Raw genomic sequence first — 55,999 nt, 5'->3', positions numbered from 1 at the left:
CAAAGAACCTATAACGCCATCATGTGTTCCATGAACTCAATGGCCACAACACTCATCACACATGGAGTACGAATACGAATCGAAGATAGATGACTCAAAATGAACAATTTGGTCTCCCAATGAAGATGTGGTCCTTACGAAGTCATGTGCTACTATCAACACTGATGCAGTCATTGGTAATGACTAGAAGGATCAAGCATTTTGAAATGTATCGCTGATTACTACAACAAACATTTGGATGTTAGAATTGTACCAAAAATTTGGAAGCGACTAAAATCACATTACTATAAGTCTACATTGATGGTGAATGAATTTTCTACAAATTATAATAACTTTTATACTCATCATCAAAGCGATTGGAGTGACAAGAATGTGTTAGACAATACACTGAATATATGGAAAATTAATAACAATAATAAGGACTTCAGATATATGCATGCATGGAAGGTTCTCATAGAATATGAAAAATATGCTCTACAATCAGTTAGTCATTATTGGTGCAAGAAATATCATACTATCGAACATAAGTTTTGATATTGATAAAAGGTTAAAAGTTAAGTTTGTTTGAGGTTTGATGTGTTTATCAAATTTGCAAGAAAGTTCTAGTTGAGACTAGGTAGGGAAGTCCTGATCGGAGAGATTGGACAGGAAGCCTTAGTAGATCGAGGACATCGCACAGGAAGCCCTGGGGTCGAGGACACTAGGTAGGAAGCCCTGAGGTCGAGGACACTAGATAAGAAGTCTAGATGGGTCGAGGATCGGAGGTCTAGCCGAAAGTCCTAAGGGTTAAGATCATGTTGACAAAAAGTCCAAACAGGTCGAGTGGACCAAGGTTTGGTACCATATAAATGTTGATGCAGTTTGTAGTAACGATCTAACTCAGGTTTTGATGAATGATAAGTAAGTTAAGTTAGGTATTGTTGTTATCTAACCATCTTACCAAGTGTGTAGGAAATTAATCAAATAGGTCAACGGATTGACCGGATATCTGGTACAAAGTCCAGATAGGTCAACGAGCCGACCGGATATCTGGCAGGAAGTTTAGTTGGATCAACAGGCGGACCGAATAGCTGGTGCGAAGTTCAACTAGGTCGACGGGTCAACCGGATAGATGATGCGAAGTTCAGCTAGGTCGACGGGCCGACCAGATAGCTGGTGCGAAATATAGATAGGTCGATGGGCTGACTGAATATCTGGCAAGGAAGTTTAGTTGGGTCTGCGGATCGGACAACTGGAAAGTCGGTAAATTAAGGTAAGTCACTGGAGGAGAGTGACCTTGTGAGGGTGCGCCCCGATTGAGGGACAGTAGACGTCGATCTAGGTTAGGTCCATTTCAAATTCCTAATCTAAGACCTTGACTAGTTTCTGATCCTGGGAGGACAGGAACTAATTCATACTGCTTATTATTATTGTGCTAAAATTTGTCTTGCAAGTTATTATTTTGTTTATTGGACTAATGTGGTTTTGTAGGACAAAGGAGCAAAATTACCTTCAGATGAACAGTATCCGAAGGCGCCTTCAAGCTTGATGGAAGGCGCTTTCGTACTGTTCATAGAAGGCGTCTTCCATGGCTATAGAAGGCGCCTTCCATGGCTATGGAAGGCGTCTTCCGAAGGATGAAATTTGGACTTTGTCGTTGATAAGTGTCGAACTGTTCGGGATCGAGTTTTTCAGGTTAGAGGCACCTTCAATGACTATGGAAGACGCCTTCTATGCTCTTTATAAGACTGCTCACTCAAAGCTTCAACACAGAACACACATACGAGATACTACACATTCGATTGAGCATCCGACTGCTTCTGCTTCCTGCCGTTACTCTAGAAAGTCTGTCTGCCTTCGAGCTATGCTTCTAGGACGTCCGAATCATTTTCGGCAGACCGACAACAACACTCCGAGCTCTCCATTTTGCTGATAACCTTTTTATTAGTGTTGCATTCTTAATTCCACTGCTTTAAAAGGGAAGTGTAGGTTGTTACACTGTCCCTATTATTGTACTCGATTCCCTTTTCTGGAGGTACCGAAAGCGACTTTTAGTGGATTATCCATCGATAGGTCCGCGGGACCTGAGTCTTGGAGTAGGAGTCGTCGAAGGCTCCGAACCAAGTAAACCTCTTATGTTCTCTCTATTTCATTTTTGTTCGTCCATTTTCTTTTCCCGCTACGTGTACTCATGATTTTAAAACCAAGAAAATAAGTTTTTTTTTAAAAAAACACGTGATTCACCCCCTCTCAAGTGCGTATCGATCCAATAATAAACTCTCCTGAGTGGAATGGTAAGGATGAGCTCTCGGAAGAAGAGCAGTAGGCGTTGGTATAAACTAAGATTTCACTAGAAACCTAAAGTTGGGACCGGATAGCTAGAAAGCTATTAATCATACTTTTATTATGTCTGTGCTAACACTACGGAAAATAGCAAACTCTGGGCTCCCAAAATAGGACCAAACACTCTGATTGCTCAAAATCTAGCTTGCGTTCAGATGAGGTGGCACGCTGTGATTGGGCGGTGCAAGTCAGCTTCCAGACACTTGGAAGGGATACAATCATCCAAGAAGGGATAAATTCGATGTCGATAGAGTTTTGTTCAAATGCAGCTACGTCAACAGTCTTGGTGCCCGGAAGGGATCTAGGCTCCCGGAGTTAGGTAACTCACCAAAGGAGGTGGATCAGATAAGCCATGCTGGGGCACTCAGAGGTGCAGACACTCGGAGTCCTCTATAAAAGAAGTTTCGACCAACAAATTGAAGGCAACTTTGGCATCATTCCCAAAAGTTATTTTACACCTCTCTAACTTCGAAACGCTACAACACTCAAGCTCCAACGACATAACAACATCGCGCTGCCACTACGAACCTAGCATTTAGTAACATATAGTTAGTTATTTCTTTTTATACTATCATTTCTTTTGTACTATTTTATTTCAAGGGTCGGTAAGATTGTTACCAAAACCTATCATTGTAAAAAAAATGAACCTTCTTCTCTTTTGAGAAGAAAGAGAAGAAGGTTGATAGAAGCAATCAAAATGACAGTGGATATTGGAGTAGTAGCCACGAGAGTATAAACTAAGTAAAGTCCTCTTTGTCGTATGGCAGTGGAATCCGGATATCCCATCCGAGCGGTCCTTCGGACTCCATCTTCTTCTTCCTCTAGTTTCTTGCTCTTTTGGCAGTTAGTCCGTAGAAGAGCGACCTCGATCTGATACCAATTGTTGGGACCTTTATGACCGCTTGCGTCGTTTGCTTCGTCTTGATGGTTTGCAGCGGAATACAACTCGAAGACAAACTATACAATGCTAACAAGTAGATTTACTTGGTATCCATCTCAAGAAGAGATGACTAATCCAAGGATCCACACACGACATGCTATCTCCACTATAAAACACTCCTTCTTGGTCGCAGCCAGAGGCGGAGAAGTCTCGTACAAACTCACACACAACACAAACACAAATACAAGAAGAAACTCAAAGAATACAAGTGAATACACCTTTCTTCTTGCTACTTGTTGTTGCCTCTTGAACCATGGAGATGCTCCCTAAGTGCCTTCAAGAACTAGCATGAGTGCTGGAGAAATCGCTGTGAAGATCGCACAAAGCTCGCAGAAAATAGATCGCAAAAATCTGCGGAGAAAATGCTCCGCCAAGGCTTTAAACAGTGCTCCCAATCGATCCAATTCAACCTCAATCGAATGTCACGTCAGCACCGCTCTATCCCAGCCGTCCATCGCTCATTTCCTACGCAACAGTCACTTCCCAATCGAGTGACTGATCGATTGGGACTGCCTGAATCGATCGACCGATAGATTCAGAGCCTTTCTGTGCTCTCGCGTCCGCACGAGAGCTTCTACTGCCTAATCGACCGACCGATCGATTGGCAGCTCCCAATCGATCGCCCGATCGATTGGGAAAGCCTCTGTGCGACCTTTTAGGTCGGTTGTCCCAGACTCTCGCCTTAATGCGAGTTATAAGTGAGCTCTGCTCTCACGCCCAACAACCTTTCAGGTCGGCTCCCATGCGAGAATCAAAAGTGAGCCCTGTGCTCACGCCCAATGACCCTTCAAGTCGGTTGTCCCAGACTCTCGCCTCAGTGAGTTCTGCTCTCACGCCCAACGACCTTTCAGGTCGGCTCCCATGCGAGAATCAAAAGTGAGCCCTGTGCTCACGCCCAACGACCCTTCAGGTCGGTTGTCCCAGACTCTCGCCTCATTGCGAGTTATAAGTGAGCTCTGCTCTCACGCCCAACGACCTTTCAGGTCGGCTCCCATGCGAGAATCAAAAGTGATCCCTGTGCACACGCCCAACAACCTTTCAGGTCGGTTGTCCCAGACGCTCGCCTCAGTACGAGTTATAAGTGAGCTCTGCTCTCACGCCCAACGACCTTTCAGGTTGGCTCCCATGCGAGAATCAAAAGTGAGCCCTGTGCTCACGCTCAACGACTTTTCAGGTCGGTCGTCTCAGACTCCGGCCTTGGGACTACTCCTATGCAAGAATCGAAAGAGAACTCTGCTCTTACGCCCCTTTTTGCCCCCCCCCCTAGTCAGGCTGGCATGTCTCATGCTGATCAAAGCATCTTCGAGTGATCAGGTCAGCTTCATATAATCCTATTTTAGCTCCTTTATGCAAATATGCGATGGATGAGTTTTTACCGAATATGGGAGGTTATCTGCAACAGAGCATCAATATTAACTAGAAAATCAGGTTAGCCCGTTCATTACAGTATTAATTTTCAAGTATTATCCTGGTCTGACTATCTAATTTCGTAAAGATAATTCATGGTAAAATTCTTATTTCATACGCATAGGCCGGTTAATAAGAATGTTTGCTAGGTGCGAAAATAGTAGTAATATCAAATTTATAGGTCAAGCAGCAAATTGACTCTCACAACATACCAAATGGGTAAATGGAATTGGGCGGGATGGACTGCCCAGGAGGATGAGCCTCTCCAACTAATAAATCTCCGGGTCACAGGCAAGTATAGCAGCATAGTTCAGTGAGCGTACCAAACATTCATTACAAAGCCAACACCCACTATACGAGCTCAATAGCTGTATTACTGTTCATGAATTACATAAGACAAGTAAGGGATACAGGCGCTGCCACAGGAAGGAACGTCCTACAGGTCAGGAGCCACTGAGACAACTAGAGCCCGGACAGGAGCCACTAAGACAACTAAACCCCAGACAGGAGCTACAGGAGTTAGTTAAGGGATGTAGGCACTGCCACTGGAAGGAACATCCTGAGGGTCAAAAGCCACTGGGATGTTTAAAGCTTGGGCCAGCTCCGCTTGGAGGGATCTGATGACTGTCTGTTGCCGAGAGATGGTGTCTTGTTTATCGTTAAGACATGTACGGAGGAGGGATAGCTCGATCTCATGCTCTCGCTGTAGATGTTCTTGGAGGCTAAGTTGGCGCTGTAGGTCAGACTGGTATTTCTCTTTCATCGCCTTTTCAGCGTGAACGCAAGATTTAGCAAGGCGATACAAGGCGTCTGCGTCCCGCCAGGGAGCGAGTTGACGATCTCGATCCATGGACATATTTTTCAGTTCGTGCTCCTTCTCTGCAAGCTGTAGGATGAGTTGATTTAGCCGCACTTGGGGGGATGACTAATCAACCTCGTCGGAAGAGGGCGAATGCATTATGTCAAGGAGAAACCGGGAGAAGGTAGAATGACGAAAAGCAAGAAGAAAGCAGGGGAAAAGAAGGATACGAGAAGGGAGCGTCTTGAGGTCTTTTTAAAGAGGAGATTGAGTACTTAAGACAAAGTAATTACGCAGGCACCGTACCCCAGGCAACCACTAAAGCAATTACGCAGGCGCCGTACCACAAGCAACCACTAAAGCAATTACGCAGACAGGGTATCCCAGGCGACAGGACATAAAGGTTGGTACGGTATGTAGGGCAGGAGGCAGAGAGCACAGAGGTGTGTATGAGTCTAGTCAGTCAGACTTGAGTCTTCCTTTGACTAGACTTGTGGGGGAGGCTTGTGATACGGCGCGTAGTGGCGGGGCCCAGAAGAAGGGAGGAGAAGAGTCAAGGCTATGTAGCGGTCAAAGGACAAGGTGATGCGGTAGTCAAGAGTCAAGATGATGTGGCAGTCAATAGTTGAGGTGACTTGGCGGTCAAAAATCAAGCATAGGAGGCGGTCAAGAGTTAGGTATATGTGGTAGTCAAAGGTCGAGCAGACCTGTCAATCAAGGGGTCAAGGTAGCGGAAAGACAAAGGGCGACGACAGGTGGAGCTCAGGGACAGGTGTTGCAAGGGACAGCAGCTCAGGAGAACGAGTTTGCTGAAAATGCGAGTCAAGGAATACAGGTCGAGATAGGCAGAGCTGTTCAGAGACAGCTCGATCTACATGCCTGCGTTTGAAGGCCCGGGACACAAGTCACAGGGTATAGGTCGGGGAGCGGCAGAATTGATCAGAGGCAACTCAATCTACAGGCTTGCGTTCGAAAGCTGGGGAGCAGGTCACAGGGCAGGTACCACAGATAGGGCTTGGCAGATCTGCGAGGATACGGCGCGAAGCCATGGACACACGTTCGAAGGCCCGATTTAGGTGGCAAAGCTAACAGAGTGGAGCAGGTCTGACCGGGAGATGTGAAGCAGATACAGGCTATGATAGACCGGAAGAGCTAAACGACAAAGGAGTCAGGGAATCATAACTACCTGTCAGGGGGTAATTATCGCACACCAGGGGATATGCGCAAAGGCGGAGGTTCCTAAATAAGAAGATGTCTTTATAGCCAATAGTAGCCAGACAGGTGTCATTCACTACATGACAAAGCCCAGCGTCTAACGTTTTCTGACATACTTGGAGGTTCTAGAAGTCCTTGTTGGTGCATAAAAAGGGGAGGATTCCTCGTACGCGGGTACGCTCACTCGTCATTCCTCACCAGTCTTTCACTTTTTCGGATTCTTCTCTTACACTTTCCGAGGAAAAAGTACTTGACTTGAGCATCGGAGGGTCTGACCCGGGAACTTTTTCCCTGGTTTTCGGCCTCTAACGTGAGGGGGGATCATCTAAATGTGTGCAGGACCTGCAGCCTCGTCAGCCGCCCATGGGAGCTTTTTCCTACACACGTCCAGGTCATCCTTGAGCCACCGCGACTCTCCGTCAACAACTAGTACATCACGACCGGCCTTCGTCCGACTCAGCTTCCGGACAGGATCAACGAGTATTTCCATAAAATTTATCCTAATAAAATATATATATTGACAATGAATTGAATAAAAAATAAACTTGGATAAAAACTTCGATTTAAATGGGCATCACATGCACTAACAATCAAGTTCAGGTCCTTCCATCCATCCTAATTTTTTCTTGGTGTCTTTAGTGATTTAAACATTGGATCATCATCAGAATCCGATTAAAATTAACTACGATCTTTCCTAGGTTTATCTTCCTATCTAGATTATAGTTTGGGTCAAGTCAGACGACTGTACGACACCTATCAGGGTGGTCCGTCCACCGTCGATGGCCTCCAGCTACCTGTCTCGATCCAAATTATAATCTAGATGAGAAGCTGAAATCAAAATATATTACAGCTAATTTTGATCAGATTTCAACCATTATCCGATGTACAAATTACAAAAGAGATGGAAAAAAATTTCAAAATTACAGACTATAAGGTCTGATCTCCTAACAAATATTTATTTGACAAACATTTTTGAATAATACATTAGAAATATATCATCTTAATTTAAGAATTACTTATTCATTGCCCAAAGATATTAAAATTTAGATCATTATTAATTGATGCCAATTTAAATATAATTTAGTTGTTTTTATTTTCCCTAAAATAAAATCAGGTCTGATTATTTATTTCTTTATTTTTTGAAAATTCTCAGTTCGACTATCCTTTGGAAGATTGGGAAATGTTATTAATTCAAAGAGAATAATCAAAATGTTGACAATCTTATATTTTCAACAAAATAAGAACAAAAATGCAGACAATTGACAATTTTTATTGATTCAACAAAAAAAAAAAAAAGCATAAAAGGAGTAGAAAAGTATATGGAGCGGGAGGGCGGCCGCCGCTGCAATTATTTAATATAAAATTATTTCTTTAAAACTAAAACACTCGATGAGATCATGTTGACGTCGTCGTTTTTGACGATTCATCAATTAAGAAATTAATTTTGAAAATGCCCAAGACAAAAAGTTAAAAGGAGATTTTTTTTTTATTGGAATAGCCAAAAAAATATTTATTTATTACCAAAATAGTATTTTATTCCATCTTAATTTATTTTATTTTCAGAAATATCTTTATTTTTTACTATATTTAGTAGTTATGAGAACTTAATAGTTATCATCCTATAATTATTATAATGTAATATTGATAATAAACAAACTATCTGTCAAGAAAGATGAATGAAACGTCATAATTCCTTCAAATAAAATAGTATACATGATAAAGAATTTTTTTTTAAATTAATAAGTTTAATCAAGTATAGATAAAGAAAAGAAGAGTTAGAAAAGTTAGATGTTATAATTACAATAAAAAATATAATATCATGGTAAGATATTCAGACTATAATATCATTGTCAAACCCTAAACCCAAACTATAATATCATTGTCATCTAGATATTCATAATTTAAACTTACGATATAATATATTTGTAAGAATTTTTTCTCTAAATGAAAGGTATAAACAAAAGATGTTGAATTTTTGAATTGATCATCGTATGCGCTTTCTAATGTATCCTAATAATCAATAGGAAAATTCTGTGGGATATGACAGGTCAACCCAATAAAATATATTTACTACCCATAATAAGTTATATTAAGATATTATCACAATATAATATTAATCAGTTAGTATTAGGAATTGTCACAATTTCATATTAACGGGTGAGACCTTTTATACCCATTAAATTCTAAATATTATAGTAATTATGGATATAATATTAACCAGCGAACCCACTAAAAAGTTGACCACAAATATTATAGTAATTATCAATATAATATTAACAAGTGAAACATTTTACATAGGGATGTAAATGAATCAAACAGTTCGCGAGTTATTCGGAATTCGATTTGATAAAAAACTCATTCGAGTTCGTTCGTTTATCTTATCGAGTCGAGCTCGAGCTCGATTTTGAGTTCGATAGTTTTATCGAGCCGAGCTCGAGCTTAAGGATATTCGGCTCGTGAGCTCGCGAACATGTTCGTTTATAGACTCGCGAGCCAAAAAAATGAGCCTTAAAGCGAGCCAAAAAGTGAGCTCTAAAACGAACCAAAAAAACGAGCCTTAAAATGAGCTTTAAAATGAGTAGGGCTGCAAATGAACTAAGCGTTCGTGAACAATTTTGGTATTCGGCTTGGTAAGAGTTTGTGTATGTTCATTCAACATACATTAGATTAATTAAACAAACAAGCTTGAACAGCTCGTTAAGCTAAACAAACAAGCTTGAACACATATGTGTTCAGCTCGTTAACGTTCGTGAACAATATTCGTGAACAATGTTCACAAACAATATTTATTAATAAAATTCTTTTCAATATGCTAAATAAACAATAAAATAAAATAAAATAAATAAATAAATATAAATTATCAATCTTAATAACCAATCAAATAATTAAAAGTTTCAAACAATCAAACAAGCTTGAATTGAAAGCTTGATAACATCTAAACGAACCAAGCTCAAGCCAAGCTCAAGCCAAGCTCGAACCAAGCTCAAGCCAAGCTTGAATTGAGAGCTTGATAACATCTAAACGAACCAAGCTCAAGCTCATAAAAAATAAACCAAACCAAGCTTGAACATTCATTTCAAAAGCTTGGTTCATTTTAAGCTCGGCTCGGCTCGGCTTGGCTCGGTTATCTTATCAAACAAGCTTGAACACCCCAAAGCTCGACTTGGCTCGGCTTGTTTACAGCCCTAAAAATGGGCCAAAAAATGAGCTCTAAAACGAGCCAAAAACGAGCTCTAAACGAGTCCGAAAATGAATCCGAGCTCGCTTAATGAGTTAGGCTCGTTAACTTTGATAATCGAGCTAATAACGAGCCGAGCTCAAACTGTTCGCGAGCTTGATAACTCTAAAACGAGCCGAGCTTGAGCCTTGTGATAAAAGCTCGATTCGAACTCGAGACGAGCTCAAGCCCGAATATAACTTAAACGAGCCGAGTTCGAGCCTAATACTGTTCGATTCGGTTCGACTCGTTTACATCCTTAATTTTATAGCTACTTAAAAATTGACCCTAAATATTATAGTAATTATGAACTATAGTTAAGATATTTATGTTGTAATAGTTAACGTTGTAATAAAAATATATTTTTTAAAATATAAATATGTTATGGTGAGTAAGAATGTTATTTTAATCAAAATAAAAGGTAACGATTTGAATAAAAAGGAATATTTTTATATTTTTACCTAAAAATAAATTCATCAGAGATCTGTAACCACAAATTCAACTTTACATACCGTTTTGATGTCTAAAAAAAATTTATTTTCATTCTCTACCTATAATTTTTTTTTTTACTTCAATTCCCATACAAATATCGTTACCTAATCATCCTTTATAATTTTAAGATAAAAATGTCAAAACAAAAGGTATAATTTCTCTTAATTCAATATTTTAAATTATAGTCGAATATATTTTTTTATAAAATTGAGTATGATTTTTTTTTCGCTTAATATAATTCATCCTCGATTCAGTATTATTTAAAGATAATTTAGTATAGTTTTTATCCAATTGAGCATCATTTAAATAAAATTTAATATATTTTAATCTAATTAAGGTAGAAAAAAGAGTCGTGCTTAATTTAATAAAAAATATATAAAATTCTAGGTTTAATGTGCTGAATTTAAGAGAAATTATAATACTTTTTTACTTAAAAAATAGGAGAGACAATTAGATAATTTGGTGTCCATTATATTTGGTTGGAGAGTAGGAACAAAGTTTTTTTTTGGAAATGAAGACTACATGTAAAGTTTAAATTGTGAAACTGCATATCCACTAGTAAATTTCAATCATATACTACAACAGGTGGAAAAAATTGTTGGTGCAATATTCCCCAGGTCAAGGTTGACTGTGTTGATTAAGCTTGAATTGAGTCAAGCTCGAGTCTTGATGTTGTGGTTTCGATGTTTGACAATACATGTAGTCAATACATGAAGATTGCAGGTGCAATTGTTCATGTGTGAAGGAGAGTCAAGTAGGTCAAGGTTGACTGGATACTTGACGGGAAAATCCTGGTGAGTGAAGCCAGGTGAAAGTCCTAACTGTGAAGTTAGGCAGAAAGAAAGTCCTGGTGAGTGAAGCTAGGCAGAAGGAAATCCTGGTGAGTGAAGCCAGGTGAAAGTCCTAGTGAGTGAAGCTAGGCAGAAGAAAATCCTGGTGAGTGAAGCTAGGTGAAAGTCCTAGTGAGTGAAGCTAGACAGAAGAAAATCCTGGTGAGTGAAGCCAGGTGAAAGACCTAGTGAGTGAAGCTAGGCAGAAGAAAATCCTAGTGAGTGAAGCCAGGTAAAAGACCTGGTGAGTGAATCCAGGCAATTGGGAAAGTCCTGGTGAGTGAAGTCAGGTGAAAGTCCTAGCGAGTGAAGCTAGGCAGAAGAGAAGACCTGGTGAGTGAAGCTAGGCAATTAGGAAAGTCCTGGTAAGTGAAGCCAGGTGAAAGTCCTAGTGAGTGAAGCTAGGCAGAAGAGAAGTCCAGGTGAGTGAAGCCGGGCAGACGTGAAGTCCTAGTGAGTGAAGCTAGGCAGAAAGGAAGTCCTGGTGAGTGAAGCCAGGTAAGGAAAATCCAGATTGATCAAGGTTGATTGGACAACTGGTATTGGGAAGTCCAAGTAGGTCAAAGGGATTGACCGGATACTTGGCACGGGAAATCCAGGTGGATCAAGGTTGATCGGACACCTGGTGGAGATAAGTCCAAGTGAGTCGATGGGATTGACCGGACACTTGGTGAGGGAGTTCTGGCAGGTCAAGGGCGATCGGATGCTAGGCATGATGTACCAACAGCTCATGGTTAACCAGATGTTGGTTTAGGGGACTTTGGATTTGTTTTGGGGCAAAAACAAGAGCTGGATCGATCAGCCGATCGATTGGCTCATGTCCAATCGATCGGCCGATCGATTGGGAGAGTCCCCGCGACAAGCCTCCTCCCAATCGATCAGTGGATCGATTGGGGAGAAGTGTTGCGCGAACAGAAAGCCTCCCAATCGATCGAGCGATTGATTGGGAGGTGCGATTTCGCACGATAAGCCCTGGATTGATCGGCTGATCGATCCAGGCAATTCCCGATAGCACAGAGGCACTCTGGATCGATCGGTCGATCGATCCAAAGCATCCCCGATCGATTGGGAGCAATCCAATCGATCGGGATCCGACCGTTGGCGCTGGATAAAGCCGTTGGCGTGCGATTCCTTCGCCATTACTCACACTGTTCACTCCCGATCAACACAGCAGCTTCTCCACAGCATTCGTCCACTCTCACCACCAGTTCTTGAAGGATCTTGGAGAGACATCCAAGTCAAGAGGCGTGACTACAACAAGAAGAAGAAGTTAGGGTTAGGGTTTTCATTGCATATCTTGTAAGATATTTCTTGTATTTGTCTTCCCTTGCTTTCTTCTTATATTGAGAGTATTGTAGGGCTTCTCCGCCTTCGGTAGTTACCGAAAAGGAGTGTTTACATAGTGGAGGGTGCGTGAGTGTGTGGATCCTTAGATTAGTCACCTCATCTTGAGGTGGATACCAAGTAAATCCTCTTGTTAGCGTTGTGTATTTTGGTTCTTTGTATTTTCCGCTGCATATCTTTGAAGAAACAAGCAACGACAAGCACGAGGAGCGCGCCGAGCTATTCACCCCCCCCTCTAGCTACATATTTGGTCCCAATAAAAATCATGCTCAATTTGATAGAAAATATATTAGGTTCTAATTTAATGTGCTAAATTTAAAATGAATTATATTAATTTTTAGTTTTTTATATCTAAAAAATATGAGAGGTAATTAGATAATTTGATATCTATTATCATTGAGGAGTGGAAATAAAGTGATCCTGTCCGAGTGTTGAGTCGATGGTCGCTGGGGGCGCGACGCTCTCGTTGACTCTGCGTGACCCTCTGAGAGACGTAGGCCTCCGGCGAGAACATGCAAGCACAAAATCGAGCCGGGAAGGGGTTTTCGGCGATGATCCTCCAACGCTCAAGTCAGCTCCTAGCGGCGAGAAATCGAAAGAGAGTGACGAGAACTGTAGCTACAGTAATGAATCATGCATACCTCTGTTGGAGTCTGGGGGTCTTTATATAGGGCTCCCTGAAGGCACGTGCACGCTTACCGAGACGTGCATGCTTCTCAAAGCATACCTGTAATGAGTGTGTCAGGAAAGCGTGTTTGACGTCATACCTCAATAGCGTGAGCATATCCCTGACATGACAGTGGAAACTTCCGTCGTACGATTCTCTGTCTGATCCGACCGCCTACCATGCAGCCTGTTGGCGACACTTGTCTCAAGGAAGATAGAGTTACCTGCACCTTTTGTCTCTTACCAAGTCGGATGGAAGAACCGCTCGGCTAACGTCGCGGTTGGTCGAGCGGGACATCTGCTCAGCCGATCATACGAAGGCACTGGTGCTGCTCGTACGAACGGGAGAACCTTGGTGGCCATGGTTCCCGTTCGGTTGAGACCCAAACTGCTCAGCCTTCGTCCCCTGCTGTTAAGCCGTGCTAGTCACTCGCCGGGCGTCAGGAGCTCGAACTCGAGTCGAGCCGAGCTGTCGAGATGTCGGGTCAGCTTTCCGCCGATCGGGGAGGTGGTTCACCCCGGTCAGGGCGCCTACAGGGTGTTGACCACCTTGACCTCCTGTCGGACGCCCCCTCCCCTTTACCACCGGATCACATGTCTTCCCTTCAAGTCTAGTCGAAGAAGGCTGAAAGTCCGACTAACTAGACAAGTAGCCTGGCGAGAAATTGGTTGGTCGGCCAGCAAATGAGTTGGATCCCGCCGGTTCCCATAGGACCGGCCTTTTTCTCCCGGTCGGTGCTTCGTGCCTTTGTACTTGGTCATTTTTAGATACTTTTCCTCACCGCTGTCGAGGGGGCGCGGGCCGGTCGACTACTGCTGACGTCGTCCGAATCTCCTCATGATACGTGCAGATCGCTTCCATTAAGGCCGAGCACGCACCCATTAAATGCTGGCCCGTGGGGGGACTCCACGTGTCACTGGTGCAGCCGCCGCACGTCTGAGGTGACAACTACTGATGTGACGTTTGGCGGTTTGAATTCAACGGTCAGATGTGCACTTCGATCCTTGTGCCCTAGATCGGATGGCTCAGCTCAGTCATGCCCATCTTTATAAAGCTTTGGCGTCGCCGCTTCCTCGACACTTTGTTTCCGCTTCTCCCCCATTTGCTCCGGCAACTTCGTTTGCTTCTAGCGTTCCGTTCCAGCGTTCCGGTGATTCTCAGCTTCCTTTTCCAGCACTCCATTTTCCTGTAAGCTCTAATCTTCTATTTCCTTGTCTTTTCTCCTGGTCTTTACCGCTTTACGGTGCTTCGTTGTCTCTCGTTGATCCTTTTTTGCTTTTACGTTGAATTCCCTAGCGAACCCCTTTGTTTTTGTTTTCCGACTATGGCCAGTTCCTCCTAGCCAGTCGACCCCGGCCCTAGTCCTTGGTACACCACCATGGAGACCAGGTTCGATGCGGACAACTCGGTACATCTCATAAATGCTTTTAACCTTCCTCCCGACCACGAAATTGTCCTGGCCGGACCGTTCGATCGGCCACATAACCCACCAACCGGCACTATCTGTTTCTTTCAAGACTAGTTTGTGGCCGACCTTTTATTTCCCATCCACTCGTTCATTACCGAAGTTTACAATTTCTTTCACATCCCGCTCGCCCAGCTCGTTCCCAATTCCTTCCGCTTGTTATGTGGTGTAGTTGTGCTATTCAAAGTGCATAGCATCCCGCTGACCCCTCAAGTCTTCTACTACTTCTACTACCCTAAACAGTCCGAGCTGAGCACCTACCTATTCCAATCTCGCATTGGCCTAGTCTTCTTTGACAAGATGCCCACCTCTAACAAGCATTGGAAGGAGTATTTCTTCTACATCAGATTCCCCGAGCGTCTGAGCTTTCGGACCAAGTGGCAGGTCGAACTTCCCCTTCAGCTAGATTTGAAGAGGTACAAGACACGGCCAGACTATCTTCATGCTGCCAATATGCTGGCCGGCCTGAAGTTTGATATTCACAAATTGCTCCCCGAGGGCGTACTGTATATCTTTGGGCTGAGTCCGAGCCGAGTGTAGCTTCTAAGCAGCCTAGGTACAAGATTTATTTATCCTCCTTCCTTTGAGTCTAACTGATTCTGTTCTTCTTTTGCAGCTGACATCATGATGCGCATCCGAGCTGCCGGGATAATGAAGGCCAAGCAGGACGAGATCGAGGCGGCTGCCGCCAAGGAGATGGAGCGGCTTGGCTTGACCTCGGTCGGCTCGCAAGAGGGCACGACTGGGGAAACTGCCACAGTTGGAGAGAACACAACTGCGGGCGATGAGACCGCCGAGCGGACCCCAGCGTGGGTGTGGCAACCGAGCCAGGCTCGGTTCGCGATGTGTCGCCAGTCATTCCTGCTGAGGGATCAGGATCCTCGGGCGATGAAGTTCCACTATCCCGCAAGAGGTGCCGAGCCGACCTGCCCTCACGGTCCGCCACGTCTGTTATGCAAACTTCTACGGGAGGCGTCCCATCTACAGCTGCCACAACAGTGGAGGTTAAATCCTCCGATCGGACCCCATCTGTGGCCGAGCTGCAGGAGCCACTTCCCCGTGCAGCCACTTGCCTCCCTTCCTCCGGCTGGGAGGAGGATAACTCGCTCAGCTATTCACCCCGTTCATCCCGCCCAGTCCTCCGGTCCGTCTGCCTTTGCCCAATCAGCGTTGGGAGGGAGACGATTCGTCACTGCCACCCTTCGTCTACTGACCGAGGATCTTCGCTCGCCGGGTGACCAGGCCGAATCTCCCCAACATCAAGTCTACATCCGCGGTCGAGTCGGCCGCCTATGGGAGGAGGCGAGGGCTCGAGCGGCCATGAAACCCCCGGGCGCGCTGGCCGACAGCCATCTGGAGATGTCCATCGGGGTTAGTATTTTTGGTTATCACTTCATAAGTTATCTCCGATCGGCACTAATATTCTCTTTGCAGTACTAGGTGGAAAGCATCGCCATGTGCCAGCGGCTGACACAAGTGGAGGATGAGCTGAAGAAGCTCAAACTTTTGGGGGAAGGTTCTTCCTCCCAGGGGTCGTCACCCGCTCGATTGAAGGCAGAGTTGGAGAAGACCCAACAACTTTTGACGGAGGAGCAGCAGAAGTCAGTCGAACAGGCCAGTAGACTACGCCAGATCGAGGCTCAATTGAAGACCTACGATAGGAAGCTGGAGTTGGCCTCTACGAGGAAGCAACGGGTCGTCGCCGACTTAGAAGAAAAGAACCAGGAAGCTAGGCGACTGGTCGAGAAGCTGAAGGCAGCGGAGAACTCCCTGGTTGCTGAGTGGGAGAGCCGCTCGGCCAAGGAGACTGAACTACAAGGCCACATGAAGCGCCTTGAAGATGAGCTGCTGGCGTCACGTGCTACTTTGAAGACCTACCAGGAGGCTGAGCCGGTTCGCTTTGTCGCCATGAAGCATCAATACCTCCGCTCGGAGCCCTTTCTGGAGAAGGCGACAGACAGTATCGTCCATTCGTTCAAGCTGGCCATTACCGCCACGATCGCCCAACTGAAGACGAACGACCACCTCCCTGAAGGTTTTTTCGGCCGGGATGTCAACCGAGTTCAGCTCCAGGAGGGTATCCCTAACGAGGCCTTTGAATATATCGAGTGAGCAAGGAGTCACTATTTTGTAAAAGTCTTGTTTTTTGTAAGCCTTAATGACTTTCCTGCCGTTCGACAATGTCAATGAATGAAATCTTGTCTCTTTCATATGCTGTCGGTTTGCTGTGTATGTGGTCGCGTAGTCCAGTCGGCAATGACACCCAGGATATTACTGAAAGATTCTCTTAGGATTATATCTTTGGAGTTTAGAATCGCTGCCTGACTTCAGCTTTAGTGTCTGTGTTAGGCGATTTTTCAAGGCTCGGGTTTGACGTCGCCGCTCGACGGTCTTCTAGGCGGGGTTTTTATAGTCGCCACTCCGACCCTGGGGTTTAACGTCACAGCTCGACGGTCTTCAAGGCAGAGTATTTAGGGTCGTCGTTCCAACCCTGGGGTTTATAGTTGTCGCTCAACTCTTGGGTTTAACGTCGTCGCTCGACGGTCTTCTGAGCGAGGTTTTTATAGTCGCTGCGCCGACTCTGGAGTTTAACGTTGCCGCTCGACGATCTTCCGAGCGGGGTTTTTATAGTCGCCGTGCTGACTCTGGGGTTTAATGTCGTCGCTTGACGGTCTTCAAGGCGGAGTATTTATGGTCGCCGCTCCAACCCTGAGGTTTATAGTCATCGCTCGACTCTTGGGTTTAACGTCGCCGCTGACGATCTTCCGAGCGGGGTTTTTATAGTCGCCGCGCCGACTCTGGGGTTTATCGTCGCCGCTCGACGATCTTCCAAACGGGGTTTTTATAGTCGTCGCGCCGACTCTGGGTTTAACGTCGCCGCTCGACGATATTCAAGGCGAAGTATTTATGGTCGCCGCTCCGACCTGGGGTTTATAGTCGCCACTCGACTCTGGGGTTTAACGTCGCCGCTCGACGGTCTTCAAGGCGGAGTATTTATTATCGCCGCTTCGACCCTGGGGTTTATAGTCACCGCTCGACTCTGGGGTTTAACGTCGTCGCTCGACGATCTGGTGAGGTCTTGAGGACTGGCCGTTCAGCGATAAATTCAGCGAACATTGCGCTTTTGGTTTTCAGCCTGTAATCAAAAGGCGAAGGGGAATGCAAAGGTACAGGATATTAGTTACATTATCTCACCTTTCATCCAGCTCGGTATGGCTGTAGGTGTTTGGCGCTCCACGGGCACTCCAATCGCCGCCCATTCTCGTCTTCCAGCTTGGTGACGTCGCTGACCGGCTTGACTTTCTTCCAAACGAAGTCGCCGACCTGAAATGATCTGGGTACCACTCGCCTGTTATAGTTTTGTTTCATTCTTTGTCGATACACCATCAACCAGACGGCTGCTTTGGCTTGCGTCTCGTCCACCATGTCTAGCTCCAATTGCCTCAGTTCGGCGTTGTCCTCGCTGTAGCACCGGATCCGGTCGAACTCTATTCCGACTTCGATCGGAACGACGGCTTTTCCTCCGTATACCAAGTGGAACGGGGTGACACCCGTCCCTTCCTTAGGCGTTGTGTAGATCACCCACAATACACCCGGCAGCTCGTCCACCCAGCTTCTCCCTTCATGATCGAGCCGAGCTCGAAGGATCCGTAAGATTTCCTGATTTGCTACCTCGGCTTGCCCATTACTCTACGGGTATGCCACAGCGGTGAAGACTTGTTGGATGTCATACCCCTCGCACCATTCCTTCAGTTGCTAACATGAGAACGACCTCCAATTGTCTGAAATGAGCTGACGAGGAATGTCGAACCGACAGATGATATGCTGTCGGAAGAACTTCATGACCATCTGCTCCGTTATCTTCGCTAACGACTCAGCCTTGACCCACTTGGAGAAATAGTCAACTGGCACTAGTAAGAATTTTCACTGCCTTGGTGCCATAGGAAACGACCCTACGATGTCCATGCCCCATTGGTCGAACGAGCAGGACACGGTGGAGGACTTCATCTCTTCTGTCGGGCGATGCGAGAAGCTATGGTATTTTTGGCAGGATAGGCACATGCTGACTATCCGCGCGGCGTTTTCCTGGAGTGTCAGCCAAAAATACCCGGCTAAAAGGACCTTTCTTGCTAATGAGCAATCGCCCGGATGTCCTCCGCAGGACCCTTGATGCACCTCTTGTAGTATATAGTCGACGTCTTACGGACCGACGCACTTAAGTAAAGGCCGGGAGAATGCTTTCTTATAAAGTTGTTCTCCGATCAGGACGAAACGACTAGCCCTTCTTCGAAGCAGATGTGTTTCCTCCCGATCGGAGGGTGTGGCCCCGGACTTCAAGAATTCCGTTATGATTGTCCGCCAGTCATGGGGAAAGTTGAGCCATTCCATCCTGTCTACGTGAGCTACTAGGGCTACCTGTTCGACTGATTGCTGAATGACGATTGGTGATATGGAACTGGCGAGCTTAGCTAAATCATCAGCAGCTTGATTTTTTGATCAGGGAATCTTCTGTATGATCACTTCTTCAAAATTGCCCTTAGTCTTTCAAATGCCTCGGCGTAGAGTCTGAGCATTGGATTGCTTATCTCAAAGTTTCCAGCAAGTTGATGAGCGGCTAGTTGAGAATCTTAGTGGATCAAAACCTTGATTGCTCACACATGCCGAGCGGTCTATAAGCCGATTATGAGAGCCTCATACTCGGCCTCATTATTGGTGGCTTGATAGTCTAGCTGGACGGCCAGATGCATCCGTTCGTCCCGAGGAGAAATTAGCAGTACACCAATTCCACCTCCTTGCCGAGTGGATGATCCGTCCACATATATCCGCCACGTAGCCTCCGGCTTGGGGTTTTGTACTTCGGTGATAAAATCTGCCAAAGACTGCGCCTTAATAGCAGTTCAGGGTTGATACTGGATGTCGAATTCGCTAAGCTCTATTGTCCACTTGATCAACCATCCGGACGCTTCTGGGTTGAGGAGGACTCGCCCCAGGGGACTGTTGGTTCTCACAATGATAGTGTGTGCGAGGAAGTATGGGTGAAGCCTCCGAGCGGCCAGTATTAACGCGAATGCGAGCTTTTCGAGACCGGTGTAGGGAGATTCAGTGTCTTCAATATATGGCTCAAGAAGTATATTGGCTGCTCCTCGCCGTTCGACCTTACAAGAGCCTAGTTGACCACATGCTCGGTCGAGGATAGGTAGATCCTTAGGGGTTCACCAGCAACCGGCTTGGCGAGCACAGGCAAAGAATTGAGATAAGACTTGAGTCCTTCGAACGCCCGATCACATTCTTCATCCCATTGAAACTTTGTGGCTTGACACAGGATTTTGAAAAAGGGCAAGCTCCGGTCGGCAAATTTTGAGATGAATGTCGATTGAGCTGTTATCCGTCCGATAAGACGTTGGGCTTCTTTCAGATTTCTTGGAGGCAACATGTCCTGGATTGCCTTTACTTTACTGGGGTTGGCCTCAATCCCCCGCTCTGTGACTATATATCCCAAGAAACGTCCGCTCTTTGCGCCGAACAGACACTTCTGGGGATTCAGCTTGATTCCATGCGCTTGGAGGGTCTGACAGGTCTCCTTGATATCTGCGCAAAGATCAGTAGCTCGGAAGGATTTAATTAGGATATCGTCGACGTATACCTCCATATTGCGGCAGATCTACCTCCTGAACACTTTGTTCATGAGTCGCTGGTAGGTAGCTCTCGTATTTTTCAGTCCGAACGCCATAACGTTATAACAATATGTGCCATCCACTATTATGAAACTGCCCTTCTCTTGGTCTTCTCTAGCGAGTGGCACCTGGTGATACCCCTGATACGCGTCCAGCATGCATATTAATTCACATCCGATCGTGGAGTCCACCATTTGGTCGATCCTAGGTAGGGGATAGAAGTCCTTCGGGCACGCTTTGTTCATGTCCTGAAAGTCGATGCAGACCCTCCACTTGTTGTTCGGCTTGGAGACGAGTACTACGTTCTCTAGCTAGCTCGGAAACTGGACTTCCCGTATATGGCTGGCCTCCAACAGCTTCTCGACCTCCGCCCGAAATATCTGGTTCTGCTCGGCGCTGAAATCTCTCTTTCTTTGCTTTACTCGGCGGGCATCTGATCGGACATGGAGCTCATGTTGTGCGACACTAGGGGAGATGTCGGGCAGCTCGTACATTGACCATGCGAAGACATCATGGTTTTGCTGAAGGCAGCTGATCAGCTCGGCTTTCTGATCGGCTTCCAGATCAGATGCTTTGAAAGTTGCCGCCTCTGGTCGGCCAGGATGTATCTGTACTTCCTCCTTTTCTTCATAAACTAAGGCAGGAGGTTTTTCAGTTATGGTATTTATCTTGATTCGCGGGGAGTTCCGGGTAGACCTTGCCTCCGTTCTGACCATCTCGACGTAACATCGCCGAGCCGCCAGCTGGTCCCCCTTCACTTCTCCTACTCGATCCTCGACCGGGAATTTGATCTTCTGGCAAAAAGTCAAGACGACCGCGCGGAACTCATTGGGGGTCGCCTGACCCAGAATGACGTTATATGCTGAGAGGGCCTCCACTACGATAAAGTTAGTTACTCTTGTCCTCCGAAGGGGCTCCTCTCTGAGCAACATGACCAATTTGATCTGGCAGAACGGTTGAACCTCGTTGCCCGTGAACCTGTACAGGGGGGTTGTCATTGGAAGCAGCTCGGCGCGATCGATCTGGAGTTGGTCGAATGCCTTCTTGAAGATGATGTTGACTGAACTCCCTGTGTCAATGAAGATGTGATGAATAGTGTAATTCGCTATTGCCGCTTGGATGATGAGGACATCGTCGTGCGGCACTTCAATTTCCTCGAGATTCCTGGGGCCGAAACTGATCTCGGGCACGCTTGCCTTCTCCTAGGTGCAACCGATGGCATGGATCTCTAACCGCTGGGCATGTGACTTGTGGGCTCGGTTGGAGTCTCCGCCGGTCGGTCCTCCCGCTATAATGTTGATCTCCCCTCGAGCAGTGTTGCTCCTGTTTTCTTCCTCCCGAGCGGAGGAGGGTCTTGTTTACTCGTGCGAGGCCCAGGGTCGATCGCCACTCCTAAGCGAACGATGGTGCTTCCGATCGGGCGACTACCTAACTGTTCGCCGCCCGGTATCTGGGTGTCGCTGCTTGGGCGACGGTGATTGACGACGATAGTTCGTCGGGGCTGGCTGGACGCCCGGGGCGAACCCCCGACAGTCTCGTGTGTTGTGGCTGGCAGACTGGTGAAAATAACAAAACATGGGAGTTCATACCTTTCCCCTCGGCTTTGGTCGCTCGGAAGCCACATGCTGAACGACGTGCGGTCTGGCTTCTTGATGGGGCCTTACGCCTTCGGTTCGGGGTTCTTTGGGTGGTTGATAATTAACCGGCTGCCTCCGCTAGGTCGGCGCAGCAGGCTCGGTCGGAGCCTCCTTCCTTCGGGCTGCCTGGGTCTCCTCTACATTGATATACTCGCTTGCCTTCTTCAGCATATGATCATAATCGCGAGGTGGCTTCCGGATGAGCGAGCGGAAGAAGTCACCGTCAGTAAGCCCTTGTGTGAAGGCATGCATCATGGTTTCGGAGGAGACCGTGGGGATGTCCATTGCCGCCTGGTTGAAGCGTTGAATGTAGGATCGAAGGGTCTCTCTTGGCCCTTGCTTCATAAAAAACAGGCTGACACTTGTCTTCTGGTAACGTCTGTTGCTAACGAAGTGGTGGAGGAAGGCCATTCGGAAGTCTTTGAAGCTTTTGATCGATCCGTCCGGCAGCCTCCGAAACCAACGTTGTGTCGAGCCTAACAACGTCGTGAGGAAGACCCTGCATTTGACTCCATCCGTGTATTGATGAAGAGTGGCAGCATTGTCGAACTTGCCCAAGTGGTTGTTCGGGTCCCTTGATCCATTATTCTCCCCGATCGCCAAGGAAGCATAATGCCTGGGTAGCGGATCCTGCAAAATTGTCTCGGAGAATTGGCAGTTGATCCGCTCGGGCGACAAATCAGCTCGGGGAGCTTTCCCCTTCCTGGCATCCCGAGTTGGAGCTTCTTCTGACGAAGATCCTTGGTCTTGATGAGCTTGTGCAATTTCTGAGGGCGTCTGGAACAGAGCCCTATGAAACGGTATCGGGGCGGGCGGCGCTTCCGCCTGAGTACCGATCGGGCCTTTGTTTTGTCCCCATATGGAGAGTTGCTATGGCCGATCCTCGTACCCCTCTCGGCCTCCCGACGCCGAAGTCGCTTGCCGCGCCATTTGTTCTGCTAATGCCTTTTGCTGCTGCTACTCCATGATTTTTGCCGCCCGTGCCTGGATGAGCGCATCGAGCTCCTCTTGAGAGAGCGTCACGGTGTGAGGTCTTCCAGCTTCCTCCATCTTCTACTAGACTCGGATTCAGGTGTGTTCCCACAGACGACGTCAATTTGATCCTGTCCGAGTGCTGAGTCGATGGTCACTGGGGATGCGGTGCTTTCGTTGACTCTGCGTGGCCCTCTGAGTGACGTAAGCCTTCGGCGAGAACCTGCAAGCACAACATCGAGCTAGGAAGGAGTTCCCGGCGACGGCCCTCCGATGCTCAAGTCAACTCCTGGCGGCGAGAAATCGAAAGAGTGTGACAAGAATTGTAGCTACAGTAATGAATCATGCATATCTCCGTTGGAGTCTGGGGGTCCTTATATATAACTCCCTAAAGGCGCGTGCACGCTTACCGAGATGTGCGCGCTTCTCAAAGCATACCTGTAATGAGTCTGTCAGGAGAGCGTGTCTGATGTCATACCTCAATAGCGTGAGCATATCCCCGACGTGACCGTGAAAACTTCCGTTGTACGATTCTCTGTCCGATCTGGCCGCCTACCATGCTGCCTGTCGGCGACACTTGTCTCGAGGAAGATAGAGTTACCTGCCCCTTTTGTCTCATACCAAGCCGGACGGAAGAACCGCTCGGCTAACATCGCGGTTAGCCGAGCGGGACATCTGCTCAGCCGATTATACGAAGGCATTGGCGCTGCTCGTACGAACGGGAGAACCTCGGTGGCCATGGTTCCCGTTCGATCGAGACGCAAACCGCTCAGCCTTCGTCCCCTGCTGTTAAGCCGTGTTAGTCACTCGTCGGCCGTCAAGAGCTCGGACCCGAGTTGAGCCGAGCTGTCGAGATGCCGGGTCGGCTTTCTGCCGATCGAGGAGGTGGTTCGCCCCTGTCAGGCGCCTACAGGGTGTTGACCACCTTGATTTCCTACCGGACGGGTCCTCTTTTTACCATCGGATCATATATATATATATATATATATATATATATATATATATATATATTATAGATATGGGGATTGTAATATTTAAATTATGATGAGAGATTGTAGGTAAATTTTCTTATTTTTTTAAACTAAAATAAGAATAGTAAAAAAAAAGCTGATTTTTTATGAGCAAAACGTTTCAACGTTGATCACTCGTGATCAAATCACATACGACCGCTAGATCCAATTGTGACGTTAACTTTGCATGCATCCATCGTGTACTTCTCTCATGTCCACCAGTTATATTATTTTAAATTCACAAAAAGAGGATAAATATCTTTTTATTTTTTTTAAAAAAAAACTGGTATTGATTCTCCCAATAGAATCTGAGCTGGGTGCTGTTTGAAGCTGAAACTAAACAAAAGAAAAAACTTTTTTTAATTAAATCATGCTTTGTATCCCCTAACAAACCCCATAAGATTAAACAATCATTTTGGAGTATAAAATGGCAAGAACAAGATTCTCAGGTGATATGTTGGCCTTCTAAAAGCAGTGTTGAGAAAATCGGATCGGACCGACTGGTTCGGTCGGTTGAATAGTGAACCGGTTCTTGATCCGGTTTGGTTCGTCATTAAAGTCGAAAAAATAAAAAAAAATCGGTCAAAACCATTTAAAATCATTTAAAATCGGTCAAAATCAATCAAAATCGTTCGAAATCGATCAAAATAATAATTTTAATCAGGATTGAAACATTATTTTTAATTATTGAAGTATGACTCCAATTTCTTAACCCATGAAGTAAACCAATCATCCAGCAAGATCTCTGATCATGAACAGTGAACTGACTTTCTTTTTTGGTCAACCACTCTGGAGTTAATAAGACCATCTCCAATCCACATAATCAAATTTGATGTAATTTTCATAGTAAAATGATACAATTTCAACACCAAATACTATTTCAACTCCAATCCATCCACACCATATCACACCAAAAAAGAATATTCTATTATTCTTATTAATATTTTTATATGATAATTATTATATTTAAAATTAATACTCTTCTTAATATTTGATATTTTAAATTTTATAAAATTCAGTATCCAACTAATATATATATACTTTTTATTTTTAATTTATTATATAATTACTCAGACATAAATATATTTTAAAAATATTATAAAATCATACACAATTATGATAAAATATTTTACTATTTTATATTTAAAACAAACAAGAATACTTAATTGAAAATACAATATTACAAGACTTTAACTTTCAGAATTACTATATTATTCCCATAAATGCTCAATTAATGTATTTCGAAGAGTAATATAAGCTTCTTTATCTTTGATTTATCTTTATGGAACTTTTTTGTCTTTGATTTGTCTTTGAAAATTTATAAATGTAATTATAATTAAAATATATTAAATAAAATTAAAATCATAATTTTAATAAATTAAATATTTACAAATATACATAATAAAATTTAAATATGCTATTAAATACACTTAATTGAAATTTATAATAAATAATTACATTTAATTATACTATAAATAAAGATAAAGAAAATAATAATTATTAATTAATTACATTTGATTTTATAATAATATAATAAAATTTTTAAAAAAATCTCCCCATCACCATATTTGAGGTAGGATTTGATGTATGGATTGGAGTAATTTGGTGTTAAATTTATACCAAATTTGATGTTTTGGTGAGCGTTGGAGATGCCCTAAATACCCCGCGCTCATCGCATCCTTTCATCACCGAAAGAGGGCTAATAATATTTTGATCTCGTTTTCAGCATTCTCTTCTGCCATTCAAGAATGGAAACCATTCCTCTTCTTACTCCCTACAAGATGGGGAAGTTTGACCTCCCTCACAGGTCAGTTAGATTCTTTTTTTCTAGGATTATTTGTGTTACTAATCATTATATTTTTGTTCAAACAGGATCGCCATGGCCCCAATGACAAGATGCAGATCTCACGGCAACGTTCCTCAGCCTCATGCTGTTCTCTACTACTCCCAGAGAGCCACCAACGGAGGTCTCCTGATCACAGAGGCAACAGGGGTCTCAGACACTGCTCAAGGGTAGACTTCTATCCCCAATTCCATTGATCAATTATATTCGCCCATGTTTAATTAAGTGATTCACAATTCATTTACAGATACCCAGAGACTCCTGGAGTGTGGACGAAAGAGCAAGTGGAGGCATGGAGGCCAATTGTGGATGCTGCTCATGCAAAGGGCGCAGTGCTCTTCTGCCAGCTCTGGCACGGTGGGAGAGTTTCCCACAATGGTTACCAGCCGAATGGTCAAGATCCGATCTCCAGCAGCGACAAGCAGATTCCGATCGAAGCGCTGCCCGAGGGCAACGAAGTCTACTCGCGTCCTCGCCGGCTGAGCACCGAGGAGATCCCTGAAATCGTCGGCTGGTTCAGGGCCGCCGCCAGGAACGCCATTGAAGCTGGTACGTCAATTCTTCAAGCATTTTGATTACTGAACCCGAGCGCCGTTAATTAAGCCTTTCGCTGGATTCAGGCTTCGATGGAGTGGAGATCCACGGAGCCAATGGCTACTTGGTCGAGCAGTTCCTGAAGGACAGCTGCAACGACCGCACCGACGAGTACGGCGGCAGCATAGCCAACCGCTGCCGGTTCGCGTCGGAGGTGGTGGAGGCGGTGGCCGGCGAGATCGGAGCCGACAGAGTCGGGATCCGGCTGTCGCCGTTCTTGGACTTCATGGACTGCTGGGACTCCGAACCGGAGGCCCTCGCCTTGCACGTCGTCGAGGAGCTGAACAAGCACGGCATCCTCTACTGCCACATGCTCGAGCCGAGGATGGAGATGGTGGACGGCAAGTTGAAGATCCCTCACAAGCTGCTGCCGATGAGGAAGGCGTTCAAGGGGACCTTCATCGTCGCCGGAGGGTACGATCGCGAAGAGGGCAACAAGGTCGTGGACGAGGATTACGCCGATCTGGTGGCGTATGCTCGGCATTTCTTGGCCAATCCCGACTTGCCGAAGAGATTCGAGCTCGATGCGGCGCTGAACAAGTATGACAGGAACACCTTCTACACTCAGGATCCGGTCGTCGGATACACCGATTACCCTTTCCTTGAAGATTCTTCCTAGATTATTCGTGCCAGTTCAGTTCAGTTCTGTTCTGTTCCGTTCCGTTCCTAATTGTTCTAATAAAAATGCAGCCTGCGTGCTGTCGTCGTCCCTTCAGTTTTATTATGTATTAATTCTCGGATTTAAAGATGGATTTTGAATGATAGAAAACCTTCGAACAAAGATTTTGATCTCTGTGATTAGTTTTTATGGTTATAAAACAATGCATCGATCATCAAAATAGCTATTGCAAATCTAAATTTTAAAAACTATAAAAGCAGGTATTGAAATGGTCGGTTCCTTTTTACAATTTTTATAGAGGTTTAAAATATTTTTAGCTGTGAATGGGCACGAGCAATCTGCTTCGGTATTTAAGAGGAGGTTTATTTTTGATTTTTTTTTTTTAAAAAAATATTCAGAAAATGTGGATTTATATTACTTTTCCCCCGGTCCATGTGAACCAACCGGGTTTGTTATAAAAGAAATGCTTAGGGCCACGGATTCGGCCCAAAAGCGTCCGCAAACCTACCGCCGCCGCCCCGTCTCGTCTACCACCGCTGGCCCAAAACCTAGTCCTCCAATTGCCGCCGCCCCAACTCGTCTACCATCGCTGGCCCAAAACCTAGCCCTCCAATTGCCGCCGCCCCTGCCGTCGTCGATCTGCGGCGGCGCCGCCGTTGAATTGCCCGGTGATCTTGTATTCTTCCTCGAGGAGTTTACTTTTTTTTTTTTTTTTTTGAGGTAGATCCTTCTCCCGTTTCTCGTCGATGTTTTCTTAGAAATTCCTCTTCTCGTGAAGCAATTCTTTTCAGAGGCTTCTTTTAGCACTCTTTCTTCTCACTTACGCCGTTGCTGTTACTTTCGGTTTCGTACAATACGCCCTCATAAACTCTATTTAACGGGTTGAGATTCAAATAAATAATTAGATAATGCGGACATGTTGTCCCAATCTTTTCCTAGGTTATGATACAACTTCCTTAGACATCGTATGTGTGCTCATTGTTTCAATATTTACCAAGCATCAGAGTAAGTCTACTTGTAAGCATGTTCTTGAAAGCGAAAGTGTTCATGAGCTGGATAATTTTTATATTAATACTTCTAATTAATCTATTTCTGGGGGCTTTATATGTTTATCCGATATAGAAGTTTATCTTGGGGGAAAATGTTTTGTTATCTGATTGCTGTGGTGCATTATGTCTTGTGTTTGCTGCCAAATTAAAGAGTTTTTTTTTTTAATACACAAACTCATCAGGTATGGAACAGAAGGTCCTGAGTAGTTCAGGTTTCTTTTTGTACTTGTTAGATCTGATTTGTTCATACCTTGAAGTGTTCCTATATCATTGATTGCATATAGTCAAAGTCTTCTTATAGAAGAGAGGTATATAATTGTAATTATTTTTGGCTTTTGTGATCTTGCTGTGGCTGTTAGTGTGGTTAAACTCAATGATAACTAAAGAATCCTTACAAATTTAGTTGATCATCATACATTTCCATTCAGTATTTTGGAATCTTTCTGAATATGTAGCTGTTTTGTCAATCTCAAATCTTATATTAGAGGTACGGTTATGAGCAATTGATATTTTTACATCCTTCAGACAGCTCAACCTTCTTTCTTTTTTTAATATCTATTTTATTTGCCAAATAGCTTATCCATGTTGATCTGTAGAGTGAGCTGCATAAAACTTGCTAAATATTTCCTCGCTGACATTTTATGACTCAATCAACTTAACATATATTGTTTCTTTTGTTATTTTGGTGAATGCCCACTCTACTGGGGCATTTTTTTTTGTTATAATTGATATAGCTTCATTTTCTTTTGGGAATTTTTTAAGTTGTTACAGTTGCTATGTTAATGTTTTAATTTTTTTTCTCAATATTATATGTGTTTTATCCTTTTTTTGTGTGAGCTCTCTCTTGTGATGTATTTGCATTGTACCATTTGATCTTGATTGTTCTTTACTCACTGCTCTGTAATTTGTATGAGTTGCAAAGTTGCACCTTCCATTGTTATGGGTTTTGCATTAGTTTTTGCGAAAATACCTCTTGCATCTCGACTTTTCTTCCTATTTGCTTCTCAGCCATGGGAGAATTTCTATGTGCATTCTTACCTATATATAAATTTGCAGATATATATGTTTTTTTTGCCAGTATGTAGGTGTGTGTCAATAACTGCAGGGTTCTATTTCTATGTATCATATTTGTTTTCCATTAGTTCAGGTATCATAATGACACTTAAGTGCAAATGAAAGATGTATTATCACTGTCAATGTAAGTGGAATGTTGGAGCGAATGTTTTGTTTTTCTTATTTATAAAGGCCACCTCAAAAACATTGGACCTTCCATCTTTGAAACTTTGTTCTTTTGTTGTTGAGTTGAGTGTTGCTAGATGTTGAAGACTGCATCATTAGTGCTTGTATTGATTTGAGAATTATCTCTTCTATCTTTATTCTACCAATTGGACTTAATTGTGTTTAAGGAATGTAATTTATCATATCTAAACTTCATGCAGCATAATGGAAGCAAGTGATGCAGAACTAATTAACACAGAAAAAACACCACCTGTTAGAAGGCATAGGAAAAAAAAGTCAATGGTATGGGAACACTTTACTGTTGAAACTGTATCTGAAGGATGCATACGGGCATGCTGCAAACTCTGCAAACAAACTTTTGCATACAGTAATGGATCGAAGGTAGCTGGTACCAGCCATCTCAAAAGGCATATTTCTATGGGTTCCTGTCCTAAAATTAAAAGTCTTGAGAAGCAACAGCTTGCTCTCACACCAGGTGCTAAAAGTGATGTAGACACTACTGATCCACCCAAAAAACGTTATAGAACATCTTCATTTGGGTATGGTTTTGACCAGGAACAGAGTTACACATTTCTTGCAAAGATGATAATTCTGAACGAATACCCTCTTGACATGGTTGAACAGCCTGCATTTGTGTTGTTCATTCAGAGTATTCAACCACGGTTTAGGATGGTCGATGCCAATGCCTTGGAAGGTGAAATTCTATCCGTATATCACAAGGAGAGGTTACATCTCATGCAGGTCTTTGGAAATATGTCTGGAAGAGTTGGCCTCACAGTTGGTCTGTGGACCACTAGTCAAACTCTTGGGTATATTTGCCTTACTGGACATTACATTGATAGTGATTGGAAGCTGCAAAAGAAAATGCTTAACTTCATGATGGTAGTTTCTCCTCATTCTGAAATGGCTCTTAGTGAAGCCATTAGTGTCAGCCTTTCAGAGTGGAATATGAAAACTAAGTTGTTTGCGATTACTGTCACTAACAATTCTTTGTCACATGAAATCTATAGTGCTAGTCTAAGAGATCATCTTTCAAAGAAGCACAAAGTGGTACTGAGAGGTCAGTTATTTGTTGTACGTTGTTATGCCAATATTCTTAATCTAGCTGCAGAGGTTTTGACTGCTTCAATTCATGGTATAATATACAACATTCGGGAAAGTGTGAAATTTGTAAAAGCATCACCAGTGCGGGATGAAAAATTTTCTGAGATTGCCTTGCGAATTGGACTTTCTGGCACCAAAGCACTTTCTCTTGATGTTAGAACATTATGGAACACCACTTATCTCATGCTTGATGCTGCCTTGGAGTATAAAGATGCATTCACTTCCTTAGACGCGTGTGATGATAACTATAATGAAGCACCGTCAGCTGATGACTGGAAGAAGGTTGAGGTTGTTTGCACATACCTGAAACTTTTACATGACTCTGCAAACAATGTCATGGGAACACCGGAAAGAACTGCTAATATATTTTTTCCAGAAGCATATAAGATCCTGCTAGAGCTTACCAATGGAACATCAAGTGAGGATCCCCTGGTGAGCAGCACCGCAAAGCAGATGCATGAAATGTTTGACGAGTATTGGAGAGATTGCAGCCTTGTCCTGGCAATTGCTGTAGTTATGGACCCTCGTTTCAAGTTGAAGCTTGTTGAATTTAGTTACTCAAAACTTTATGGTGATGATTCTACCAGATATGTTAAGATAGTGAATGATAGTGTTCACGAGTTATATCTGGAGTATGTTTCCCAGTCACTTCCATTAGTGCCTTATGTAGATCAAGGTGATGATAATCACATGAATGGCATCGGCAGCAATCTATCTTCTTCTCCAAATGTAACTGGCTATGGGCTTATGGACTTTGATATCTATCTCTCTGAGACAGCTGTGAATGAATCAACAAAGTCTGAGTTGGACCAGTACTTGGAAGAGTCCCTTGTCCCCCGGACTCATGTCTTTGATATCTTGAACTGGTGGAAACTCAACAATATTAAGTATCCTACTCTATCCAAGATGGCTAGAGATGTCCTAGCGATTCCTGTATCAAGTCCAGAATGCTCCTTTTTTGGCTCCGGGGCTGGAAGCAGAGAACTTGATGAGTACCGAAGTTCATTACGACCTGAGACGGTGGAAGCCCTTTCTTGTGCTAAAGATTGGCTCCAATATTCACCCATCACGATAGAACAACCGTCAACTGCTATAGTCAAAATGGAACTCTAGTACTCCATGGCACTGTGGTAAATATTTTACTCCTGACTAATATTTGTAGGACAGTTTCTCATACTCTTCTATCTATTTTCTTTTGCAGAACATTATTTTTAGTCTATTATTGTGTTTTGCTCATGTCAAATTTTCATTTCCCGAAATTGCTTTTTTCGTATTCTTACTTGCAAAATTCAGTATATTCATGCATTTAAAGCCTGTTATTTAAGAGTGTTCAGATTCTTTCCCTTTTTTTTCCCTTTCCCCTTTCCTGCAACCATGTCTTCTTGTTTGTCACTTCAACAACATATTTTTATCATTATCGTTTGTTTAGTGACTTAATGTTTCCAATGTTAATGCAAGCCTTGTATTTAAATTGTTGAAGGATCAAGTTATGAACACACTGTTTTCAAGTTGCAATTCAAGCTGCATGCCAGTTGTTCACTTTATTAGACCAAGATAGGTTTGAGGAGCAGGCTAAGTAGTAGAAAATGAAATAGGGAAGAAAAAAAAATCCTTTTAGTAGCAATCACCATCTGAGACGTACAGAAAACTACCTTATTGACTTCAAATATGCTCCATATGAGATTGTAACAAGCAAATGTGTGAGTTAAACTTCTGATGAATTTGTTAGATTGGATCTGATTAGTGTTTTGGCATGTTTCTAATCTGGATTATCATTATCATTATTGGATTGATTTGTTAAGAGGAAGGAGCTAGCGCTAGATAGACATCATGTAGTGTGAATTCGAGCATGATGTCAAGAATCCAATTGTTGAGCTTGCAGATGAAGATTGCTAGTGCGAGGTTGAAGAAGGCCAAGCGGCACACTAGTGTGAATTTACAGTCCTCTCGTCTCAATGAAGTTGAAAGACCTGTTGGTTGAAGTCCATGGTGCTCAATTTCATCATCACGTGTGTTGTGAACATCCAGCCTCACCGTTGGCTTACAACATTATGCACACTTCTATGTGATATTGTTAGCATTGTGTTCATTTTGAAATTTGAGCACCTATGTAAGTGCCATGCTTAACCGAATAATGTGCAACACTGGATGCACATTCTGTTGAGATGTTGGGGACTGCACTCATATCGAAATGATCTTTGGGTATCGATAACAAAGAGTGGTAGAGGAAATCTCTTGTCCAGCATTCTCTGTTTGACCTATCTACATGTTGGCATGTAAATAAATGCTTTTGTCGTTGTAGTCCTGCAGCTGTTTTTTTGTTAGTTAATAACTTTTTTGTAGCATTTTTTTTAATCATAATATGCTATCTTTGGCTACAAAGTTGCATTGTTTTGTCTCTGACTCTTTTCTCCCTTTTTAAACCTTGCCTCTTTTATTCATTGCCTTTTTCATAATAATATAATATAATATAATATAATATAACAACAACATTAACTTATCTAATTGTTGTATCAAAAGAAATAGTAAACTAAAAATAAGAAATAAACTCTAACAGAAAATATATGAGATTTATGATAATAAGAAAAAATTAATTTAAACACTAGAGATTAATCTCATAGAGTGTTATAAGAATTAATTATGCGATTTTCATTTTGGTATTCTAAATGTATAATTATTAACCGAGAAACTTGTTTGATATATATTTTGTAACTTTTTCTACTAAGGTTTAGTCCATTGCCTTGATACAGTATATATTTAGAGAAAACAACTAAGTGAAAGAAATTATAAGTTTAAAACTATATGATTACCAAAATGTTTTAAAATGTGTTAAAAGTGGATACATAGAGTCTTAACTGATTAAAAGAAGATTAAAAAGGGTAGAATGACACATGAATACTAACTAACTAAGCAATTAATTAGTGTATGGATTAAAAGCAATTCCAACTCTAACCATTGGTTTAATTAAATGTTAAAAGAGACTTGTAACTCAATGAACATATCGTCCTGCTGAATCTCAATCTCCATTCAGTTCTTTTTTATTAGATTTTTTATCATGTGTTTTTTTTAGAATTTAAGATCAAATCTATTTTATAATTGCTAAAATTTCTTGAAATGTATCTTCCCTGTTCCATTCCTCCCTTTCTTCAGATTGAAGAAGAGATGATAAATTTTAGTCCCAATTGTAATCATTTTTTTTATAAAAAACACCATACACAATTAAATATCATTTCCCTTTTTAAAAATAGACAGAAAATTAAAAACAGTTTCTACTATAAACCATTGGCCTCTGGAAGGATCGAACAACTAGAAAAACTACAAAATAAATCTGCCCTCACGCAGGATCGAACTACGGACCTTCAGTTTACAAGACTGACGCTCTACCACTGAGCTATAAGGGCAGTTGTATAATCAGAATCATAATAATATAATATATATTTATTCATATTTTAGAAATTTTTTAAGATGATAATGGGCGATATACAAATTATTTGACTAAAGAGTGGAATGTTTAGAATCTTTTGTTTATCAAATAGCGCCTGTCAATTTTGTTTGTATATTTGAAAATAAGGGTGTGCAAAGGATTCTTTTATTGTAGAGAAATATGTTTTCCTAAATATTTTTTTTTATGTTTTATACATTGAACTCGATTGTATAATCAAGGTCAATAGCAAATATAACTTTAGTCAATTAAAAAAAAGGGCATATATATATATATATATATATATATATATATATATATATATATATATATATATATATTTCTTGGTATATATTTAATTTTTTTTTATACAAACATAATATATTACACAACTACGCCCATGATCAATTAGTCATGTTCAGTCCCAAGTCCGAATAAAGGAAGAGAATTATATTAGGTTATCAGCAGTGTTAAAATTATGATAAATATTCAATGAATGGATTCAATACATTATTATGTTAATGCTAGGTTGTTTCCATGAAGAAACGTGTTGTAGGGTCCACTGTAACGTCTCGGCAAGGATCATTACATTTTCAAAACTTAGGTGTAGTGCTAAATATACAAGAGTTCACATTATAGGGTTCGACTATAATGTATCGGCAATGACTGCTACATTTTCATGAGAATTTGCGTGTAATGTTAAATATGCAAGAGTTCTTACATTATAAATTGGATAAGAACAAATATGATAGAAAAACTAATAATTTAAGATTTAAAATATAGGAACCCTCGCTGATAAATTAATGGAGGTAGTAGATACGATGATTAAGAGAACAATTAGTATTTTGTATGTATAAGAGATAAAATGGATAGGTGAGAAGGTAAAACTGATAGAGAACTCGGATTTTAAGTTATAGTTCACAAGAAAGAGTAATACAAGAAATGAAGTAGTATTATTGTAGATAGTTCATTAAAGGATGAAGTTGTAGGAGTAGTTAGAAAAATGATAGAATTATAGCTATTAATATATTAATAGTGGCGAAAGAAACTATAAACATAATTTATGTATATGTACTGTAAGTAGAATTAGATGAAGCTACCAATCAAAGTTTTGGGATGATTTAGATGAAATATTATAAAATATTCAGTCAAATGAAATGATTTTAATAGAAGGTGATCTAAATGCGCATGTCGAAGTGAAAAATGAGGAATATGAGAGGGTACATGGGGATTATGGGTTTAGAATGAGAAATGAGGAAAGAAAATTATATTAGATTTTACGATAGTATATGACTTTATATTAGTTAATACGTTTTTTAAGAAAAGAGAAGAAGATTTAATCATGTTCAAAAGTGGAAATAATAAATCACAAATTGACTTTCTTATGATTAGAAAGAAGGATAGAAAGATTTGTAAAGATTACAAGGTCATCCCTAGAGAAAGCTTAACTGCCCAATATAAGTTAGTAGTGTTGGATATACGCCTCAAACACAGTATTAAAATAAAAAAATATATACAACTCCTAGAATTAAGTGGTGGAAGTTAAAGAATGAGAAACAAAATATATTTAAGGAAAAAGTATGAGTACAAATATTATGTAAAATATACGGTGACTCTAATATGATATGGGATAAGATGATATCAAAGTTAAAAATAGTAACTAAGAGTATACTCAATTAGTCAAAGGGACATGCACTACTAAATAAGGAATCTTGATGGTAGAATGAGAAAGTATAAGAGAAAGTGAAGAGAAAACGAATAGCTTATAAAGAATTATATATTTGTAAGAATGAGAAAAATTAAAAAAATATATACAATAATCAAGAAAGAGGCTAAGAAAGTAGTGAATCAAGTAAAAATGAAATTTTTGAACGATTATATAAAAAGTTAGATACAAAAGAAGGGGAAAGAGAGATTTATAGAATAGCAAAAGTCAGAGAAATGAAGATAAGAGATCTTTTCCAAATAAAATATACTAAAGATGAATGTAATAGGATACTAATAAACGATGGAGAAATAAAAGAGTGGTGGAAGAGATATTTTCATCAATTTTTTAATGAAAATTTAGATGACGAACTTAACTTAAGTAATTTAAGTAGACTAAATGAGTATAGAAATTTAAATTTTTATCATAGAATTCAAACTTTAGAAATAGAACAAACTTTAAATGAGATGCACAATGAAAAAGTCGTTGGATCAGATGATATTCCGATAGAGGTATGGAAGTACTTAGGGAAATAAGATATTAAATGATTTATAAAATTATTTAACATGATATTGAAAACTAAAAAAAATACTTGATCAATGGAGGATAAGTACTATAGTTCCCTTATATAAGAATAAAGAAGATGTACAAAATTGTGCAAACTATAGAGGTATTAAACTAATGAGTTATACCATAAAACTTTGAGAAAAAAGTAATACAAAAAATATTAAGAAAGGAGACTACGTTGACCGAAAATTAATTTGAGTTCATGATTGGTATGAGGCATTTTGGGGAGAGCCTAAGAGCAAAGTCATGAGGGCCTAGGCCCAAAGTGGACAATATCTTATCATTGTAGAGATATGTGGACATCCTTTGAACACAACATTAGGATATGTTGATCGGGATGGGTTCATTAGAGAATGATTTTTTGAAGTTGTTGTAAGAAAATAGGTTGCTAAACACGCAAACACGCAGGTGAAAAACCTATTTCCTCCAGAAGATCCATGCGAAGGGAGAGGAAAAATATACTAAGTTTACATAGGAATATGAGAGATTATACCTTTACAGTGTGCTTACGGACTCTCGATAGCTCGGATCACAGCACGATCTCACGTTCGCGCCTCTACGGTATCCACACGAACAAGTGTTCGTTTATCTCATAAACTCACAAGATGGAGAAAGGTTGTGCTAGCAACCTATGGAGTGGATTTCGGCCAAGAGGAGAGGAGCAATGAGAGTGAAGAGAATTAAGCCAAAATGAAGAGAAAAACACTTAAGTATTTTCATCCAATGAAAACACTTAATTAGCATTAATAGCTTTAATGAGCATTTACACTCCATTAAGGACCACACACTTGTAACTCCTCATTTCAATTTTGAAAATTGAATCAAATGTATCATTGAATTTCGAAATTCAATGAATGTCTCATTAATCCTCACTTGAGTCTAACTCAAGTCTCCTCACTTGAGTCTAACTCAAGTCTAATTCAATCGAGTCTAACTCAAGTCTAATTCAATCGAGTCTTACTCAATTAATCTCATACAATTCAAATTCAATGAATCACATTTCATTAACTTGAATTGACTCCTTGAGTCTAGTTTGAATTGGACTTAATCCAACAATTAGATCCAATTGAGTCTAACTCAATAAGTCCAATTCGGATAAGACTTAATCCAATGATTCATCATATGAACCCATCTCCAAATCTACTTGTTCTTTGTGTGTGACCCAATATGTTCTCGTAACGTTGGCAATGTACCTAAATCAATATTTAGATATATAAGCAATGAGTGACATCTAGCAAGACATCATTGCTACCCAAGTGACGAGAAGGTCAAGATCCGACCTAACCTGTCCGTGGTTCTTATCTTGTATGACTTGGTCCCTCTATCCTTGATATCTAGATTGATCAATGAGGCATAGACCTTGTCATCCTCTTATCAACCTTTGTGTTTCTTGATCTCTAAGTAGACACACTCAATCAAATAAGCTCAATATCTCATATTGACTCATTTGAGCATAGTCATGCTTTCTTTGTGTCCTACTAATCAAGGGGCCCACAGATATCACTTCCGTCATATGGAAGGGATGGATCACATTTACATCACTCACATTCCTCCACATAAATCATTGCATACCCAGTGATCGACTTTATTGTCCACCTTGTTACAGGTGACGTTTGCTGATACCAAAGTACACAACTCCTTATGTAGGGAATCGTAGTGACTTTAGGTCTAAGTACTATTCATACCAATAGTCACATGAGAATGTTTATGACACTCATATAACGATCCATGAAACATTCTCATGGCGGGTCATTCAGTATATATTCTCTAATATATACCCATGTGTCAACCTGATATCTCATATCCACGACTTGTGAGATCAAGTCATCTGTTGACCTACATGCTAGTCTCAACGCATTAATATTGTCCTTGTATATTAATGCTCGATCATGAATAGTTAAGAGTAGTGTTCTCTACAATATTTCACTATCAATTCAACCAATTGATATACTGTAGATAAGAACCTATTACCCAAGGACATTATTATACTTATTCAATTAACACTAAACTGAAATAAATATAATAACCAACTTTGTCTTTTATTAATAATGATATATGATACAAAATGCGCCCTTTATAATCATCTCATAATTGATATTAGGGCTAATACTAACAGTTGTTCACGTTGGAAATACGAGTGCATTAACTTTGAAAAAAGAGATATGCAATGTATTCAACCAATGCAATCTATTAACTGAAAATCTACGGGGGCAAGGCTATGATGACATAAGTAATATGCGTGGGGAATGGAATGAACTCCAGACTTTATTTCTTAAAGATTCTCCACATGCTTATTATATTCATTGTTTTGCTCATAGATTGTAACTTGCTTTAGTTGCAGTTTCTAAAGAGGTGCATGATGTGTGGCATTTCTTTTCAACATTAACTTCGGCTATTAATTTTGTTGGTTCATTTGCTAAATGTCATTTTCAATTGCAATCTATTCAAAAAGCTACTAATTGGAGTTCACATTTCAACTCTGTTAGGAGGTTCATTGGTTTGTTTGGTTCAGTGAGTACACTTCTTCAAGATCTTCTCGACAAAGGTCTCAATAAAAACATTCAAAGAGAGGCTAAAGGTTTGTACTTGGATATAAAATCATTTGACTTTGTATTTGTATTGTTTTTGATGCATGAAGTTTTGGGAATATTAGATAAGTTGTGTCAGACATTATAGAAGAATGATATATATATATATATATATATATATATATATATATATATATATATATATATATATATATATTTTTTTTTTTTTTTTTTTTGAATGCTATGAATTTGGTTTCTACTACTAGACTAAATCTTCAACAAATTCGAGATAATAGATGGGAAGGATTTCTTTGAAGTGTGTTGAAGTTTTGTAAAAGCAATGATGTTGAGGTGCCAGACTTTGATGATTGCTACACACGAGGTACAAAACGTTCTTGTCAATAGAAAAATAATATAACAATCCATGATCACTATCATTTTGAAATATTCAATGCAATAGTAGATTTTCAATTGATGGAATTGAGCGAGATTCCTAGAGGCACAATGAAACTTCTTACTCTTAGTAATGCTTTTGAGTCTCGTTGATGGATTCAAATTATTTTCTCTATCTAACATTTGTTCTCTTGTTGATAAGTTTACTACCACAATTTCAGTCGAGAAGAAAGAGGAGATTTGGAGAGAGAATTGGATCATTATAAGTTTGATGTACTGCGTCATGCGTAGTTTCAAAATCTTGATTCTTTGCATCATTTCTGCCAAACATTGGCCAAAACAACGAAGTCATTTATTTATCCTTTGATTGATAGGTTGGTTCGATTGGTTTTGACTCTTCTAGTTTCTACAACAACTACAAAATGAGTTTTTTCAGAGATAAACTCATTAAGACGTCACTTCATAATAAAGTGGAAAATGAGCTTCTAACCAATACCATGATGGCAAAAGGTGAATACGCTTGCCCTAGTGCCCCCGCCAATCCGTCCTAGGGCCAACATAGAGGAGGTAAATCACGGGCGACTACTAGCCATCGGAATAGTGACTAGCACATAAGGGAGACATTTACCTCGACTTTGTCGAGATTCGAACCTCAAATCTCATGATGACAACACCTCATGCGTTAGCCACTAGACCCATCCAAGGGGACAAAACATTAAATCTAGCCAATACCATGGTTGTTTATGAGGGATATTGCTCTAGGTATTGATGCATACTTTATCATAAACAAATTTGATGTATTAAAAAAATCATAAAATATGATTTAAATAAGAATTTAGTATATTTCTTTAGTTTCTTTTATTTCTATTATGTGAAGTTCAAATTAATATTTAAAAATATTTTATCCACCAGATAAAATATTGTTGGCTATACCTTTGACTATTCACCCTATCTCTATTGCACTTCTCCATCCTACATTAAAGCCTAAGATATATCACATAAGTTGAATCAACATTATCACTTTATATTCCCATATAAAAATAGCATATTTGACACCAGAGTAGCAATAAAGGAATGCCTTTTGAAAATAATAAAATCAACTCCAAAATATTCCAAGTTTAAGTGCCCTTATCAAGATAAATAAATGAACTCCAACATGATTAATTTAATTAAAAATATATAATTTTATCAATATGTTTCCAAAAAATATGTTTATACTAATGCATAGTTAGAATTTTCACTTTATTAATTGCATAAAATAATATATCGATAACAAATATATTACACGTCAACTAGTTTATTGATACTATATGACACGTGTATCCATTTGGCAAACAAATTTTACAAAGCGTCCTGCAGGTATCTGAACGTTCCGTTTTCTGTTGTTTTTTTTCCAAAATCGGAATCGAATCCAAAGTTCCTTTTTCACCGCCCCTTATTTAACTCTCCTTATTCTTGAAATCCCCTTCTGGACCGTCAGATTTAAAACTTTAACGGTGAAGATCTAATCCAGCACCGCGCTGACCAGAAGCGACGTTCTATAAATTAGGGCGAGACTTGAGAGGTCGAGGCGGCTTGTTGGGCTTCGGTTCTGGATCTAGACTCAGCCGCCTGCGTTCGCTGTAGGCATCGCAAGGCTCGTTGAAGAAGAGAGGGGAAACGCGAAGGGAGAAAAGGCGAATGAGGGGATAGAAGAGGGGAGCGTTCGATTTGCAGGGGTTCATGTGGGACGCGTGGTCGTCTTCTGAACTAGGTTTCTGATTTATGCTCCTTTTCTGTTGTTTTTTTCTCTCGATTTGGATTTGTGTTTCAAGAGTGCATCTGGCTGGGATTTTGTGCTGGAATTAGATGAGAAACCTTTCCTTTTGATTTGGAGACGCCGGTGTGTCGGATTCTCACGCCTTTCCTTTTTAGGGTTTCTTCTGTCCTATGTGAATCTAGGTTAGATTACGGTGACAGGGGTACCAGCAAACGAAAAAAATTTGGGAGTTTTAGCTTCTGGAATATTTGGTAAAAAACAGTCCTTTTGTTTTCTGGTAAGTTTGGTTTCAGAAGAATGGGCAATTTGGTGTGAATTAGATAATTTCTTCGCCTCAATTTGGTTTTGTGCTAATTCCCAGCTCAATCATTCATTACGCGAATCCGTTCTGATCAGCACTAAACTGGATATTGTATGTATCTTATCTCGTCAGCAGCCGAGTCTGGTTTGATAACTTCTGATGTTTTACTGAGTTCGGAAAGTATAAAATACGACAATAAAATTATTTTTAGCAAATATATTGCTGTGAGCTTGACCTCATGCAAGGTTTTGATTGATGTGAACAGTCTTGTCGGATTGACCACATGGCACCCACTGTGCTAATGGAATACACCAAAGAGAAGCAGAGGAAGGGATGTTCACAGGATCTTTCATTTGCGTTGAAGGAAAAATCTCATAAATTGTCTCAAGGGTATGGACGTGCTTCTCTTCTTGACTGTCAACATGATGCTGAGAAGATGCATGATTCAGAGGGTGTGGGCAGTTCCATACGTGCCCAATCTGATGATACCAGTCCTGCGAAGAGGCAGAAGTGTGCTAGTGTAAACATTGACAGATGCGAGGGATTTAATGTCCCACTTCAACAAATTTCTTTCACAAAAATATCTGGTTCTCAAAGAAAGGAACTCAAAATTAGATTTGAATCAGAATTAGATCAGATCCAAATGTTACAAAAGAAATTTTTCTCAAACCTAGCAACTGCTGGCACTATTACAACTGGTTCAGTCAATGAGAGTGAGAAAGAAGTTGATCCAAAGAGTATTACTCAGCTAAAGCGTGTGGCTTCAGGAAAGTCAGCATCTTCAAAAATGCCTTTTCCTCTGCCTCCTGTAGACATTTCAAGTTTGGCATTGATGAAGCAATGTGAGGGGCTTCTAAAGCGCTTAATGTCACAGCGGTTCGCCTGGGTCTTCAACAGTCCTGTAGATGTGAAGAAATTGAATATTCCTGACTATTATACTGTTATTAAGCATCCAATGGATTTGGGAACCATTAAAACTAAAATAAGCTCAGGTGGTTACTCCAGCCCATGGGATTTTGCTGCAGACGTGAGGCTTACCTTTACCAATGCAATGACATATAACCCACCCACAAATGATGTCCATTTCATGGCAGATACATTGAGCAAGTACTTTGAACTTCGTTGGAAACCAATAGAAAAGAAATTAGCTGCAGCTGGTGCACATGGTAAGAAAGAAATTCAAGCTCCAAAATCTGCAGTGTCATCCCAAGAGGGAAAAAATCTCTGCATGTTGGAAGTTTACTCTCGTGAAAGGAAGAAATCACATAATGATTACATTGATTGTGTGCCCCAAGGGGTGAAATGCCAAATGACAAATGAGGAAAAACATAGACTAACTAGTGTTTTGGAATCTCATTTGGAAGATCTTCCAAATCATATCATTGATTTTCTGAGACAGCAAAGCAATATGAATGATAGCAGTGGAGAAATAGAAATTGATATAGAATCTTTAGGTGATACTACACTCTTTAAGTTACAGAAGCTTCTGGATAGTTATTTACAGGAGAGAGATGTGAGACAACAGGTGAAATCTGAGCAGTGCAACATGGCGGTAGGCACTCTGATAATATCTCACCAGGATTTTGGTTTTGGTCTTTATATTTTGGATTACTAGAGTCATTATTGTGTCGTGCAGGTTTCTGAAAATGGCATTAGCACCTCAGTAATGCATCAGTACAAAGGTTTGCCTCCTGGCTTGGCTATGATTCTTTGATAGACATAAGTGGCTTTTGAGTTTGAAAACTAACCTGGTGTTGGTCATTTACAGGCAATAACCCTGTTGAAGAGGATATAGATATTGGTGGTGATGATCCTCTCATACCTAATTACCCCACCTTGGACATTCGAAAGGACTCAAAGTTTAGAGAAATCAAGTGTGCCAGCTCAAGCAGTTACACTAGTCATTCAGGATCTTCCACTGGTGTGTATTACCTTTTGTACTCACGAGATTGTATACTCTTTTTTAGTATTATCACTATCAGCAATACCAAGTCAAAGATTTATAGTCCTTTTTCTTTTGCAAAGTGTGATATTGATATTCTTCATTACGTGCTTTTGTTCTACTAAGAACATTTCACCTACTTGGTGAGATTTGATACTTTGGTAGTATTCCTGATTATGTTTGGTTTGCTGCATATTTTAATGGTAAAGACAAAAAATTTTCTGTCAATATGGTTTTTGTTCTATTTTCATGAATTCCATATTAGTTGAAAATTTGAGTGATGCCTATGATTATTTTTTTACACAGTATTAGAGTCTTATTACTAGGCATATTCAAATTTTTTTTAATGCAATGAATATAGTTGTAGGCATTTGATGGTTCATGTTGTTTATTAATGACCTGCTATTGCTTAGGAATGCATCTATCTCTATATTGTTATATATAATCTGGATAGTTTACTATACTTTCAGACCTCTAAATTTGTCCTTCAATGCAGACAATTTAGTTTCCTATTGTCTTGTATTAACTCCAATTCTCAGCACTTATAGACCGATGGTTGTCAAATTGAGGTTTATATTGTAAATATTTTGATGAATTATGGGATCATGAGCTTAAGTATCAAATAAAAAAATAAAAAAAGTTTAAAATATAATTCTACATATTCATAATAGTTTTATATAACAATTCGTTTAAGATCATGACATAATAGATTAAATTGATGTTAATTCATAACAAAGATATATAATTTCATTTTCTCTATCTATGATAATCTACAAATCATTATTTCTTATGTCCATTAAGAATTGAAATAGAATGAGCAATAAATAACTTCATCAAATTTTTTGACAGAAAAATCATTGCCATCAAATGGAAAAAAATAGCTTAGACATGTCATGACTTCTAAATCACTATCAATTTTGCTGTTATTCATTTTATTCACAGTGACGATATTTATTCTTCTCAATTATTGTTAGATTGGCTATCATCAACTATGTATTTCCACTAACAAGATTTTTTTCCTTCTATGTCATTTCTAGTATGCGGGGTTTAATATAAGTTCTTAATGAGGTAAATTTTGTTTTAGCGGGTTAGATTTCTCTTTTTAATATGTTTTATTTCTTATTTTAGAATCATATAAATTAAGATTCATTGCGAATTGATTTAAATTGAATGGAATTGTCACAATTTTTTCACTTCCGATTCAAATTTGAGAATGGTATCGTTTTACATGCGAATTATATCATAAGTATGATATGAATTGTAATATTTGATTTTATTAATATTATTTTGGTTTAATTTTTATTCTCCAGCTCTTGTTATACATAGGAGTTCTGATCCTTATAGTCCAACAATTTCTATAATTTTGTTTCTATTTGCTGAAGTTGCTTTCTTACATTTCTCAAATTTGTTTTTCGGTAAATCACGAGGTCATTGACGTTCTTAAGCAAAGCTTGGTGATGCACCTAAATTTATAGGATACTGACTTGTTTTGGCCTCTTGATATTATTATTGCCATGACACGTAGATAATGTTGGTTTTATTATTTTGTTACATTGAGAAGACCTCAACAGATATCTACATATTGTCTGTGATCTTAATTAATTTATAACAAAATTGATATTAGATTAACTCTTCCTAGGTGATTCAACTAAATTTACAGAATACTGGTTTGTTTTGACTTTTCTTGGTATTGTTCTTGCTATGCCATCTAAATAATGTAGGTTTTATTATTTTATAACATCAAGAAGACATAATGAAGGGGAGTCTTGGTGTAACGATAAAGTTGTTGTCTTGTGACCAAGAGTTCACAATTCGAGTCTCGGACACAATCTTTTGCAAAGCAGGATAAGATTGCGTACAATAGACTCTTTCCCGGGACCTTGCATTGGTTGGAATTTCGTGCACCAGGCAGTTTTAGATATCAAGAAGACATAACATATGTGTCTATGTTGCCTGTATACTTGATTAATTAATCAAAAAATTGATGTTAGATTAACAATCACAAAATGAAGCATAAATATCCATCATGGTTAACTTGTTACACAAAAACATCAAGTGAATCCAGACTAGTAGTTTGCTAAAGAATGTTAGCAATTTATCCTTTAAAGAAGTTATATGGAGTGTTGGTGTTCTTGGACATAACATCTCATATGAAGTGACAATCAATTTTTGAAGTGTTTAGTTTGTCATGCAACTCAAATCACTTGGAATGTAAATAACTCTTTATTGTTGCAATGCACATTCATAGCTCTAGTTTGTAAAATCATGATCATCAATTAAATTCTACATGATCTCACTGATTGTGTCAATTATATTATTATGAATTGAATTGTAACATCAACTACGGAAGATATATCTGGATTAATTACTGTAAGATAAATGAGTTACTTTAGAATCTTCAATAATGAGTATGGTCTTCAAAATCATATTCTTTCTACAAATTATGAGCTAGGGAATTGAAATATTCAATATGCAAATTTGTAGACTGATTTCTAGCAAAAGATCAACTATATTTTCTTTCAGATACTTGCAGAGCTACAAATTAGTTTCTAACCTAAATATTTGTGCCTTTTCAGATCATCAATAACAAATTTGTCTTTTGAACATTTGGTCATTTTTAATCATCTAATGTGCACCACTTACTTGACAAAAGACTAATCCTTCAATGTCACAAATCTTATAATTGGACACAACCTGGACTATAGAATTGGTTGTTTCTGAAACCAAACACAACTATCAAGGAAAAAAAATATTGATTGAATTGAGATAAGAAACAAGAGAAAATATCTTGAAGTAATCTCCACTATTTTTTTTGAGTATATCCTTTATCAATCAATTTTTCCTTATATCAAGTTACCTTATTCTTGGGATAACTCTTAAAGTGAAAGCACCCAATAACAACAAATAAGATATGCATCACGAAGTGGAAGAATGAGCTTTCATGTTTCACATGATAAAAGTGCAGATATCTCCTCATTCATGGTTCATTTCCATTGGAAGAGTCAGAGGGCTTAATTATGCGATTCATAAATAATTAAAAGAAGGTACTGGTTGTTGGTGCAGCGGGGTGGCAAGAGGGGAGTGAATTGCCTATGATCAAAGTTAAAAGGGGTAGCCCGGTGCACGAAGCTCTCGCCATGCGGGGTTTCGGAGAAGGATCCATTGTACGCAACCTTACCCTGCATTTTGCAAGAGACTGTTTCCAGAATTCGAACCCGTGACTTTTTGGTCACATTACAACAACTTTATCGTTGCGCCAAGGCTCTCCTTCTTTGCTTAGCAATGATGCACAATTAAATTAAACAAATATATAGACAATAAACATTAATGAAAACAACTTAAAGGATAAGGTAAAAGGCCAGAGTTTTACTTGGTTACAACCTAGGTGATTGTTAATCAAAAGCGTTGAAAAACTCACTAAGAAATTCTTTTGTTAAAAGGCGGAGAAGCTTTTTACACACATTGATAGCTCAAAAATGACTAGGAAAGTTAATACAGAAGTTGCTGAATATTTCCTAGGTCCAGGGGTCTTTTTATAGCCCTTGGAAAATCTTATCCGAGGCTGGAAGAGGCTGTTAGGGTCGATTTGTAGCTGGGGGGGGGGGGGGGGGGGAATAGCCCGTCTCGCTTTGTTTGCCTGCTTCGGTTCTCACAATGCTAACATAAGGATTTACTTGGTATCCACCTCAAGAAGAGGTAACTAATCCAAGGATCCACACATGACACGCTCTGCACTATGAAAAACACTCCTCGGTAACTACCGGAGGTGGAGAAACCTCGTACAACACTCACACAACAAGATACAACACACGTAAGAAGAAAATACAAGAATACAAATGAAAACCCTCTTCTTGCTTGATCTCTTGTTGATGAAGACGCCTTTGGACCCTTTGGAAAGTGTAACACTTCTCTTCCAAGCTCTGAGTCCGTTGGTGAGTAGTAGTGAAGAATCGTGTGAGCGCTAGAAGAAGGCTCGAGGGAAATACTGAGAAGAAAGCTCGCCACGATTTTATACACTACACCTCTAGGGATCCCAATCGATTGAACTTGTTCCTGTGAGATTCGCGCTATCCCAGCCGTCCAAAGCTCGCTACCTGCGCAACAGTCATATCCTAATCGATTGGCCAATCGATTGGGGAGGCTAGCTGATCGATTCAGAGCGCCTCTGTGCTCTCGCTGGAAAAGCCTGAATCGATCGGTTGATCGATTCAGCTTTCTTGCGTCTGCGTGAGAAATCCAACCACGATCGATCGATTGGTGAACCTTTTGTGCTCGCGACATCGCTTTCCAATCGATCGACCGATCGATTGGGCTAGCCTTCACTCGCAGCACACCTCCAATCGATCTGTTGATCGATTGGACTACTGTTCAATCGATCGGTTGATCGATTGCCCCCCTTTGACATGCTTAACTCAAGTCCAAGGTTTCCAAATCTAACATCCGATCAATCGTGGACTTCTTCATACCTAGTATTCGGTCAACCTTGATCCGTTGGGACTTCTTCACCAAGTATCCGGTCAATCCTTTGAACCACTTGGACTTTTCTTCTCGTGCCAAGTGTCCAGTCAACCTTGACCCACTTGGACTTACCGTCTCATGCCAAAGTGTTCGGTCCTCCATGATCCACTTGGACTTCCTTCCACTAGATGTCCGGTCACCCTTGATTCATCTGGATTTTCTTGTGCCAAGTATCCGGTCACTCCTTTGACTTACTTGGACTTCTCAACACCAGGTGTCCGGTCAACCTTGCTTCACTCACTAGGACTTTCCATCTACTTGGCTTCATTCACCAGGACTTTCACCTAGCTTCACTCACCAGGATTTTTACCTGGCTTCACTCATCAGGATTTTTCCACTGCTTGACTTCACACACTGGAACTTTCACCTGCCTGGCTTCACTCACAAAGACTTTCACCTAACTTCACTTACAAGGACTTTCACCTAGCTTCACTCACTAGGATTTTCACCTGACTTCACTCACCAGGATTTTCCCACTGCTTGACTTCACTCACCGGAATTTTCACCTGCCTGGTTTCACTCACTAGGACTTTCACCTATCTTCACTCACCAGGACTCACCTAGCTTCACTCACTATGATTTTCACCTGGCTTCACTCACTAGGGTTTTCTCACTGCTCGACTTCACTCACCGGGACTCACCTGTCTGGCTTCACTCACAAGGACTTTTACCTAGCTTCACTCACTAGGATTTTCACCTGGCTTTACTCACTAGGATTTCCCAACCGCCTAGCTTCACTCACTAGGTCTTTCATTTGACTTTACTCACCGGAACTTTCCTTTGCCTAATCTCCAGTTAGGACTTTTCCAGTCAAGTATCTGATTAACCTTAACCTACTCGACTCTTCTTTATATCTAATTGGTCAAACCTTGATCAGAGGGGAATTATATCAACAATCTCCTTAATTGGACGATTGCATCTACAATCTCCATATATTGTTAAACATCGAAACCCAAACATCAAGACTTAAGTTTGAGCCAACTCAAGCTTAATTAACATGGTCAACTTGACCCAGGGGATATTGCACCAACAGACGCCTCCAACAAGAAGGCGCATGCAGCAAGACAAGCGAAGATAAAGAACAGTTACATTTGCCTGGTCTAAGGTGCCTTCAAAGGGTTGAAGGCGCCTTCCATGGGTGGTTGAAGGCTCCTTCCCACAGAAAGGCACGGAGGCGCCTCTAGCAATTTCGTAGCTCCCCGTTGGCTCTTTCGCTGCTCCGATCGCTTGGGTGATTTCGTCCATCCGGAATTGGGCTCACCCAGACCCATCTTCCGGCCTTCTTCTCGAGCAGGTTTCCTCCCTGGCTTCTCGTCCCTCGAACGTCGCGCACGTCCTTCTCATCTACCAGTGTACTCTTCCGCAGTACCTCGTCCCTTGAATGCACCGAGCTCGTTGATTCCTTTCTCGTTCCATCCTTCCCGCTAGCTGCATCTTTCGCTCGATTTCTTGTGTTCCTAAGTTTACAAACTCTTCTTTTTTGATATGCATCAATCCAAGTTCAAGATAGGGTTAAAAGTACAATAACATAACTTATGTAAAGAAGTTGCAACTAGAATCAAATATTGTAATGAATTAAGCAATAAAATTCTTACTCCCCTTAACTTGTACTTCTCCCCCTGATCACATCAAAATAAAATGAATTGTTAGAAAATTTAAAATATTTTTCTACATATAGCTAACATGTTTTAAATATAATTTTCAAAAATATTCTATCTTTATTAATTAATCTTTTATTTTGAAAAAAAATTTAGAAATTCGTTATCTATTTCAAAAAATTTTGAAATTTTTTTGTCAGACTTAAATAGAATAAGTTTACGAAATATTTTTTAAAATACCGTTTTAGAAAAAAACAACTCAACGGAAAAAATTTCAAGAATGTATTCATTTTGTGCAGATAAAATTTTGAGCAAAAAAATTTGATCAGAAAGATAACAAAAATGATTGATTTTATCGACAAGAATAAATCAAGTAAATTAAATTTTTAGCATGTATTACTTTGTCTAATAAGATAAAGATAATTTAGGCATGCAAATAAAAATTTATTTAATTATCTAAATAAGATTTAGGAACCTAAAATAAATTATGTCCTCGACTAAGCAAATATTTTCTGGGAATTAATTTTCTTTCCATTTTTATAATTTGATCCTTATGGTATCTGAAATACCAGTTAGGTTTTCGACGATATTTGTAATTTCGGAGCATGTAAAGAATGTGAGCATGAATTATCTTTTTCTAACCATTCCATTTTATCTTTTAATTTATCAAAGTCTTCCAGACCGCATGTATTTAATAAAGTCAATTTTAACTTTGCATTCTCTTTTTCTAAATCCACCATATTTTTAGAAAGTATTTTAATAAATTCAAATAATTCCTCAGGAGATCGTGAACGCACCTTACTTATCGTTACAATTTCGTTGTTCGATACTCTCCCTTCGTCGCTGCTTTCTTCTGAAGACTCTCTCCCTTCATCGATTCTTATCTCGGATGAGTTTTTTTTGTCTTCAGGTTGGTATTCGACTATAAATGTTGTTCCGACAATTTCCTTGGTCTCGGGTTCTTCAGACAATGACTTGGTGTCTATCGAGGAGTTATATTCGTCTTCTTTTAGTTCTTCATAGAGTTTTAGGAACTTTTCCCAAAGTTCTTTTGCACTCTTGTTGTTGTCAATTTTGTCAAGTTTCTCAACTGGTTGTATGCTCATAAGGTGAAATTCAGCCTTACCGTTTGTCATAAACTCGTCGTGCCGCTTTTTGGTCTAGAGGTGTTTTTCGAGTTCTTCTCCGTTCTTGTTCTTTGATGCTTCAAAATCATATTTCATTATTAATAAATTATTAAAATGTCTTAAAGAATACCTCCATTTGTTGCTTCCAAAACGCGAACTCCCCCTCAAACACTTGTGGGTGGATGCTAGGTCCAACCATCGTCTTTGTACTTTAGTCGACGGTTAGTCCTTCTAAAGCGGTTGAACTCTGATATCAATTGTTGATGCAGCGGGGTCGGCAAGAGGAGGTGAATTGCTTACGATCAAAGTTAAAATGAATCTCTTCCTTTGCTTAGCAAGGATGCATTTTGCCTAGTCTGGTTTTATTTTCGTTAACGGTTACATTTTGCCCAGTCTAAGACACTTTCAAAGGGTTGAAGGTGTCTTCCCATATAATGGCGTGGAGGCGCCTCCGGTAGCTCCGCAGCTCCTCGTTGGCTCTTTCGCAGCTTCGATCGCCTGAGTGATTTCGTCGATCCGGAATTGGGCTCATCGGACCCATCTTCCGGTCTTCTTCTCGAGCAAGCTTCCTCCCGCTTCTCGTCCCTCAAACATCGTGCACGCCCTTCTCGTCCACCGGTGTACTCTTCCATAACACCTCGTTCCTCAGATCCACTGAGTCCGTCAGCTCCTTTCCCGTGTTATCTTTCTCGTTAGCTGCATATTCTGCTCGATTTCTTGTGTTCTTAAACTCCTGCACACTTAGACACAAGGATCAAATACAGACCTAACTTAACTTGGTTGACCACATCAAAATTACACGGGGTACTTACACCAGTGAGGTTGAGAACTTAATAAACAGTATCTTCTATGCTAACGACACATCTATGGTGAAAGGAATGGATGATTTTGGAGTGGATTGGGAAAGTGTTGAGGTGAGTGTAGATGATGGAGAGCCCCCTAAAATGGAGTGATTATTCAATAAAGTGATATCATTAATAGGATAACAAATGAGTGTTTGAAGTAAAGATGTGCTTCTAAAGTCTTGTATGATCACTGTATGATTGTTTTGCTTAAAAAATGGGTTATAAGATTTGATATGATCCGCCATACTGAGAGTTGCACGACCTTAGTCAATGATTTCGTGAGAGGAGAGAATTTTTGAAGAGGAAGTTATCTTATTGCTTGAATCATAAAAACAGTGAAAGGGCTCATTTATTAACCTTAAAATATTAATAATATGATTTCATAAGACATGATGATCAGAACTCACTAAATTTGCCAGAAATAATAAAATTGAGTACAAATTAAATAACAGTGAAAATTAAATCGCAAAAAAGATCTTTTCTATTGGACAGTTTAATTTAGCAATGTTCTTTTTGTCTTATCTGTATAAATGAAGTTGATAGAAATGAAGTTTTTTTTTTTTTTTAAAAAACTACCCGAGTTCTTCTCTTCTAATCGCAACTATAACTGTTCTGAAGTTTTGTTTGTTTCTCTGTCTAGACTCTGACAGTTCTGCTGGAAGTGAATCAAAGAAAGTTTCCAATCCCAAAGATGGTGCGAAGGTATGTCTGTTTCTCAGTGACTGATTTCACAGGATTTATTCTTCCTAACAATGGGCATCTGGAATATGTTTATCAGATTAATGCTCGGTTTTAGCATTTTCATGTTTGCCTTGTATCTCCTTTTGTCATATTTTATTCATAAGGATAAATCTATGTAATTTTTATATTTTATTGTTTTTGTGTCAGGAAAATTCAGTAAATAAGGCAGGTTCTGATCAAGAGAAAAGTGATCTAATGAATCCGTTTGATATGCATAGTGAGTTGTATTATATCTTAACCAATAATCTTTGGAAGATGTTAAATACTAAAATGATTGTAACTCATACTAATGATGGCAATATGCAGGACCTTTGAGTGAGTTGAATTGCTTGGAGAATGCTGCAGATGGGAAACCTTCATTGATTGACTCTGAGAGGTGCCAAGAGGGTAAGCATGAATAGTATGAAGAAATCTGTGGCCCAATGGTCCTAAGCTCTTAATTTTCATGGGTCGGCTTACCTTTTACCCCTGGAAATGTTAGGGGAGCATGCTCCATCTGAGAAAAACCTATCCCCAGGAAAGCAATATAGAGTCGCTTTGCTGAGGAATCGCTTTGCCGATACAATTCTCAAAGCTAAGGAGAAAACACTTGGTCAGGTAGGGCTTATGTTCAGACGTAAATTTAAACTTTTCACAATGCTTCTGTAGTTCTAATGTCAGTAAATATGTTGCTGCCTTCACATCAGGGTGCCAAAGGTGATCCTGAAAAACTGCAACATGCAAGGGAGGAAATTAAACGACAGCAAAAGGAAGGTAACAAAAGTTGTCGAGTTTGATCTGATTGCACCAGTTTTATGCCTTCATGGTATTGAGAACAATCTGCTGCTACTGGAATAGAGCGAGCACGGCTTCAAGCCGAAGCTAAAGCTGCTGAGGATGCTTGTAGGCGAGCTGAAGCAGAAGCTGTAGCTGATGCTAAACGTCAAAGGGAGTTAGAGCGAGAAGCTGCGCGCCAAGCCTTGTTAAAGGTTTGTACTTTGGTTTCATAATACTTTCTACTTTCTTCTTCATTGCACTTTTTCTTCACATCAACTTTTGGTGTCTCTGCAGATTGAAAAGACAGTTGAGATCAATGATTGTCGAATCCTTAAAGATCTGGAAATGCTTGGAACTGTTACATGTGCAGAAATGCCCATATCAAATAATGAGAAGAGCCTTGGCTATTCTCTTGCTGACATAGGAGGCTTTAGACTAGGGGGCAGTAACCCTCTAGAGCAACTCGGGCTGTTTATGAAGATGGATGATGAAGAAGAGGAAGAATCTGAAAATGTGCCTATGAACGAAGCCGAGGAAGGAGAGATTGAATGACCCTATCGACACTGTATAACTTAGATTTTTCTCTTGCATCGTATCAGCTGCAAGGATTCTGACTCCCGCTAAAGGTTATGCACTCAAAGAATCAATATGATTAGTCGTACCATCAGTTTCTTTGAGGATGACTAACCTCCACCTGGGAGGATAAGTGATCAATGGAAATACAGTCGTGGAGCATTTGCTATAGATAGCTTTCAGCTTTGCATAAGTTGAGATTTTTTTACCAAGGAGAGGACAATGTGTCTTTGTGTACTGGTTGCCTCATGATCTAAACCATCTATTTAGGAGTTGTACATAGAATGGAGCACTGATTTGGTCTTTACATCATATTCTGCACTAGTTCACATAATCTAGATGTAGTGTGTCTCCAGTGATGTGCCAATATGTGGTGGCTCTTTTACAAAACCAAAGAAACATCCACGCTAGGTATCCCAAGATGATGGGATCTTCAGTATTCTTTTAGTTGCTAAACTTGTATCTACTTATAATCAAGTTCTAGGCAATATCTATAATTGTGTAGTTGCAACCTGTTAGTCATGGCGTATATGCTTGCAGAGATTTGGGTTTACTAAACTTTATGAATAGATCTGATGAAATGTTAATGTATGAGTAGCAACCAGAGGTCTCTCATTGACTTTGTGAAATGTAATATATGAGTAGCAACCAGAGGTCTGTCATTTACTTTGTTTGTCAGCTACTAGATTCTTTCTGAAAGTGTTCAAATGTGTATTTTTTTTTTCCTTCTGCTAGTGCTTTCAGATATCCTATTATTGTATCCGCTTTAATCATCTACTTCCAGACAATATCTATAGTTCCATCATTGCGATCATGGAGTGGAGTGTTTGTTTGGTTATGGAGATATGGTTTATGGATAGCTATGAACAGGTCTGAATTTATGCAAATGTGAATGTATCTCTATTGCTTGTTTCTTCTAGACGTGTTCGATTGATTGCTAAGCATCATATTCATAATTCTTACCACTTATGCGTAAAGTGAGATGTTATTTTCATATGGATTAGAAATAAAAGGAGCAACGATGATTTATTTTGATTCGATAGTATTTTATTATTTTTTAACCACTAAAAAGTAAATTTAATTAATTGAAAATTTTAATTTATTAAAAAATTAAATTAAATCTTATGAGAGGTTTAAACTCTAATCAATATAGTTTAACCAAACATTAACTTAAAAGCACTGAATGTGTTCCTGTGTTCATTCTTTGGTTAGGGCAAGAAGACTTGTTTTGACAACGTTGTACCTCTATTATTAATGGAAAATTTAGACTAATAATATGTGCCATGTTTTCACTTTTTTTGTTCTATCTAGGTATCCAGTTAGGTCAGTCTCACAGAAATTTGTTACCGGTGGATAGATCGAGAAATGTTAATGGAGATTTATTCAAATGGTCAACATGTTAGACACCAACAATCTAATGTCGGAAATTTATGAGCACTTAATTAAATTTAAAATTTATTTAGAATTTAAATTCAACTTACAATCGAAATGACCTGAGCAAATAATCTCAGACTGTCAGTAGGGGCTGGTTTCCATAACGCAGCAGAGCTGAGCGACAGGGCAGACCAGAGCGGAAGACCAAGACAGGTCTGCAGAGCGGAAGACCAGAGCGGCAGGACAGGTCTGTAGAGCGGCAGGGCAGAGCAGCAGACCAGCGCTGCAGTGCGGAAGACCAGAGTGGCGGAGCAGCAGACCAGAGCAGCAAAACAGATCTGTAGAGCGGCAGGTCTGCAGAAAGGAAGACCAGGTCTGAGCAGAATGACCAGGTCTGTTTGAGCAGGTCTGTAGAAAGGATGACCAGGTCTGCAAAAAGGAAGACCAGGTCAGCAGAGCAGAATGACCAGGTCTGTTTGAGCAGGTCTGCAAAAAGGTCAGGCGAAAATTCTGACCGAGCAAGCTGATCGAGGCTTGCGAGTAGCAGTTTCCTTGAAACAGATTCACCCACTTTTGGCTGTGCTTCGAGGTTTAGATTTACTCGGGTCGTCTGTTTCCCAGGATACAACAATCGACCGTGAACTCCACCAAACACTGGTAGTCACGGCGAACTGAGTGGCACCCGAATGCTACCACGGGCACTCTGCCGAGCAAGAGTTGCACGACAGAGAAGGGAATGAGGAAGAGAGCTTCTGTTTGCTTCACTGTGTTATCTTCGCAACCTTTTGCCTGTGGTCGCAGCCTCCTTATATAGGAGCTCAAACGCCAGATATTCACCGGTCCGACATTCGTGTGCGCAGGTCACGCTCGCGCATGAGTTAACTTAGTTCAGTGCAATCCGGGCCCTGGATTTGCACCCCCCCTACGCACCCACGAGTGAAAGAGAGCCTCTCCCCATGCTTTTGTTCACATCCTCAATGTATGTGAATCAATATAAACCAATAAAGATACCAAAAAACTCCCAACACACGAATAGAGCTTATTCTCTTCCTCCTCTTCTCCATTCACACTCATTCAACACAATATTCTTAGGTTTGTATTTAACTAAAGAAAAAAAAAATCTTATAATGCATCGTAATTGAGACTCAGGTCTGTATTTAACTAAAGAAAAAAAATTCTTGTAATGTATCAGTCGAATTTTAGATCTTATATCATTCTTCGTGGGTGTCATATTTCACTTTCGACATAAATGAAGAAGAATGTTGAATCTACTTTGTCAGGTTAGAGAATAAGTGATGAACAGATAGTGTCTTCAAATTGATTCACATGGCATAAGTTATAATCGCAATGGAAATGATGAATAGAAATTCAATACACACTAACACTAGAATATATAACACTAAGAGATTAA

At 40.5% G+C, this 55,999-nt stretch overlaps 3 protein-coding genes and 1 non-coding gene across 9 annotated transcripts; 3 read left to right on the top strand and 1 right to left on the bottom strand.

Moving 5' to 3' along the window:
• The first annotated feature begins 25,675 nt into the window (after positions 1 to 25,675).
• Positions 25,676 to 27,210, top strand: LOC121992495 (putative 12-oxophytodienoate reductase 5). The gene is made up of 4 exons (XM_042546934.1): positions 25,676 to 25,799; positions 25,865 to 26,005; positions 26,083 to 26,384; positions 26,456 to 27,210. Exons 1-4 carry the CDS (start codon positions 25,741 to 25,743, stop codon positions 27,046 to 27,048), a joined length of 1,095 nt encoding a protein of 364 aa, XP_042402868.1. The 5' UTR covers positions 25,676 to 25,740; the 3' UTR covers positions 27,049 to 27,210.
• A 280-nt stretch (positions 27,211 to 27,490) lies between these two features.
• LOC121992493 (zinc finger BED domain-containing protein RICESLEEPER 2-like) lies at positions 27,491 to 32,745 on the top strand. Of its 5 annotated transcripts, XR_006114926.1 has the most exons (4): positions 27,491 to 27,768; positions 29,537 to 31,570; positions 31,921 to 32,140; positions 32,243 to 32,745. XR_006114926.1 is itself a non-coding variant. In XM_042546931.1 (3 exons), the coding sequence occupies exons 1-2, from the start codon at positions 27,512 to 27,514 to the stop codon at positions 31,551 to 31,553; spliced, it is 2,274 nt and encodes a 757-aa protein (XP_042402865.1). In that variant the 5' UTR covers positions 27,491 to 27,511; the 3' UTR covers positions 31,554 to 31,570; positions 32,323 to 32,745. The 5 variants fall into 5 exon arrangements, 4 of the variants coding, with proteins under 4 accessions (XP_042402865.1, XP_042402866.1, XP_042402864.1 ...); XM_042546931.1 differs by lacking the exon at positions 31,921 to 32,140 and having other exon boundaries at positions 32,323 to 32,745; XM_042546932.1 differs by lacking the exon at positions 31,921 to 32,140.
• A 1,024-nt stretch (positions 32,746 to 33,769) lies between these two features.
• On the bottom strand, positions 33,770 to 33,841 carry TRNAT-UGU. Its single transcript has one exon. It is a non-coding gene; the product is annotated as a tRNA-Thr (tRNA).
• A 6,786-nt stretch (positions 33,842 to 40,627) lies between these two features.
• Positions 40,628 to 53,548, top strand: LOC121992492 (transcription factor GTE11-like). Of its 2 annotated transcripts, XM_042546929.1 has the most exons (11): positions 40,628 to 40,807; positions 41,380 to 42,666; positions 42,751 to 42,796; positions 42,883 to 43,035; positions 51,785 to 51,846; positions 52,033 to 52,102; positions 52,192 to 52,272; positions 52,367 to 52,482; positions 52,572 to 52,638; positions 52,723 to 52,853; positions 52,936 to 53,548. In XM_042546929.1, the coding sequence occupies exons 2-11, from the start codon at positions 41,398 to 41,400 to the stop codon at positions 53,191 to 53,193; spliced, it is 2,253 nt and encodes a 750-aa protein (XP_042402863.1). In that variant the 5' UTR covers positions 40,628 to 40,807; positions 41,380 to 41,397; the 3' UTR covers positions 53,194 to 53,548. The 2 variants fall into 2 exon arrangements, with proteins under 2 accessions (XP_042402863.1, XP_042402862.1); XM_042546928.1 differs by having other exon boundaries at positions 40,628 to 42,666.
• Positions 53,549 to 55,999: the final 2,451 nt, after the last annotated feature.

Source organism: Zingiber officinale, chromosome 6B, assembly GCF_018446385.1.
Source record: "Zingiber officinale cultivar Zhangliang chromosome 6B, Zo_v1.1, whole genome shotgun sequence".
NCBI classification, from domain to species: Eukaryota; Viridiplantae; Streptophyta; class Magnoliopsida; order Zingiberales; family Zingiberaceae; genus Zingiber; species Zingiber officinale.
This window is presented reverse-complemented; position numbering and strand designations above follow the sequence as displayed.

Coding starts and splice junctions, on each gene's coding strand:
- LOC121992495 (XM_042546934.1), top strand. CDS start 25,741: ATGGAAACCATTCCTCTTCTTACTCCCTACAAGATGGGGAAGTTTGAC. Junction 25,800..25,864: donor AAGTTTGACCTCCCTCACAG/GTCAGTTAGATT, acceptor TTGTTCAAACAG/GATCGCCATGGCCCCAATGA. Junction 26,385..26,455: donor CAGGAACGCCATTGAAGCTG/GTACGTCAATTC, acceptor CGCTGGATTCAG/GCTTCGATGGAGTGGAGATC.
- LOC121992492 (XM_042546929.1), top strand. CDS start 41,398: ATGGCACCCACTGTGCTAATGGAATACACCAAAGAGAAGCAGAGGAAG. Junction 52,103..52,191: donor GAATCCGTTTGATATGCATA/GTGAGTTGTATT, acceptor GGCAATATGCAG/GACCTTTGAGTGAGTTGAAT. Junction 52,639..52,722: donor TAAACGACAGCAAAAGGAAG/GTAACAAAAGTT, acceptor CTACTGGAATAG/AGCGAGCACGGCTTCAAGCC.
- LOC121992493 (XM_042546931.1), top strand. CDS start 27,512: ATGCTTAGGGCCACGGATTCGGCCCAAAAGCGTCCGCAAACCTACCGC. Junction 27,769..29,536: donor TTTTTTTTTTTTTTTTTGAG/GTAGATCCTTCT, acceptor AACTTCATGCAG/CATAATGGAAGCAAGTGATG.